Below are 71,104 nucleotides of genomic sequence, written 5' to 3' on the forward strand. Positions count from 1 at the left end.
ACCTCCTTTTGTCCTCACAACAACCCTGTGAGGTAGGCAAGGCTGAGAGAGAGAGTAACTGGTCCAAGGAAGCTTTGTGGCTAAGTGGGGATTTGAACCTGACCTTCCACGTCTAAATCGAACTCCTGAACTACTATACCGTCCTGTCAACGCCTTCCTTCCTAACTTGATTTTTTGAAAGTGACACCCCAAACGCACTGCTCCTAAGCATCAGCTTTTCCCCCAGAAAGTGTGTGTCAATGTTTGAGTTGTCTTCCAAATGAGGAAGATAGGATTTCTTTAATGGGGTTTGTAGGCAGTGCGATTTTAGCAAATACTTAAAGCTTGGGAGATCCATTTTTAGATTCTCAAACACACTTTTGGTTTCAGATTTTTGACAAATCCATGCAAAATTTCATTTTAGGTTTGTGAAAATCATCTGGGAAAACAGTGCCCCCTGCAGCAAATGGCAAAAGAAAAATAGCAGAGTGACACAGCAATTGGACAGAACATGTCCTGGCTTGCCTTACCAATGCGGCTGTATGGGGTGGACCATTTTCTGTAGCTGTGACACAGAAAAAAAGTGTGTGACTTAACCCACATTCAATCATCTTTCAATTTCCAAAACCAACAGGTATAGACAACAGCCCAAAAGCAAGTCAGACCAAAGTTCCACCCAGCATAGTCGGTCAATCCTCGTGCAGTGAAGTGGCCCTTCAAACATGTTAGCAGACAAAGGAAAGGACAGAAGATGTGCTTATTTTACATGCCTGCCCTCTCCCTGGTGCATGTATGTAAAATAAACACACAGGCATACATAAGAACATAAAAAGAGTCCTGCTGGATCAGTCCAAGGGCCCACATAGTCCAATTTCCACTCACAGGGACCCATCACATACCTCAGGGAGCACTCAAGACAACATGATACCTATCTCCTGTTGCCACCCCCTTGCACCTGGCATTCAAAGGTAGGGTAGGCGACCTCTAAAATCCAGAGGTTGCTTTCAGTCTTCATGGCTTATAACCTGCGATGGACTTTTCCTCCATAAATCTGTCTGATCCCCTTTGAAAGGCATCTAGGGCAGGTGCTGTTACAACATCCTGTGGCAAGGAGTTCCACAGATCAGTTACGTACTGGGTAAAGTAAGATTATTTCTCCAGGGTAACAGTCTTTGTGGGGGAATCTACCACCTATGAGGAATGCTTTTGCCAAGGGTGGGACTGGAATGAGCAACAAGGGGAGCCTCAACGGCCCTCAGGCAAGCCAGAACGCTGTTACCCACTGCACAGAGACTGAGGATGCCAGACTAGCAAGACAAGTTAAGAGTCCAGCCAGGGGCTTGCTATAGCCCAGGGGTGTCCAAACATTTTAGCAGGAGGGCCACGTCATCTCTCTGACACTGTGTCAGGGGCCGGGAAAGAAAGAATTAATTTACAATTTACAATTAGAATAAATTTACATAAATGAATATATTAGAGATGGAACCTATATGAATGAATGAAGGTCTTGGAATAGCTCAAGGCCCATAAAAGGCCTTGCACAAAGCAAGGCCAGCCTTTCCTTAGCTGCCATTGCTGCATCACAGACGTGAAACAGCAAGTAGGGGAAGGAGCCCTCGTCCCACAGCTCAGATGAGAGGTCGAACAGTTGTCCTCATGCTGAGAGCAGTTGTGTCGGTCCAGCACAGGCTCCAGCACGTCTCCGGAGGGCCAGAGGCTCATTGGAGACTGGGGGCTCCCCAAGGGCCTGATTGGGAGCTTCCGAGGGCCACAAGTGGCCCCCGGGCCGGGGTTTGGGCACCCCTGCTATAGCCAATACTCACTCCTCTTTTGCAAGACTGACCAGAAACACTCATGACAAGGACAAATGAGGAGACAGGCTTGGATCCCACACTGGCTGCTTCCCAGGGTTGCTCTGACAACTGAACCACAGCAGGAGCCATGCAAAGAGTACTTCAGGGAGCATTTAGCAACATGGGGTGTTTTTGATGAACTGTGTCTTGTGCCAGCCACTCCCAATTGGAAGAGACAGGTGCAGTCTGGGAGCTGTACGAGAGTGAGGATGCTCTCAGCAGTCTAACCATAGCACCCTTCTTAGAGCCCTCCTTTGTACCTTTGCAACCATACAAGACCAATATCAATACAGAGCCCCACACAGATTACACTGACCTTGCAGCACACAAAAATGGGTAGGCATACAAAAAACCCTTCATTCCTCAGGATACCCTTTACATCTTCAAACGAAGTCTGCCATGGCACAGCCAACCCCACCCCAACAAATCCCACAAATTCTCTCATCTCTGAGACATGGAAGCATGATCTGGGATGGAAAGGCAAACATACCTTAGGAGAGCACAAAGCATAGGAGGGCAAACAAAGCACGAGCCCAACAGGAGTGTGAAAGGACCCAACGCAGAATGAAGGGTAGCAGAGCAACAAAGTATTGGTTTGCTCTGAACTACTTTGCTGGAGTTTTCAAGCTTACAACTTCAAACCAACAAGGTAGTGAAAAATATGTTAGCTTTTTCTGTGTCACTAATGGAATTGATGACTTGCTGGGTCAGGAGTGGATGATGTAGACAATAAAAATCAGAAAGTGCTTCTATGGCCAACTCAGCTGGACCATACCCATCTCATACTCAGCAGGAGTCAGGCAGCCCAATCCTAAATTCCCTCTGCCAATGCAACTGCACCAATGGAATGTGCATTATAGCCTGCGGCGATGGGGTGTCATCTTTCATTCTCTTACCCCAGAGCAAGCCTCTACTGCCCCAATGGGTCTCCTCAGATCTGTGTCAGCTATTTTGCTGGTGCAAGTCCTAGGACAGTAAAGAGAGCGAAGGGGGAAAGGGATTAGGATCTGTCGTGTGCTGGTGCCACCAAGATCCACCCTGTCCCTCTCCCATTCCACCTCCTGCCTACCCCTTCCCCACACATAAACTTCCCTCCCGCTATTCACCCCATTCTGCCCACCCCTGCCCCTGGCTTATCTCACTGCCAGATGTAGCCAGCAGCAGCAGCAGCAGACCTCTGGCACCACCACCATCTGCATTGGCAAACCTAAAATGACCATCGGCAACACACAGTGCACACCGTTGTATGACCATTTACAACAGCGGGACTGTGTTCCACTGTCATGAAGGACTGCAAAATTCTAGTTAGGATTAGGTTGCAAGTCTGCTGTCTTCTTATAACTTGGCAACACTTGTCTAGTCCAAACAATTATCACTGAGCCAAGCTGATTTCTGGAGGGTCAGAGGGTTCACTGTGTCAATGTTTACTTCATCTTTGAGTCAATGGCCCTAACGCTATTGGCATTTGAAAGTTACCAGGGTGGATTTCCCACCTTGCTCAAGGCTGGTGGCGTTATCAAGTGCCCCTGAGAGTGAGAGTGAGATGATCTTTGTTTTCTCTCTAGCAGTGACTTTCACATTCCCATGTCCCAGCAGAAAGGGATCCAGTAGTGTAAGGTGCATTTGATTTATGTTTGCTTAAATGGCTCATTGTCTGAGTTGTGGTTGCTCACTGGACTGAGTAATCCAAAACATGCAATTATGATGTCATGTCTTTAAAAAGGCCTCCTTGCGGGACAGAGGTTCAATATACCTTGGGAATCAGAATACTTGTACCTAGTCTCAAACACAGTGGTTCTAGATTCTTGTAATTGGAAGTCACATATGAAATACGAGCCAATCCATTAGACCAGTATGGTTTTCTTTAACTAGTAGTAGGTCTCACAAGCAGAGGTCTTCTCATTCCTGCTATTTTGGAAACTTTAAAAAAAAAGAAAAAAAGAATGGAGACATCACAGATTGAATCTGAGGCTTCTGCCTGTATGGTATGTGCTCCATTGTAGAACTACAAGCCCTGTACACTGAGAACTGAAATAAAATGTCAAATGCAGTTGATTATATACATTCAAATTGCTTTACATGTGAGAGGTTTCATGGTGCCTGTGGACTTCTGTTTGGACATCTTTGCCAGTGAATTTGTGGTTGGGTTACCGACAGTCCAATTCTTCTATGTAATTCTTCTATGTCCAATTCTGGCTGTAACTCTATGCACGCTTATTTGGGAGTAAACCCCACTGGTGATAATGGGACTTACTTCTGACTCGACATGCATAGGATTGGGCTCTCAGTTTACTTAGAAGTTTACTTAGAAGTCCCAATGGGTCTTATTCCCAAATAATAAAATGTGGTACACTTCATGTGTATTATCTTGATGTAATTCTTACAATCACCCTATAAGTTAAATATTATTATCCCCATTTTTGCAGCTGAGGTTAAGAGGGAGAGACCTGGCAGAGGTAAGAGTTGAATGGGGGAAGTCCTGATTCAGCCCTCAATCTGTGTGCCACACCAGCCCTCTGTACGCATGAAGATTTCAGCTTCAATTATATAATATGTATTTAGCATAATTACATGATATGATGAGCTTCAGTTTTACTTTGTGGTTCCCAAACTTTTTTGACTGGTGGCTCCCGTGACCTATTGGACTCTAACGGCTCCCCATTAGAGCTACAATCCTACAAAACCTATTGTAGAGGGTGGCGGGTTTTTTGCAAGGATTCCACTGCCCCCCTGACTGATTTCAGTGGCTTCCCAGGGAGCCACAGCTCACAATTTGGGAATCACTGGTTTTAGTTCATTACAATATTTTTCACATTTGTACCTTATCTTTCCTCTGTGGAGTTTAGCATAGTACATATGGGATTATCCTGTTTTATCCTTACAACACCCCTCATGAGGTGGATTGAGCTGCAACTGCCTGGTCCAAGCTTCATAGCTGTGTGTGGAACTGAACCCAGTTCTCCTGTGACTATATTCAACTATCTGTTGTAGGAGGAGACCCAGGTTCAAATTCCCATTGAACCACAAAACTCATGGGTGACTGTGCGTCAGTTCCAATCTCTCAACCTAATCTACTTCACAGAGGTGATGAGAGGGAGAGGACCTTGTACATCACCCCAAGTTCCTTGGAGGAAGGCTAGAATAGAAATGCTTGTAGGCTGCTGCACCAGCACAGATGTTTTTGGGTAATTAGAAATGCCCAAATATAAGGAAAAGTAGACAAAAAAGGGAGCAGAACATTCACCATACTATTCACATGACAAGATACCTACAAACTAGCATTCCCCCCCTTTTCCCCCTAAAGGCAGATCTATCACAAAGACTGTCCTGTAAACTGTCCTATAGACGCAGTGGGCTCTTAGAGCTCTTTTTGGAAACAGTCACCTAGGCCAGGGGTCTCCAAACCCTGGCCCGGGGGCCAGATGCAGCCCGTGGAGAGCCTCTATCTGGCCCACAGCCAGTCTCTGATCCCCTAAGAGCCTCTGGCCCAGTTGACCAAACACAATCAGAGTTGGGGTGGGGGAATGGGGGTCCATTTAAGTGTGTGTGCTTTATTTTTTGGGCTTGGAGAAATCCTGGACATTTGAGCCCATTCAGTCATTCATTTAAGTTCCATCTCTAATGTATTTATTTAAATTTTATATTTAATTTTTTTTTCTGGCCCTCGACACTGTGCCAGATATTTGATGCGGCCCTTTGGCCAAAAAGTTTAGAGACCCCTGACCTAGGCCATCTGCTTCAACACTCCCCCAAATTGGGGGAGCATCAGAAGCAATCATTAATATAGTCTGAGGAGCAACTGTCAGAAAAACAAATGAAAAACCTGGCAGGCATCCCAAAGCCCTTTCAAATCACAGCCAGTGGCCCTCTGTTGTTAACTTTTGCACTATTCAAAAAGGAGGAACATGCAGAAATATAAAAATGCAAAATTAGTATGTGTAATATACCCAACACTGTACACAAAAACACTAAGTAAGAATATGGTCGTAACTAACAGTGTGTGATTGCTAGCATAAAAACCTATATACAAAGGCAGCCTCATTCAGAACTTTTCTAGACTCAGAACCACAGCACGCTCAAAATGGATACAATGTCTGTACTATTCACTATTGTATGCTACACAAATAGGGCTTGAGTGAAAGGCCCAAATTAGCTGCGAGCCTGTATACAATTTGAAGGCTGATCGGTTTACCAGTTTCACAGACATGTATCATTGAGTATACAATTATATTAATATACAATTATTAAGCAAACTAATACCATATTGCTAGAAAAAGCTGTGCCTGTTGAATTTGTACTTGTTATGGAGCTGTCAAAAGTACAAAGACCAATCAGGAAAATCTGACAACTGTAGTAAAAGCACATTGGAGCATAATTCAGCAGTAAGCAGTCTAGCCAAATAGAAAGACAAACCTCTTTTTAATAGTGAAATATTGATGTCTCTCAGAAATGATACTTCTGGGCCAGGGGTGGCAACCTTTTCAGTAAAGGGGCCAGATGTTCAATGACGATGTCATCATGTCATCACCAAACTTCCAGGTTGCTGAATTCCTGGAAACAGCAGCATGCTTGACTTGGAAAGCTTTGCCTCTCCCCAAATTTGCCGTGTGCCAGACAAGGAACAGCAGAGTGGCCTGACCAGGCTCACAGAATCCCTGTGCTGCTGTCTGACTCTGCTGTTACCTGTCCAGTGTGCGGCAAATTCAGGCAAAGCTTCCCAAGCCAAACTCCATGTGGACCAGATGACCTTGGGTGGTAGGGCCATATCCAGCCCGTTGGCCATAGATTGCCAACCCCTGCTCTAGGCACTAGGGCCAGTGGCTACTTTAACTGCTTGTTGATGCAAGAATACATGCAGCATCAGTAAGCCTTACTGAAAAGAGTTGGTTGTAGAGGGTTGATGTGAGTGTTGTTTTTCTATCTCTGAAGTTGTCATGAGCAAGCACCCCTTTCCTAAGGAAACCCCCTTCCCCCCTCAGTTACATCATCATTGGTATCCTTCAGTCTCAGGAGACTATGGTATTGCGCTCTGAAAAGTGGTTCTGGAACAGCGTCTAGTGTGGCTGAAGAGGCCAATTTGGGAGTGACAATCCCTCCCACACTGGGAACAAATGTAGTGTGTCCCTGGTGTGTCTCCCTGGCTACGGGCCTTCCTTCTTTGCCTCTTTGCCTCAGTCTGTTGGGCAAGTGTCTCTTCAAACTGGGAGAGGCCATGCTGCACAGCTTGCCTCCAGGCGGGATGCTCAGAGGCCAAGGTTTCCCATCTGTTGAGGTCCATTCCTAAGGCCTTCAGATCTCTCTTGCAGATGTCCTTGTATCGCAGCTGTGGTGTACCAACATAGATTGGTGTGATGTGATTGAATTGAGATGAGCAAAGAAAGTCAAGATGCTCCCCCTTCTTCTCCTTCCACAGGAAACTCTGCTTGTGGACTGCCAGTGGACAGAATTGGCAGAGGGCTTGCCCTGTGACCTCATTTCACGAAGCTGGTGGCAGTGAAATGAGAACCTGACAAATGTATGACAGAGAATGCTGTATGTGTGGTTTTGATGGGATCTCAGGGTGGTGAAACGTTCAGATTTCCGAAGGTGAGTGTGTTTCTCCTACTCTGCAGGTCTCCACAGATGCCCTTCAGTTTGTTTGATTACTTGAGTCCTGTATCTGTGGTATGTTGAAACAGTCCACTCCCTTCCGGTTTGTTTTGCGTCACTGCCCTTGGAGCTGGGAATCAGCAGCACTGCCTGTTGTCCTGCCCTACAACATTTATTATTTGCTACTGAGGTGTCTTTTCTTATGTAGTGGGTTGTACAGCAGGATTGTTAATAGCCCAATCTTATCTGATCCGCCCTGTGGGAGGAACATGCCTTCCACCAGCGGAAGCAAGCGGAAGTGTCTGGCTGTGGTTTGCATAATACAACATCGTCATGCTCACCAACTCTGTCAGCCAGCATAACAAAGCCGTCAGCACAATTGCTGGTGGTCGTGCACATGGACTGGAGGCATCCACTGGCACCAGGCGAGTCAACAGTGGGAGGGAAGGAGGGGGAGGAATGGGGTGTTCCTGGGTGGGAAGGGAGCAGGATTGGCAGCACTTACATGCAGCCGTATCCCCTCTCTTCCCTCTCCTTCTCCCTTACTCTCTTTGGTTCTATGCCAGCAAAATAGCCGCCACAGAACCAAGGAGGCCCATAGAGAATGCAGAAGTTTTCCCCAGGGTAAAGGAATGAAAGTTTATTTACTCTGAGGAGATCTCTGCAACTCCCCCGCCCACCACAGGATACAGTACACACCACCTTGGCATGCATGTATTGGTGGTGCTGCAGATTTGGACAGGATTCCACCTGAACTGAGAAATAATGGTCACCATACAAAGAAGGCCAAGCACTTTTGATGCCCAAAATAGAAAATCCTCATGGTGGTAAAAATATACAGTACAATACAATACCATTTGGCTGCTCACTGAGGGCCAAATCCTATCCAATTTTCCAGTGCTGTGCCAATGGGGTGGGGAGGCAATCACATCCTGTGGTGGGAAGGCAATCACAGAGGCCTCCTCAAGGTAAAGGAACATTTGTTTCCTTACCTTGGGACTGCATTGCGGCTACACCAATGCTGGAAAGTTGGATAGGATTGGGCCCTAAGCGTGCAATCCTATCCAATTTTCCAGTGCAAGTGCAGCCATGCCAATGGGGCGTGCACTGCATCCTGTGGTGGGGAGGCAGACACAGAGGCCTCCTCAAGGTATGGGAACATTTGACCCTTTACCTTGGGGCTACATTGTGGCTGCACAGGTGCTGGAGATTTGAATAGGACTGGGCCCCAAGGAACCTCAACTTCAAATTTTCCCCTTGATTGTGTGACACTGTGAATCTAGAGCAAGTTGAGGTGGGTGTCATCTCATGATAAGCAATTGTGCATAATCAAGTACTAGGTAAGGGGCAGAAAAGACAAAATTAAGGATAGGAATCTGGGGGAGTCAACTAGAATACTGGCCATTTTATACTTTGAAATAAAAAGAAAGAATAAAAGGCATAATCTTTAAGAGAGAAGCGGCAATGACAGCTGTTCGGTTTTTATTTAGCATGTTTTAATTTAGATGCTTTTTCCTGCGCCTCAAGGCGCTTGTGTAATAAAATAAAACACAGAAGCCACTTAAAATTCATTTAGAACATTACATTAAATTTACATTTTGCAAAGATCAAGCAACTGAAAGTAAAATCAAATCAAACCAAATCAAACACATCAAGTGGCTTCTAACTCTTAAACATCTGGAGAGAAAGGACAACCTCTGCTGATTAAAAATGCCAGTGGAACTAGCTCTTTGGAGTTCCCCAGGGAGGGAATTCCAGAACTACAATGGAGAAAGTTCTGTTTTGTGGCCAGGCTGATCTTGCAGCAGGGGACATTGGCATCCACCCAGCCCAACCAGGGCTAGGGAAATTCCCACTGACTTTTCCCATCAACTGAGCAGGAAAGTACAATTCTGAAAATAGCTTGTTGTTGTTGAAAGGCACTTGGGATAGATTTGGGACTTGTACACGTACACACCCCTGTCAAGGAGGAGCAAGATGCTTCCGCTTTCCCGTCTAGGTGTTGATTCACTGCCTTCCCGTCATTACAACACCAGAGAGTTCACATTGCTTTGACCGATTAGCTGCAAATCCGTCTTAGGGTGGGACTGGGGAAGGTTTGCTCAGTGCGGTTCAGGTACTTAGGCTGGTGAACACCCTCAGACAAATAGGAAACCAGAGGCATGGGATGGTAATGTGACTTTCCTAAGGTAACCAGCAAGCACTTGAGAGTGATCATACAGTGTTTTCCATACCCTTGGCCAGTGGTTCTCAAACCTTTTAGCACTGGGACCCACTTTTTAAAATGATGCTCTATCAGGACCCACCTGGCTTTACCAGACTTTTAGAAAAGGCGATCTAGAAAGAAATAATATTTTTATTTATTTATGTACAAGTAATATTTTTTTTATTTATTTGCAAAAAATTTGTGATGAGGCAACCCTAATGAATAACCTCAAGTTTTGAGGGGCTTAGTTATGTGACCCAGCCATCACCTGCCCCCACTATCTGTCATTGACAGATCTGGAAAAAAACAAAACACCAGATAAAAGACGCTCAAACATTTATCTCCCTATCTTTACACAAACTTGCAAACTGCAGGAGCTCTGCTCCTTGCAGGGCAGTTAGCAGCTATCTGATTTTTGAATAGCCCCAGGGCTTGAGGCAATTAGTTATCTGATCTTTCCAGTGTTTTCAGTGGAGGCGCTACGGGACCCACCAGAAATCAGGTCATGACCCACCAAGTGAGTCCTGACCCACAGCTTGAGAAATGCTCAAGTGTGCCAAGTGCCCTTGGCTGTCAAACCAGTTTCTGAAACTAAAGCCCAGCCCTATCCCTGAGATATTCCAGCATATCTCCATGTATATGCTGGCACAACAGCCCCATCAGTTTAGAAGCCCACCCACCCTCAGATGTCCCATGGATCCTGGCACATCTCTGGAAAAGCGTTACACCAACATAGCTTAGATGTCACTCTGACGCCAGTGCAACTCCACCATGGAGAGGCCAAAATGAGGATGAGATTGGGGAATGATGTGGGAGGGACAATGACAGAGCTGGCATAGGTAAGAGTAACCCCATAAGGAACAATAAGGAAGGGAAAAACAGCCAAAAATTGCACCTCCTACCCCACTCACTTTCCTACAATGGAGCATAGGATACAGGCTACATTTGGAAGCCAATCACAGCACACCAATACTAAAGCCCCTCTGTGTCAGGGCGCATCTCAGATAAGAAGGTACACAACATGGGGCTATATCTGTCTGGTCTCTCAAAGGGCACTTGGCACACCAAGTGTACAATCAACCTCTTGTCTCTCACAACATGTATGGCAAAATATTTTTAACTCCTGTCTTCTCAGAATTCTTATTGCAAGCAGTCTGCCCCAGGAAGTCTGTACCCATAAATGTCCAGCAGGATTGGAACCTCTGCCTCACCTCTCTAATGGGAAGAAAGTACAAAGCACCCCATACAAATAAGCAAAGAGGGGGAGGGAATCCCATACTACAATATATTGGTGCTGCATCTCTCATATCCCTTCTCTCTCTTCCCCCCATTCTGACTCTCCAGGATTATAAAATGTGACTCCACCATCACCTGTGTTGCCTAGTCATTCCTACTTTTCTCAACAGCTAAGAGCAAGGAGTGTCTGTCCCCTTTGGGGGCAGGCCAGGGACTCCAACCATTGATACTGCTGGCCAAGCACTCATCAGAACCCCTTTTGTTTTTCAGGATTGTGCTGTTGCCACAGGGGGCTAATATTGGGCCTCTCCAGAGTTCCACTGCAGCCCCCCAGCAGAGGTAATGTCTCAAGTTGCTATGTGCTCTTCCCCTACACGGCATCACTGTGCGCACAATCTGGTGGCACCACTTTCCCACACAAACACTGATTGTGCATCTCAAGCCAGGAAACAGGTGTGGCTGATGCTATTATCTATTCCTTCTTGCTATCTCTGGGTTTCTCTTTGTTCCCTACTGTTCCACAGATGAAGATATCATGCAGACCCCAAGGGACACCTGTAGCCTGCCTGCCCTCAGTGACCAGTGTGAGCCCAGCTGCTGCTCAGAGAGGTTAGTGACCTACTCGTTTGAGACTCATGACTTTGCAAACTCCATGAAAGACAGCAAACCAACTGGTGCAACCAGACCTCCTTGACACTTGTTACTTAGGTGACTGTTGAACAACTTGCAAGGGCACAACACCCTTGCTAGGAAGAGATGGTTGATAACCTCACTTGTGTGTTTCTTTTTCAGATGCTACTTTATCACTACTACTGTTCAATAAAAACCTTAATTGCTGTTGCTTTGTTAGTAGATAGGGATCCCTTCATCCCACCTTAGTTGTTTCTTACCTCAGCTGGTCTCAATGTGAAACTTAGTGGGATCTCTCTACTCCCAGAGTTTGCAGCAACCTCACTCCATGACTTCTTTGGCTCCAAGGGAGAGAATAATAATAATAATAACAACTGGTATTTATATACCACCTTCCTGGCCAGTGGATTATGCCTTTGGTTTTATTTAAGGTGGTTTACATAGGCAGGCTGAGATTGCTCATGAGCCCCCATTCTCTGCTGCCACAATACATGGTGGGCAGAGGGGCAGCATACTGATAGCTATACTGGCAGGTGCCAGCAATGAAGCAAAGGGCATGGGGTTCTGTATGTATAGCTATGTGGGTGGCCTACTGCAATAGGTGCCCTGTGTCATATGCCAGCCTAGTGATTGGCCCGTGTATAGCTCCCTCTGACAGAGAGGAACATTGTGTGCTACAGCCTCTTAGCCAGGTGTACTTGCTTGTGGTGATGCAAGGTGTTAAATGCTGGGTGAGATCCTCTTTGCCTGTCTCCTGCTGTGACTGGGTGATTAGGGGGCAGTTTTGTGAAGTGGTTAAAGCTCTAGATCTGCCTCTCTCTTTTGTCCCTGCCATGTGTGCCTCTGGGCAGTTGTGTAAAACCCATCTTGCCTGGCTCCCAGCCTGTGACTTTGTACAGTGGGCTACCAGTATCCTGCTCTGTCTGAGTGCTGTTTGTGACTTGTTCCAATTCCTCCTTTGGCATAAGGGCTCTTTCCATCTGGTGGGTGTTCCCATATGGACTCAAACTCGGTCAACCCAATCCTTATGGATAGCCATAAAGCATGCCCCAGAGGTACATGCTGCTATAGCACTGGCGGGAACGCTGTTAGAGCAGGAAAGTCAGTGTGGGAGGGGGCAAAACTGGGGAGGAAGGGAGGAGGAATGGGGGCAGGGAGGCACTGGGAAGGAACAGATCTGGCAGTAATAACACGTGCCAAATCTTATCCCACTTATCCACAACCTCCCCATCCCCTTTCTCTTCTCAGACTTGTACCAGAGAAATCACTGGTGCAGGTCTGAGACCCATTGCAGGGTGAGAGGCTTATGGAGTGGAAAGGGGATTTAAATTCCCATTCCCTACAGATGCCTCCTGCTCCCCTTTCCCCATCAAATACAGTGCTCATGTTTTTGGGGCAGCTGATAGCTATGGCTGATAGCACTGGTGGAGTGGGGGAAGGATAGTATTGGACCACAACTCTTGCTATGGAGGGGCTTATGTGTTTCATATGGCTACCCTCTTCCAAGAGGAGTCTCTTTCTACCCTTGTTCTGCTCTACTCATAAAAGGTATTCCATGAATGTGAGTATGTGTGGGATGAGGGGATTTGAACTCTGGATGTGGAGGCTCCTAGCATTTATCCCTTTGCTGCTGATGCACTGTAACTCTTGTAGGAAGTGGGTATCCTTGTATTGAGGTATGTGTGTGTGGTATCCTTAAGGGATCTCCCCATGGTTAAGGGTGGTGCTTATCGCTGTGTTGCTCATCCTAGTGGTTGGCAAGGAGTGTTCCCCCCAGCACTGGCCATTCATTGGCCCTGGGTGTGTCCAGTTCACCCTGGTGGCACTTCTCTGGCTTCCAGTGTAGCGGCTAAGAGGATGCAGCAGTGTCCTTGCATGTTACACCAATGATACATGAATGTCACCATTTGTCAATGCCACAGTGATGACATGCTGGCATCAGGATGCTCTGTGTATAATGGACTACATCGGTGTTTCTCTGGATGCTGGGGGTGTTATTGGGGAAAGATACACTAGTGCTGCTTTGCCAGTACAGGTTTAGTGTTTGGCCCTTGTTGCACCAGCATTGGTGTATCAACAGAGTGGCATTGCAAGGACAGGCTTAGGTTGGATGTTGCACCAGTGTCCATGTGCTATTGGAACAGTGTCTGAATAGGAATGGGCCATTAAAGAAACTAGGAGACTTGCTTGCTGTCTTTCTCTCCCAGGCAGCCCAATCCTAACCCATGCTGGAACAGGCAGGCCAGCTGGCTTGTACTGCATCCAGTGCAGGGTTGGGGCTGGCTGTGGCACAACCTAGGGCAAAGGGAATTGATTCCCCTTACCCAAGAAAACGCAGCAGCAGCCCAAATTGGGCTACTCAGATCTACTGAAGGGCTACAAAAGAGGTGGCACAGATTCAAATCACCCAGTGCTAGGCCTGGCCTCCAGGGAGTGGGCTTAGAATCCAGCTGAAGAGCTGGCTCCACCCCCCACTTGGGCCCGCCCTGGAACATCCCAGTTCTGCTCTCCTCTTGCCCTCCCCAGACCTTGGCATTGATGACCTGCAAACTCACCTACCCCAGGGCTTCCTCCGGTACACAGAGGCCAGCACATGTCCTTGCGCTGGTCTCCCCGACTCTTGAGTCATCACAGATATGCCTTACAGCATGTTTGTGACACACCTTGGCCACTGCCAGCAGATAGAGGGATTGTGCTCTGATTCTTCTTGCAGCCCAATTCTATTGAAAGGCAGCACTGGCAGAACACAAATTCCACTGGCACTGGCTGCTGCAAAAGTGCTGTAAAGTGCTTTGCGACAGTGCAGGGAGCTGGCGTGCCAGCGAGAAGGCCAGAGCCCTCCTATACGCACTGCTAAGGTCTCCTCCTTACCCTAAAGAGACCTCCAGCAGCCCAAAATGCCCCACAGGATGCAGCAGAAGCCATGCCTCGCATTGCCAAGTGAGGTTTTAGATAGGATTGGGCTGTTAGCATAGTAGTTCATGAGAGTTCACCTCCAGAGGCAGAAAAGAGTTCGTGTATCTCAGATTCCAGCTGTCAGTTCCTAACCACTGGTCCTCACTCCCCTTCCTGAACTAAGAAGAGTAATGAGAAATCCAATGACCCACCCGTTCCTCATCTTTATCTTAATGGGTTTAATACATTTCCTTCCCAGAGCTTAGAATAGCATTTCATAGTCTTGGTTTCCAGTAATGTTAGGATGCTTTGTAGTGCCTTAGAGACCAGCATTACTCAGTCACAGAATCTATTTCCCTTGCTGTGCCAAGGCACATCTCTGGACCTTGTGGAGTAACAACCTTGTGGACCGCCTGGGAATAGTGGGTGCTGTAGGCTTATACCATAGTCTTTCGAGACTGAAGGTTGCCAACCACCAAGTAAATGTAAGTTAGGATAGTTGTTGTTTTAAGATCACCGTATGGTTTCTCTTACTTCCTTTAAACAAGCTCCTCTACTCTGTTATAAAGGCTAATAGAGGGGGTTATTATTCCAGGATCACTGAAGCACGTGTAAGATCGATTGTGATCGTGAAAAATCTACTGTCACCAAGAGAAACTCTTGAGTTGTACAGACCTGTGCAGTTCAGATGACTGGAGTTGAGAACACTACAGTACTGTACTTTTGAAGAGAGCCCCAGCTGCCATAGAGTTTTTTTTAACTATAGTTATTTTTGTTCTTAAAACAAGCATTTGTTCTTTAAATGAAGGGTGTCATGTCCCAAACTGAGAAGCCAATTCGTCTCCCCCCAAATTCTTGGTGAGGCTCTTGGTGGGGTGGTACTCTCATTGACCCTACCCTGGTTACAGCCTTGCCACTAAGTAAGCACAACTAGCCTTGACACGTGTTTAATCGGAGAAAGGACTTTTGGGTTGGAGGATGCGAGTTCAAGGGAGCCTTAAATCCTAGCACACTTCAGGGAAGATCTTAAGCCTTGCCAGTTTCTTCAGAATTACTGGTATGTTGCAATTTCTATGTGAAACATTAGCCAGAGTAGAAGCTCTTCTCACAAAGGGGACTTCCCCCCCCAAACCAAATCTCTCCCCCCCCCACCTCAGAGATATGTTCCTTACCAGGGTTGAGGTGTGTGAACATAAAGATGGCCAAATAAATATCAGTATAATTCCTGAAGACCTTCCCACAGGGCTATCCCTTTTTTCAACCAAAATTTATGCAAAGTTTAAGCACAGGTGACCTGAAAATGCTCCATAAAAACAAAAAGTGACCACAAAAGCTTCTGCCACACTTGCGTAATGGAAGAAAATCCATGAAACAGCCATAGCCCTCCCCCCCCTTACACATGGTGTCACCTTATGGTCGTCAGGGGTCCTGATCTCAGAAGCTGAGAAAACAAGGTCATCTCTGCATATGTACACAAATCCAAGGTGAGGTTGCTGGCTTGGGATAACCATTTCAACACTTTAACAATATCTTGCACAAGTTTCCTCCCTTCCCTGCAAATAAGGCAAACAAATCCCAAACTGGCAGGAAGGGTCGCGACTTCATCCCATCTCAGTGGAATAGGACAAGCCTATCTGGAAGTAGTGAAGGGGTTTGCCACCATCTTCATATACTTCAAATGCCCTTGCAGTTCCCATTTTGTGGTACCTCTCCCTATTTTGTCTCTATGGAAAAAAATAGAGGATCCCCTTCCTCCTTAACCAGCTCTCCAGATAGTCAAAATTGCTACATGTGTTTGGATTTCCAGCTAGATGCACTACTATGAGATATGACATTTTATTCAGACATTGAACATGTTTGTAAATGAGTAAACTGTTATGATCGCTACAGCAGACAGAGAACAGAAATCGGCAATAAGTAATAGAAGATGAGGTATCAGTCATGCTCTTTGCTTGGAGGACCAAATGTTACTCACAAGGATGTCCCTGTTATTTATCAATTTGGAAGATTATCCTGTTCAGTCTTAGAACCAGACTACTGTTACAGAGCCTAAAGGGACTGAATGGCCAACTTATCCAACAAGCAATGTTTGAAATGAAAAAAACCATAAAAGGCAAATCAATACAGAGTACTTTAGTAAGTATGCACAAGTCTGGCTCAGTCATGAGGCAGCCTGGAAAAAAAAAAAACACTGCACGAGGTGGTAAATTTCAGATCATGGGACAAATCTAGTCCCACGTATGACGTTTTTGGGTCTAATCTCAGTGGGTTGAACTTCTGGCAGTGGCAGGAATAGGGAGCAAAGGGAAATCGCGTCCAAGAAGGTGCAAAACATGAGTATTGTCTAAGATGCAGCTCTCCTAATGCAATCACTCTGAGCAACTTGTGTGAAATACGTTAAGCATAAACTTTGCAGAATGTTATAAACCAGGGGTGTCAAACTTGTTTCATGCAGTGGGCTGAACAGTATTCATGGTGCCTGCTGAAGGCCAGAAGTGATGACATTAAACAGGAATTGACATCATTAAGCAGGTGGTGGCCAAGAATAAGAACTTTGTTCTTACACAGAAATTCATTAGCTGCAAATGACAGAAGAGGAAATGTGCAAATCTTGTTCATAATTTCAAGATATGAGAGAGCCTAATTATTACGCTGGGAGAGCCCAATTATAACAGGGGCTGGATAAATTACTTCTGAAGGCCGCATCCAACCTGCCGGCTTTATGTGTGACACCTGTGCTATAAACGCTATTTCCTCCTCTTCCTGCCACCACTGAAAGAGGAGGAAGCTAGCCACTGCCGGGTAGGGGACAGGAGGCTGCCTGGGGTAAAGGAAGGCAGTGGCCCTGTGTATACAGTCCATAACAGGCAGTCCCCAATGTATTTTGAGCTAGAGCTACTCTTCATCAAGAGATAAATTTAAAAAAAAATACAATAAAATGAACACGCTCAACACATATTAAACTTCTCAGGACATAGTATACACTGTGTGTGCGTGCGTACATAATGCATATATATAAACACACCCTAAGAAGATATAAATACAACTACTAATGTTCAGAAACACAACACTCTAAAAAATGTAAATTCCCTTAAAACATCCTTTAGTTTCCATGTTGTTGACTGCGAGTCCCACTTTTGCCAGTGGAAGACTAAGTGGAGCTGCTGAGGCACACAGGTAGTGCCATGGGGGAGCGTTGGGGGAGCCCCAACCAAGTAGCTCACATGGCCCTGTTGGACGCTGATAGTTTTTCACATGCTCAGAATGTTTTTATTTATTATTATCAGTAATATTGATATTTATTATTGCTGATTATTATAATCAGTAATAAAAGTAATATGCTTTCATTTATTATCATGATTATTATCAATCAATACATAGACATGCAAAGAGCATCTGTCTGTCTTTTGATGGATCTATACAGCATGTATCTGATTAAGCAGGGTGTAGTTCACAAATGTTTACGCTGAAATCTTACCCCAGTCTTTCTGGGGTTTGTACTGTTGCAGCAGGAGTCTTCACAGAGAGCTGAAACAAGGAGAGTTGCAGAGGAAGCTCCTTCTCCCATAATGCCATGTGGTAGTGGGGGGGGGGAAGAGATGGTGGGTCCTGTGGAATGGAAAAACTGCAAGTGTGATGATGAATAGGAAAACATTTGGTGAAACCAGGTTCAGCACCTCATGTCCTGATAATGCTTCGCTGCTCTGGGATTACATGTGGAAACTATGATCAGTTCTGTCAAAGCACATAACAGTGGAAAATGCCTTGGCTAACCGGCAGAAGAGGAAAGGAATGCTTGGAACAGAACCAGCTCAGTGAGGGGAAGTACAAGGCATCATTTCTCCAGTCAGATAAACTTGCATGTACCTTGCCCAGAAAGCTGTGCTCTGACTGAGCTGTGAATCAGGTACTCTCTGGTCTGAATCCCACGCAGCTGTGGATTTACTGAATTGTATTGTCAGCACCTCTCTGTTTCAGCTCCAGTTACAATCTAGGGATGAGCTACTGAGCTACTTTACAAGGTTGTTGTACATAATAATAATAATAATACAGGTATTTCTATACCACCTTTCTTGGTCCTCAGATTTCTCCTTAGACTTTATTCAAGGCGGTTTACATAGGCAGGCAAATTTAAATCCCCGTAGGGATTTTTACAATTTTGTAAAACCACAACATTCAGATGTTTGTTTCTTGATCTGTTCACACATTCTGGCCTCCATCCTCCCATGCTCAGAGCAGATGGAATAGCTCGGCTCAGCTTGTCAGCTGCTTCAAGGTTGCATGGTGCCGGTGGCCTCGAACTGGCGACCTTCGGATTGCCCCTACATTTTTTTTTTACAAGAGTGCTTTGAATACTCAAAATTACCATTAATAATGTTAATCATGATGGTGTTTAGGGCATAAACGGAGCAGTCTTGTTCCTGTTTCTCCCCTTTGGGTGTTTCTTAGTAGTAAAGAGACAGGAAAACTGGAAAATAGCAGCTTAAGATGCTGAAAAACAGGGTGTAAGTGGGAAACTATGAGTGATGCAAAGTCCAGGCAGGGATGCCAGATGAAGTAATTTTAATTGTTGAATTTTGTGAAGTTGAATTGTGGGAGGAACCAGAGGCTGATGGTGGGCCAAATGAAAGGAATGGTTTAATAATAAAAAAAAGGAAAATTAATCAACTGGGTAAGAGATAGGTGGTTGCAGATAATTAAACACTCGCCTGTTGCAACTAATTAAACACTCCCCTGTTACCATGGCAAAACTGTGCTGCAGAACCATCCTAACCAAAAATAGGAAAGTAAATAAATGTATTCTTAAGTGGTTTGTTGAGATTAGTGGAGAAGCATCTTGGCAGAAGAAAGGACACACCTACATGTTTTAACACTCCTGCCTTGCATTTAAGATCACTGCCAGAATATTCCCCTGCTTGCACATGCACACATAATTGAAAATTCTTTATTTCTACATTATGACATTCAAGTCCTGTCTTACATGGGGTTCCTATGCAGGCACTGATCAGGCTTAGACCTGCTTAGGTACAGTAGGGCCGTTGCATTATGAGCTCTCTAGTCACACCCTGAGACCTAGAAAACTGGCTTATATGGAGTCTGACCTTTGGGCCATCTAAGGGCCAATCCTATCCAGCTTTCCAGCACTGGTGCAGCTGCAATGCAGCCCCAAGGTAAGAGAACAAATGTTCCCATACCTTGAGGAGGCCTCTTTGACTGCCTCCCCACCAAAAGATGCAGTGCACACCCCAATGGCACGGCTACACTGGCACTGGAAAATTGGATAGGATTGGGCCCTAGGTTGGCAATGGCTATACTGAGCAGCAATGACAGTCCAAGTTTCAGGCAAGGGTCTTTTCCAGTCCTACTTGGAGATGTCAGGAACTCTTCATTTACAGATGGGGATCCAGGTGCAGCAGCATAACTCTCTTGGCCAGTTTCCACCACAACCACCACTAGTACTGGGTTTTGAAGGGGCTGGCCAGGTAGAACATCTGATGGGCAAGGGATCTCACCCACTGTGCCTGACCTGGATGACTGCTGATGCTGCTCCTACAATTTGTTTCATCTTTTTTTTTCAGTTTGGTTTGAATTTGGCCCTGGCTGCTGATGGACCAACAAAAGCCAATCTATTTTCTTATAGTGTTTTACCTTCTCATTGATTTTTCTCATGATTTTTTTTTTTTGTCTTCAGCTTCTATGATGTGAACAATTTTTTTCTTTGATTCGCAATTTATGGAAAATAGCTAATACTAATAACTGAAATGGGAGTGCATGAAACACAAAAGATTAAAAATGTCTGCTTTACATGTTATAACCGCTAAGGAGATTTATATAAGGTGAGAGGTTTAGAAATTAATGATAAACTTTGATTGCTGAGTGCTTTCTGAGTCAGAACAAGGTGAAGGGCCATCCTTCCCACTCCAGACCAACCCTGTCATCATGGCTGTACTTTGATATATCTGGTGAAATTGGGCATTCTGTGAGTTCCTCTCACAATACTTGTAAAAACCTCATTTGAATAAAAAGGTGGTTTATGACTAGCCTGCTTAGGTAAACTGCTTTGACTCTGTAAAAACAGAGAAGGTGGTGGATAGGTAATGGAAGGAGTTAACCAATCTGCAGAAGGCCAGCTCTTGCCTAGATCACCAATGCCAATGGTCCCCTACCCATAGCCCTGCACACCCCCCTCCATCCTCCTTGCAGGATTTTGGGTTAAAAGGAAAATGGACAGGGCCGTCACCCTTGTTGCTATTGGAATGGGTGAACCAAAGGGGCAACTCCCTCCCCTTTGGTGTTGCCACTGAAATTCACATTTCTCCTTACTAATAGCATAGGCCAACACACATTTTGCTTCCTTAAACGTTACATCAATTCCTGGGTATATTCCAAAAATGGCATCCATTTGCCCTATCACGTCTAGTTTTGGAGACACGGCATAGCCTCTTTAGTGAATGGTTCAAGCAGCTTCCTCATGAGGAAGCCTACACCATGGTTTCCTCATGAGGAAGCTGCTTGAACCATTCACTAATGAGGCTATACTATATCTCCAAAACTAGATGTGATAGGGCAAAACGGATGCCATTTTTTGAATCGGCACCCCAAATCCATATCAAACCACCATAAAGTTTGGGAAAAACTTTTCTGACCCTCAATTTTGTAGGCCTATGTAGTTAGTTGACATTTCTCTAGGACACAGTTTGGATAATATCATGTTTAGCCTCATCCTTGCCATAAATCAGAATGTACTTTGGATGTAACACCTCTGGTTTCTCCAAATACAGCTAGCATCATTGTCTAGACTAGAACATACATCAGCAGAAGCCAAACCAAATAGCTTCTGGACCCTGGATCTAGAACAAGTCTTCTGGGGTTATTATATTGCCCTCATCAGGATTCTTCTACTAAAGGTATCTGGTGGTAGGCTGAGGACAGAACCAGAGCTGTAAAACCACCTAATTCCTTGAGGATAAGTAGCATCTCATTGATGTGAGGAGGAAGATGACAATCCACAACAATGTTTGACTGGCGGTTTCTCAGGTCAACACACTTGCAGATGGATCCATTAGGCTTCCTGGCTAAGACAATGGGAAGAGACCCACCCTGAGGTATTGACAGATTCAATACTGTCAGCTTTGTATAATTTTAGAATCTCATTCTTGAGTGACTTCCTCATTGATTTTGTACTTCGTGTTGTAGTGGCCCTGTCCATTCAACAGGGAAAGCTTCCTCCTTCATGGAAGCTCCTTACTGAGTGTCAAATGTCTAGCTGTTATGCACCTGTCAAAGGTACAGGATCCTGCCTGAGAAATAAAATATGTTCAGAGCAGGGACTTTGGCCAATAGTTAACGTTAACATTAACATTAACTGGAGAGCAGTTTGGCTGATTGAAAATTATTGTATAGAAGCTAATAGTTCCCCCATTTACCAAAGCCCCTTACCAGAATAATGCTTAGGAAGTGCTACCACCTAGTGGTTTTAGCCTGTTTTGAAATTTCCTTCCAGAGGAGTAGCCACATTCATGTGCTGCAACAAAACCATCTAAGAGTCTCGTGGCATCTTAAAAGATGAACCATGTAATATAGCATAAGCGTCTACTGCAGGGGTGCTCAATAGGTGGATCGCGATCTACCAGTAGATCGCGAGGCAAAATGAGTAGATCGCGGAGTGCCGACCCCCTCCTTCAGGTGCCTCTGGGAGGAAACGCCGGGAATAAGGCCCATTGTACTCAATGGGACTTACTCCCAGGTAAGTGTGGCTAGGATTGCAGCCTCACAGCCTAATCCTAGGCATGTCTACTCAGGAGTAAGTCCTGTTATACTCAGTGGGGTTCAAGGTACACCAACATACATTGTACACATAAATGTTATATGTTATGATGGCGCGAACATTGTAAAAAAAACTCTGGTAGATCTCCGGGCCTTGCTGGGTTTCAAAGTAGCTCTTGAGCCAAAAAAGTGTGAGCACCCCTGGTCTACTGTATAAACTGGTGGTTTGTTTGTTTCTTTGGTAGACTTTTGTGACATGGACTATAGTCCTTGGGAGTTGAGCTACAATAAATTTACTAGTCTTTAAGTTTCCACAAGATCCTCTGTTGTTTTTGACATTTGCTGATGCAGTGGAAAACACTATTGGGGTTTATCTGCACATAGAAGAGACCTCCAATTTTGTGGGCTGTATGATAACACTGAAAACAAATGCTTTGAGGCTTTCCCTCTCCCCAGAGCCTTTGCATCTGCTGGATAAGGGCAGGGGCAATAGGCACTGCAGGAAGAGGTGCCTTGGTTTTCCAGAAAGCCTGGTGAACCAACAGCACCTTCATGCTTTCATTTGAAGAGCATGGATACAGCAGTCCAGAATATATATGAGAAAAGGCTCAGGGAACAGTTGGGTGACAGTAGTTATTTTGCATTTCTCAGGATTGGTGAGCACCAGCATAAAGCTCTCAGGGAAGGGGGAGCTCGGCATTCTGCCCTCAGAGTATGCCCTCATCGGGTGTTTAGAAGTTGGAGTTGCCAACCAGCTTGTATTTTTACTGGTCCAAAACCAGGGTTTATCAGGGTATAAAAAACCAGTACTGTATAATCCAGGTTCTGATTGCCTCCATGACCTTTCTGATTCCTCCAGGTGCTACCCTAGACCCACCAGGTTTAGACTGAGGCTGCCTACTTTGGCTCAGTTTCCTAGCTTTGCTTAGGGGGTGGGGTCAGGGCTGGTTTTTAGGAAATTGGGGCAATTTTGCCCAATTGGGCCCTGCAACTGGTGGCCCCCCCCCCACACTGCCTTTCTACCCACCACTGCATCCAATTGGACTGAAATTTGGTCACTTCGGAAGCAGCTCCCACTCACCACTGCTTCCAGTTGGCCCGAAATTGGTGCCATGAAGGTGGCAGCATGTGCACTTTGTTATTTCCCTGCCCTCACATCTCCCAGCACCATCCTCTGCCTGTCTCGCTCCAGAGTAGGCTGCTGCAGATGGGGTGGCAATGGGCAAGAGTCAGGGAGCACTGTGGGCTGGGCGGGTGCTCCCTCCCTCCCTCCCTCCCTCCTGCTGACCCCCAGGTGCCTATTCTGCACAACCACTAAAGGTACAGAAGTCCTATCCAACTGCACAGAGGTAACAGATGCTTTTTTTCTTGGTCTAACTCTATTCAAGAGCTAAAAAGATTAGTAGAGGGGGCCCTGCAAAAGCATTTCCAATTGGGCCCCACAGCTCCAAAGGCCAGCCCTAGGTGGGGTGTCAGTATTTTTGGAACTTGGAAGTAGGTACACCTAACTGGGGAGGTAAGGAGCTGATTATGACTACTGTCATTTCTCCATGCAAATTTCCTCCTGGCCTTTGTATCCTGGTTTTAATCTGTAATCCTATAGCACTTTCCTGGGAATAAGCCCTATTGAACACAATGAGACTTTCTTCTGAGTAGACATGAATAGGATTGTGCTATTAGTTTATGCTTTGAGAAAAGGGAAAATCCCAAAAGCCTATCATGAAACTGCCATAAGAAGTACGTGCAAGCTATAAAATTGCTAAGATGGCAACACATCTCAGGAAGCAGAGTAAAGGTACCATTAAAGGGCAGCCACTGTATAATTATGTCATTTATTATTATATTTTTGTTACCATGCATGCACCATTTCAGTTTTCTATCAAGTAGAATTTTCTACTTGGGCACTATTCTGCAGATAAGCCCTTGATTTCTGTGCAAGTCTCGTGCCTTAAGAAACAAATCTAGTGAAGCGAAACCTTTCATTTTAATTAGCCATGTGTTAACAATATTGCTAGGAAACTGCTCCTTTACATTCTCTCGAGCATCAGGCAGGGTGAAAAGTTCACATGTAAAGATCTGTGATACTACATGCCCAGGCTGCTGTTTCCTGGTTGAGCCTGCAGCAGTCACTCTCTGAGCAAGACCTGTTAATTAACTAGTTTAAGTATGATGTACAATGAATGGCAGTTAATGATGCTGGTTGTAGCCTATGAACATGCATGCCAAAAAAAAGTTTGTAGTCCTAAAGCCTGATGGCCCAGTCCTATCCAATTTTCCATCACTGGTGCAGCCACAATTCAGCTCCAAGGTAAGAGAACAAATGTTCCCATAATTTAAGGAGGGCTCTGTGACTGCTGCCCCACCACAAGATGCAGTGCATGCCCCATTGGCACAGCTGCAGCAGCTCTGGAAAATTGGATAGGATTGGGCCCTGAGTCAGCAATTAGGGTCACTATAATAAAGGGAGTGATAGGCAAATCTCCTCCCAAGGTGTCCTGTTGGCAGGCCTTTTTGGTATAGTTTTTATTCCTTTCTCATCTCTTTTGCTTCTGGATTGGCAATGGGAAGAAGAGTAATGGTGGCTCCAGATTATTGGGAACCCTGGCACAAAGCCCTTTAATGGCTCTCCATGGTGTCCCCGTCCTCCTCTAATAGTGCATTGGGTGCTTCTATTGGCACCAGTACCAAGGGTAGTCTGACCACGTGGGCCTGATGAGGGGTTTAGTTCTTCAGTCAGTGCCTGACTCTGATGTGATCCCTGAGGAGGGTCAAACAACACCTCTCAGACCCCTAACTATTGCAATACTTGTCTTTTTGTAAATTGACACAGTTTGCTATAGTTTGCCACTCTTGTTCTTCCATGGAAATCTCACTCACTCACAGAGAATACAGAAAACAAATTAAGGTAAACTGTCACATAAATGTACATTGTCATGTAATTAACTGGCATTCACTATCCTGGGATAGTATGTAGTCCAATAATAACATCTTTATGGACACTTTTGGTTAAAAATAACTATTCTTATTAATAATACAAATAATTTTATGGGGCACAGACCTTACAATCAACATTAAGTTTGACTCCTTCATTCTAATTTATTCGGCTCATCCTCTTACGCTGTACATTCTGTGGGGAAAGGAGTGGTTTCTATTCTGAAATATGTAGTTTGGCGTGACAGCAATGGGAGGATCCTCGACTGTTTTTAGAAGGCTGCTCGCTCTATGAGGCCAGTCTGTGTCTGGATATCCAGTGTTGGGTATCGGGCAGGTTCTGTTGTCATGACAACTGCAACCTCTCATCTCTGAAGAGTCCTCAAAGCAGGATGTGGCTATTGGTACCTGAGAGGCACAAAGAGGTGTAGAATTGCTTTTAGGAGAGAAAACTGGAGAATAGTCATGCCAATGAGGGGATTGCTTGCAATGGGCTGTGGATGTTGCTGGTGTCTCAGATTGACAGCAAGCTTGCTTTCCAAGTCAATTTTGCCCCAGAACTTGTTTTTTTTAAGTGCTATTTCTCAGCATCCCCTTTAGATCTCACCGCAGCCTGAATCCACAGACCTGGGATTAGGCTGCTAGCTTGTCCTGACAGGTATGAACCCAACCCACTTCAGGAAATAATGCACTATTGATTGCAACAGGTGGGGAGAAAAATGCACTACTGACTACGACAGGTGGGGCTATGTTGGCTTGAGCACCCATTCCACTGACGGAAAACCAAACCTTTTTATAGCCCAATTCTATGCACATCTACAGGAGTAAATCCCATTATAGTCAATGGCTGCAGTCCTAACCTCACTTTCCTGGGAGTAAGACCCATTGAACACAATAGGACTTACTTCTGAGTAGACCTGGTTAAGCCCAAAGGGTCTTACACATAAATGTGGATAGGACTGCAGCCTGACAGCTCAATCCTATCCACACTTTCCTGGGAGTAGGTTCCATGGACTCTAATGGGACTTACTTCTGAGTAGACGTGCCTAGGCTTGGGCTGTTAGCCTGCATCTCCAAAGTTCAAGGCAGCTTACAGGCAAACATTAAAATCGCACCGCAAAAGTAACCCACCGAAAATCAGATGAGAAATGATGTTGGGACCCCTGAACCCCTCCAACCCTGCCCCTCCTCGGCTGCTGTGAGAGAAAGGCGAGGCAGGATAGGGCAGGGTGACTGGATGCAATGGAGGGCAGAGTGCCTATACTTTTAACTGTTGTACAAATGAGGGCATGTGGGCAGGTGCGGCTCCACATGGAAGGGTTGGAAAAGCTGCACCTGCCGAACTTCCCTCCCCTGTGCAAAGGTTAAGAGCAGAGGCACTCTGTCTGCCCTCCATTGCATCTGGCCACCCTGGGTAGGGGCTTTGCTCCTGCCTGGGCTGTGAGGCCGCTCCACTGCACTGCCCCACTCTCCTTTCCCTTTCAGGTTGATCCCATAGGAGCTTTGGCTGCAGTTCCAGCGAATGACCCATAAGGGGGCGCCCTCAAGCAGACTCTCTTGCCTGGAGACAGTTGCTAGGAGACCCAAAGAACTCGGCCGAGAGCAAGGAGAGAGAGAGGTAAGGTAAGGTAAGGTAAGGTAAGGTGGGTGGCTGAGTAGGGCCAACGTGATGTGGGGCAAAGAGGGCTGAAGGAAAAACGTGGTGGGAAATCCACGGTCCGACTGGATCCGTTGCTAGAAAGGTGCAAAGGGAGCTCTGCTGCAAGGGGTTGCAGAGCATTTCAGAGCCTCTGACCCTGAGAAGCTTCACCCTCGGAGCGCATAAGAGTGGCCCAGAGGCTGTGCCTCTGCATGAGTCACTGGTCTGGGTCTGAATGGGAAGGAGGCTGGCAGTGGTTCATGCTTGCAGAGATGCAGCAGGCAGCCTCTTTGAGGACAGGCGGTTCTGCTGCAACGGGTGTGATTGAATGGGGTGTTGGTCCAAATTGTCCACCCCTAAAGCAAGGGTGGATGGAAGAATCCGCTGGGACTGGGAGAACTTGGAGTGGTTTAGGGTACAGCTGCAAGCATTTCTGGCACCCACTTGTTTAAAAACCTTTTCTGCCCAACATTGCATATGCGCAACAGCGACCAAATGTACACCTGTGGGCCGGGCAGAAATAGGTTAACCACCACATCAGGAAAAAAGAGGTTCCCCCTTCTAAACCCCTGCTAATTGGGTAAGAGGCACTTTTTCAAGTGGGTGCTTCTTTTTTTAGCAGGGGGAGAGTAACTGGCCCACCTCACCCCAGCACTGTCTGTTCTAGTGGCTGTCTGCTGGTATTCATTTGCATCTTTTTAGATTGTGAGCCCTTTTGGGACAGGGAGCCATTTAGTTATTTGATTTTTCTCTGTAAACCGCTTTGTGAACTTTTGGTTGAAAAGCGGTATATAAATACTGTTAATAATTAATAATAATAAATAAGGCTGCTGAAAGAGGAAGGCTGGGGGGGGGGAAACCAGGAGTTGATTGATTTTTCTGTGAAAGGACTGGGTCTGGTACTGAAAACCAATTCCTAGGCTGAGAATGAACTTAGAAGCACTTCATTCCTGAATCCTGACTGTGGCCACTCTCCTGAGCTACAGTTTTGTGCGTGGCTCTGGTTGGTGGGCCATAGAGTTCTAGAAAGATGCCTAGAGGGTGCTGAACGAGAGGAGACACAGTCAGAGCAAGATCCTGGGCAGCCTCTTCTGTGATGAGCCCTTGGGGTCCACAAGAACCTCTATAATGCATTTTTATAATGCATTTTTTTTTCTCACAATACATTCTCTCAGCTTGGTATTAGTGCAATCTGGCAAATCTTGCACGCTTGACTCAGTGGGTATAACCAGGAGAAGATAGTCTCAAAAGTGTGGGAGGGTCAGAGGAAATTATCCTAGGAAGGATACTTTTTAGAGAGAACGAGATACATCAAACAAGGAAGAAAAATGGATGCCCACCATCTTATCTGATTTCTTCCTTGTTAAAAGCTGGTTTGTTTGTTTAAGGCCCAAAGGCACTGTGACTCTAACAATGGCATAACAGGTGGAGATCAATATTTCCTGGTGTAAAAATGCAGGAATGGGGAAAGTTCCACCTGTTGGTTTCAAATTGATGGTAAGGCCACACCTGCAGTATTGTGTCCAGTTCTGGTCACCACATCTCAAAAAGGACATAGTGGAAATGGAAAAGGTGCAAAAGAGAGCAACTAAGATGATTACTGGGCTGGGGCACCTTCCTTAGGAGGAAAGGCTATGGCGTTTGGGCCTCTTCAGCCTAGAAAAGAGACACCTGACGGGGGACATGATTGAGACGTACAAAATTATGTATGGGAAGGATAAAGTGGATAAAGAGATGCTCTTTACACTCTCACATAACACCAGAACCAGGGGACATCCACTAAAATTGAGTGTTGGGAGAGTTAGGACAAACAAAAGAAAATATTTCTTTACTCAGTGTGTGGTCAGTCTGTGGAACTCCTTGCCACAGGATGTGGTGATGGCATCTCGTCTGAATGCCTTTAAAAGGGAATTCGACAAGTTTCTGGAGGAAAAATCCATTATGGGTTACACGCCATGATGTGTATGTGCAACCTCCTGATTTTAGAAATGGGCTTTGTCAGAATGCCAGATGCAAGGGAGACACCAGGATGCAGGTCTCTTGTTATCTGGTGTGCTCCCTGGGCGTTTGGTGGGCCACTGTGAGATACAGGAAGCTGGACTAGATGGGCCTATGTCCTGATCCAGTGGGGCTGTTCTTAAGTTCTTATGTTTTTTTCCCAGTGCATAACTGTAAAGAGACACAGAGCATCTGCCCTGTTTTGGTATGGGAAACCTGCCCCCTGCCCAAAGGATTGGCTAGTCAGACCAATTGTTCTTGTGTACCAGTTGTGATTGAGCATTTTCCATTCACTCAAGACTTCCTTTCTCCCTTTCAGCAGGTGCTCCTGGCTCTCCCAGTCTCATCAGGGGTGTACCTGCAAGGATAAAGAGCTCTGGTGGCACAGTTGGATAGCTGTTGAAGCTTGCACGTGAGAGCGAGTGATCAAGATTTGACACCTCAAAAGTGAGATTTGCAATAAAATTTAAAAAGGAGAGAAGGGGGAGGTGGGAAAGAGAGAACCAGTGGACTGAGACTGAGGAGACAGGGGTTGCAAGCCTAACCTACTTTCCAGCACCGACATAAGGGTAATGCAGCTCCAAGGTAAGGGAACAAACAGTTCTTCACCTTGAGGAGGCCTCCGTGACTGCCCCCCAACTGCAGGATACAGCACATGCCCCACTGGCACAGCTATGCCTGTACTGGAAAGTTGGTTAGGATTGCACCCAAAGTCAACTGCCATCTCAGCTCTCCAATTTATTGGGTGCAGCAACTGTTACCCTGCACATGCCCAAGCTCGTCTGATCTTGGAAGCTAAGCAGGGTCAGGCCTGGTTAGTACTTAGATGGGAGACCACCTGGGAATACCGGGTGCTGTAGGCTTATACCATAGTCTTTCGAGACTGAAGGTTGCCAACCACAAATTTATTGGGTTACTTTGTTTCAGTCACCATTTTGTAGCCTGTCTTACACAGGGTTGTTATAAGGATGGGAAGGGGGTGGAGGAAAAGCAGTGTAACTGTATAAAGTGAAATGTAGTCCAGATAAGATGATGGTGCTGTTGGTTGGAAATTTTGTCATTTTGGATTGGATAAGAGATTATGCTTGATGGGGTTCCACTCTCCCAAAATCCAAAAAGAGCCCCAAAATCCAGGGATCCCCTTAAAAGCAGAGAGCATCTGAAGGCAGGCTGTCTGGAAGACAGTTGCCTCCTGAGTGAGCTGAGCTGTGAACAGACAAATTGAAAGGAGTTGGAAATGCATCAAAACAGTGGAAAGGGAATCGGAGGAGGAAACAGGACACTTGTAAGGTTGAGGCAGCTGTGCTGGGAAGCATTCTTGCTCTATGTTTCTGTTTTATTGGAAACCACTTTGTCTAAATTTTAATGTTAAAAAGTAGTTCAATGATATTTTAAATAAGTAATAACATGGACAGTGTCCTGAGTTCCTTAAAGGATGAATAGAATGATTGAAGGGGGTCTGTGATCCTGCCACATCAGTATATATTTTAATGGGAGTGGGAGAGGGCTGTCACAGCTGTCCCCCTTTAGCTCAGATCAAATATACCTTTGGATGGAGACTTGGCTTCCCCCGTCTTTGTTACAGCATTCTTCCACTTCCTAGGTGCAACCATGCCGAAGAAGAAGAAGAAACGGCTAGTGCTGACTGAGGAAGAACGGTTGCTTGTCATGCAGCAGAAGCTTCTGGCTGAGGAGGAAATGCATAAGAAGAAGGAGGACATGCTGGCCCAGTTCCTGAAGGTATCATTTGTCTGCCTGAACTTAAAAAAACACTGTGTGACAAGGAAGCAGGAAGTCCAGTGGGCTGTGCTAGGCTGTAGGGAGTATTAGTAAGAGTCCATATATTGCAATAAGTATATATGGAGATTTTCAGACCCGGGGAAGCTTTTTGTCCGGCCCTCAGGCTCTCAGCAGCTGAGTAGTGCTGAGATGTTACTCTTGTAAGGGCTGCCCACATGAAAATTGTCTCTCCCATATCTGGAATAACATCACTTTCTGCCTAATGACATCATTTCCAGCCAAGGTGGGCCGGGGCCACCAGAAAGTCTCAGGACCCGCCTGAAATTCACCAGGTGGGCCAGGACCCACCAGAAAAGCCCAGGGCCCACCCGGGACCTGTCAGGAGGGCCGGGACACACTAGAAATGCTTAGGATCTGCCTGAGACCCATCAGGTGGGCCAGTATCCACCTGAAAAGCTCAGGACCTGCCAGAGACCTGCTAGGTGGGCGGGGATCCACCCAAAATGCTGATTACCTGCCTGAGACCCACCACGTGGGCCTGGACACACCAGGAATGCTCATGGCCTGCCTGGGACCATCCAGGTGGGCAAGGACCCACCATAAATGCTTAGGACCTGCCTGAGACCCACCAGGTGGTTCAGGATCCACCTGACAGGCTCAAGGCTCGCTCGAGACCCACCAGGTGGGCCAGGACCCACTGGAAATGTTTGGGCTGCCTGAGACCCACCACGAGGGTCAGGTCCCACAGGAAATGCTCAAGACCTGCCCAACACCCACTAGGTGGGTCAGGACCTTTCAGAAATGCTCAGGGCTAACCCAAAACCCATGAGGTGGGTCTGGACTCAGTAGACGAGCATTTCCAGTGGGTCCTGATGCATCTGTTGGGTCTTGGGCGGGTTCTGAGCTTTTTTTGTGGGTCCTGACCCACCTGAGGGGTTTTGGGTGGGTCCTGAGCATGAATCCAGTTCTTTTTTGAATCCATTTCTCCATGAGGAATACATCCCCAAAGGATGCATCAGCAATACTGCTGACTAGTAAATGATTCCAATTGCCTACTTTGCCACAAACTGGAGCAGTCAGGAAGTCATGGATGAATTGAAAACTCCAGCAAGTGCAGGGAAGTTTTCTTTTTGGGGTGGGGGGTGGGGTGAGAGAGTAGAAAAAAACAACTCAGAAGAGGGAGAAAAGAGTAGGAGCAAAGAATTTGGCAATCAGTTGGTTTCCGTCAAGGCTTAACTTGGCTTTTGACTGCGGTGCCAGAGTGCTGAGCCCTATGGAAGAATTAAAAGATAGTCTAATCCGGGGTGTCAAACGTAAGGCCCGGGGGTCAGATGCAGCCCGTGGAAGCTTTTTATCTGGCTCTCAGCGGCTGAGCAGTGCTGAGATGTTACTGCCATAAGGGCAGCCCACATGAAAATTGGCTCTCCCATATCTTGAATAATGACATCACTTTCTGCCTAAAGACTTCAGTTCCGGCCCTCAGCAGGTATCATGAATGCTGTTTGGCTCTTGGTATGAAACGGGTTTGACACCCCTGTGCTAGGGAGTGGCCACAGGATGCAGGTACCTTGTTGTCTTGTGTGCTCCTTGTGGCTTCTGGTGGACCAATGTGAGATACAGGAAGCTATACCAGAAATGCTGATGGCCTGCCCGGGACCATTGGCCTGATTCAGTAGGACTTGATCAGGCCAAAGTAAGCTTCTTTAGGGCACAATCCTAACCTCTTATGCCAGTGCTTTCCAGCAGTGACATAAGAGCAATGCAGCTCCAAGGTAAGGAAACAAACATTCCCTTACTTTGAGGAGGCCTCCGTGAGTGACACCCAATTGCAGGATGCAGCACAAGGCCCATTGGCACTGCTATGCCAGTGCTAGAAAGCACTGACATAAGGGGTTAGGATTGAGCCCTAAGTAAGCTGAACTGGGAGAAGACTACTCAAAGCAGCTGATTGTGGCAAGGGAAGGGAGGGGTGGGCTTCACTCCATCTTGTGTTAAAAGTTGACTCCCACACACTCTCTGACTCCATACACTCTCTGTATTAAAAGTTGACTCCCACGCATCCTACTTTATAGGCAAGCCACAAGTATTTAACAAATGTCTAACTTGGTTTGGTCCTGAGATACTTTGATTCTCAGAATTGACTGCTCAGCCGTTGTTTGTGTTCTTTGAACTGCTGGCTGCTGCATCCTCTTGTGACAACTGGGCTGTGGAGGGACTTGCAGTGTAATTTTGTGACTTACAGGACAAGCTGGCCAAGGAGGAGCGTAACAGTGTTTTGAACATGCACAAGATCAACCTACAGTGGCGCACAGTGCTACGCGAAGTCAAAGCCAGGGAACTGCGCAAGGACATTGAGATTTTGAGCCAGACCTTTGAGCGTGTGGTCGACTGCAAGGACAGTGTCATTAGGGTGAGCCCTGGCCCTTTAAGGCCATGAAAGGAGACTGAAATTATTGGTAACTCTGTTAGAGATTGAGGAGGGATTTTTAGGCAGGTTTTGAGTCTCACTGCTGTAATGTAACATTGTGACCAAGAAAAAGCTAATGGAAGTTAACAAATGGCATGTCTACATAAGTGGTTTAGTAGTAAATTTTAAACTACAGGAGCACATCATGACACCCCCATACTATAGCAACCCCCCTTATCTAAAACCAAACAAAAAAACTGTAATTAATTAAGTTAAATGTCTAAGGCAGTGATTTTCAACCTTTTTCATCTCAGGGCACAGTGCTAAAATTGTCAAGGCACACCATCAACTTTTTGATAATTGACAAGGTGCACCATGCTGCTGGTGGGGGGCTAACATCCCCCAATGGACCTAATAGTAAATGACCCTCCCCCAAATTCCCATGGCACACCTGCAGTCTATTCGTGGCACATCAGCAGCACACTGGTTGAAAATTGCTGGTCTAAGGGCTTGATCCCATCCAACTTTTTCAGCACCAATGCAACCCCAAGATAACGGAACAAATGCAGTGGCAGGGGAGGCACGGAGGCCTCTGTGACTGCCCCCACCACTGTAAGTCGCAGCATGCACCTTGTTGGCATGGCTACATTGGTGCTGGAGAAATGGTTAGGATTGGACTTTCAAAGATGTAGCTTGGTGCATCCCAGTCTCTCGGAGTGGGTTGCAATAGTTTTAAAATCAATGCATAAAAACTGAAAAATTGGATTTAAAAAATCCCAAACAAATATAGCAGGGATATTAGAGTAATAGCCTATAAATGTTTATTTAGAACTAAGCCCTATTGTGTTCAATAGGACTTACTCCCAGGTAAATTTGTATAGAATTGTGACCTTATTGTAACATAAGCAACATACTGTTACTGAGGTACTCTGTGGAAAGACAATGGCCTAAACGTGAACCTACACACCTAGGCAAATGTCTCAGTGTGCCTCCTGTTGAGTCTGATGTTTACATCTCAGGTCCTTAGGGAAAAGGTTTCAAAGGCAGCTCATAAGAACATAAGAACAGCCCCACTGGATCAGGCCATAGGCCCATCTAGTCCAGCTTCCTGTATCTCACAGCGGCCCACCAAATGCCCCAGGAAGCACACCAGATAACAAGAGACCTCATCCTGGTGCCCTCCCTTGCGTCTGGCATTCTGACATAACCCATTTCTCAAATCAGGAGGTTGCACATAAACATCATGGCTTGTAACCCACAATGGATTTTTCTTCCAGAAACTTGTCCAATCCCCTTTTAAAGGCGTCCAGGCCAGATGCCATCACCACATCCTGTGGCAAGGAGTTCCACAGACCAACCACATGCTGAGTAAAGAAATATTTTCTTTTGTCTGTTCTAACTCTCCCAACACTCAATTTTAGTGGATGTTCCCTGGTTCTGGTATTATGTGAGTGTAAAGAGCATCTCCCTATCCACTCTGTCCATCCCCTGCATAATTTTGTATGTCTCAATCATGTCCCCCCTCAGGCGCCTCTTTTCTAGGCTGAAGAGGCCCAAACGCCATAGCCTTTCCTCATAAGGAAGGTGTCCCAGCCCAGTAATCATCTTAGTCACTCTCTTTTGCACCTTTTCCATTTCCACTATGTCTTTTTTGAGATGCGGCGACCAGAACTGGACACAATACTCCAGGTGTGGCCTTACCATCGATTTGTACAACGGCATTGTAATATTAGCCTTTTTGTTCTCAATACCTTTTCTAATGATCCCAAGCATAGAATTGGCCTTCTTCACTGCTGCCACACATTGGGTCGACACTTTCATGGAGCTGTCCACCACCACCCCAAGATCTCTCTCCTGATCTGTCACAGACAGCTCAGAACCCATCAGCCTATATGTGAAGTTTCTATTTTTTGCCCCAATGCGCATGACTTTACACTTACTGACATTGAAGCGCATCTGCCATTTTGCTGCCCATTCTGCCAGTCTGGAGAGATCCTTCTGGAGCTGCTCACAATCACTTCTGGTCTTCACCACTCGGAAAAGTTTGGTGTTGTCTGCAAACTTTGCCACCTCACTGCTCAACCCTGTCTCCAGGTCATTTATGAAGAGGTTGAAAGGCACCAGTCCCAGGACAGATCCTTGGGGCACACCGCTTTTCACCTCTCTCCATTGTGAAAATTGCCCATTGACACCCACTCTCTGCTTCCTGGCCTCCAACTAGTTCTCAATCCATGAGAGGACCTGTCCTCTAATTCCCTGACTGTGGAGTTTTTTAGTAGCCTTTGGTGAGGTGGAGCTCCTAAGCACTTGTGCTGATGGTGTCATTGCTCCTGTTGTAGGGACCCCTGGAGCCCCAATCCTCCCCCAGCTCCCCCTTGACAACATCTCTGGTTGCATTGCAGGAAAAAGGTTGTTTCCATTTGGTACAGTCTGGTGTTCTAACTCTGAACAGTTCTTTATTAGCATTGTCAGGGTGGAGAATCAGTCTGCATTATTGGGACCAGAGTCAAGGCAGATCCACAGGAGGATCGGTTCAGAATAAAATAATGAAATACACAATTTAAATGTATTTCCTTTAAAGACTGCAGGTCTGGATGACTGACCAAATGGAATGGAATGAAGATGCAGGGCATCTATAGGAAAATGGGTTCTATGAAAAAAAATGCACATGAAAAATCCCACAGGGGGAAAAACCCACTGCCCTAAATGCTTGCACTGAAAAATGCGCACATATAGTAATTTTCAAGATAACCCTAACCTGAATTCTAATTACTATATGTGCATATTTTTCCATGTGGACATTTTTCGGTGTGTGCAATTTTACATGTGGGCATTTTTCTTTGTGAGCAATTTTTTGTGTGGGCATTTTTCTTGTGCAAATTTATGACAGTGAGTTTTTTTTTTCCTGTGGGCAGTTTTCCGGCGGGCTTTTTTTATGTGCTTTTTTTTCTGGTTAGGATGAAGAAGGACAGGTAGGCAAAGAGTGAGGAAGTAGGTAGCTAGAGAAGACACAGGCAGACATATGAGAAATCCTGTGAAATTACACAGAGGAGCCCAGAATGTGTCTGTTTCCCCTCTCTGCACACCTGCATGCATGCACAGGTGGTGCAAAGGACTCAGCACTGACATTTCAGGTTTTTTTTTCTTTACTATTTCTGATTTAGAAAGTTGTACATCATTACCCAAGCTCATCACTCAGTCTCATCATCCCTGACCCTTAATGATACAAACCATGAAATAGGCCATCATCTACAGTTAAACAAACGAACAAGTGCACTGGACAATCAAATCAAAATCAAATGAGAAAGATTAAGGATTGACAGTTACACAATGAAACCACTGTTGATAGGTATGATTCCAACATGGATATCCATTGTCCCCAGTCCTATACCTTGGTAATATGTTATGCCGTCTCGAATTATGTTTTCTTACTTGGAAAATAAGGAAATACATTTGTTTCCAAATGTGTGTTGTCATTTTCTGGAATTTAGATATGCATAAAGAATTGAAAAAAATATTTCTAAAAAGGAATCTTGTTTAGTTGGCATTCTAGTTCCTCATAATTAGGATGTTAGCTTTTGCATTATCATTAATCCCCATATGTCATCCATCCAGTTCTAATCAGCTGGAAATCTGGGAGCCCTCAATTGTTTACCAAAGAGCTTTTTGCTGGAACCAACCAAGAGAGGATAAGTTTGTACTTAAGGACTACCAGATTCCACAATATGCAAGAATACCAGTTTCAGATCTTCTGCTCCTGGACACTGAAAAATGTTTCCTAATGTATTATGATGTGCCAGAATGAGTGAGTCTCTGGACACTTCAATAGCAGTGGTAAAAAGTTCCTTCTCCCCATGCTACTTCCAGCAGTTTGGACCATATTGTTTCTGAATTTCATAGAAACTGATACAAATGACTTATTTTGAAACTCCTGTATATCTGTAAAATGATCAAACAAAACATGGACTCTCATATTTTTACCATGTTTTTTTTTTTCCTTCCAGGGATAGTTAAATGTTGAAATTGTCTGCAGCAGATTGGTCACCTGTCCTGATAATATGTTTTCTCTCTGTCCCTCCAGTCCCTTGCCAAGGATCTTGCCGAGGCAGAGGCACAATATGCACATGCCCTGCGCAGCCACTTGCACAACATAGACAAATTGCTGGAACTCCAGCAGTGTCGATTGGGTTACTTAGGGGAGGATTACAAGACTGAACTAGAGATGCTACAGAAGGAGTTTGACACAGAGAGGTAGGAAGGAAAGAGACTGTGGAGCTGGGAAGGATTATCTCAGGAGTTGCAAAATATGGTTAATTGGAACTCACATGGTTGTTTCCATTTCTGCTAGGAAAATGATCATTGAGCATCACGAGCAAGAGACCCGCTATCTTCAGGATGTGCTGCTGGCTATGGACCAAAACTTTAATGACAGTGACTATGAGGCCAGGCTTGACTTCCAAAGTACAAGGGATGACGTCAAGAACAAGGTGTGGGTAGAAGCAATATGAGGATGTCTTATGGAAGTGTAAATTTCCATGATGTACCTTATATCCAGCATTGCTCTCACTGTGACCCCATATGGGAGCCCCTTGCCTGCTAGCACTCATCCTATACACTCTGCTAGAATTTTTCCCCCCACCCTCCACGTTATGCAGTCTCATATACTGATGGAGCCCTCGGCCCTTGGCTTTGGGCCATAGTAAGATCTGTGTACTCAGAGTTCATAACTCAAATGTGTTCATAATTCAAATGTGTACTTTCCAACACATTTATCAGTAGATGGATAGTTCCACAGCCCATTTAAGGGTAACACTACAGTAGATATTACAAGAAATACTGAGTTATTGCTGCTCTGTTTCTTGTTTCCCTCTTCTCAGTGATGTGTGATATCCAGTGCCTGTTTATAGTTAAAAGCTCCCACTGATGGCGTGCTAGTTTGGCATGTCAAAACTTCGTGAAGCTTGCCTGCAAGGAAGTGGCCTTTTGCTTGGGAAGGGGGCTCCTGGAGTCCAAAAGGAATCAGTTGATTTTTTAGTCTCAGAGCGGATAAAAAGGGTTGTTTGAGTACTGATCTGTGTTCATTTTCCCCAAGAACCTGGAGGAGAAACATTACCTGCGCATGCAGTTAGAGGGTAAAGTGGAGGAGCTGTGGAAACGCTTCCAGCAGGCCTTGCGTAACTATACAGAAGCAACAGAGGACCGCAAGCTTGCCTTTGAAGCGCTCAAACTCAGGGATGAGAAGAGCACCAAGGAGATTGAGAAGCAAATGAAGAAACTGCAGAAGCTGCAGGTGAGTGGGCTGTCCTGAATGCTCATCTGTGCTGATTTCTTTCACAGGATCAAGACCTCTTCCTTCAGAGTAGCGATTTTCTGTTGCAGGAAGATAAGCTTTACCCTTTATTCGAGTTGTAGCCATGCTAGTTTGTAGCAGCAAAAACAATCAAGAGTTTCATGACCCCTAAAGACTACCAGGTTGATTTCGGCATATGTATTTATGGTCCCTTTTATCAGATGCACAAAGTGAAAGCCTCAGTAGGCAGCTATAACTGTATGTGGGTATAGATAAGGGAAAAATGTTTTTTGAAACCAAAATTGTCTTAGCTGTTTCAGAAAACTTGTGTTTTCCCTCTCTATGCCCCTATCATGGAAGTATGTATGGCTTCTTACTCAGGCTTTCACTTCATGCAGTTGATGAAATGAGGCAGCTACCTCAGTGGAGGAGTTTGAATGGCATTAGGGGCAGCATTTTGCTCTCAGTGTGGAAGGGATTGTCACTCCTGAATCGACCTTTTCAGCCACACTAGACTGTGTGGCTAGTGTGGAACCACCATTCCAGAACCACCATTCAGAGCGTCTTCCAAGACTGAAGGATGCCAACAAGGGGCAGCAGAAGGGGAAAAATACACAGATCTGATATGGGGGGTGGGAATCCACAGCGGTCTTGTGCAATTTGCATTTATTTTTCTTTACTTGGGAGAATTTCCTGGTGGCTTTAGCCCCAGTGGGAGAAGGTAGGTGCCATCGGGGTGTTTTGTTCTAGGCATTGAAATGTTTTGGTCTCAGAGCAGGTAAAAGGATTATTGTTCCCCAAGAACAACAATGTGTAACTCACAGGATTGGAGTAATAAAAAGGATATAGAAGATTAAAAGTTATAGAACATTTTGTACTCTCAAGTGCAGTTTAGAGCAGGGGTGTCCAAAGTTTTTGGCAGGAGGGCCACATCGTCTCTCTGACACTGTGTCGGGGGCCGGGAGGGGAAAAAAGAATTAATTTACATTTAAAATTTGAATAAATTTGCATAAGTTTACATAAATGAATATATTAAAGATGAACTTCTATGAATGAATGAAGGTCTTGCAATAGCTCAAGGCCTATAAAAAGCCTTGCACAAAGCAAGACTGGCCTTTCCTTTGCTGCTGCTACTGCATCACAGATGTGAAACAACAAGCAGTGGAGAGAGCCCTCATCCCACAACTCACATGAGAGGTCAAACAATCACCCTCACGCTGAGAGCAGTTGCATCGGGCCAGTGTGGGCTCCAACAAATCTCTGGAGGGCCAGAGGCTCATTGGAGACTGGGGGCTCCCTGAGGGCCGCATTGAGAGGCCTTGAGGGCCGCAAGTGGCCCCAGGGCCGGGGTTTGGGCACCCCTGGTTTAGAGGATAAGAATGAATCTTAATTATGCCATCCATACATTTTCCCATACCCTCCTTCCTCTAACATCACTTGTTTCCAGCCTTTATTTCAAGAAAACTTTCATTTGTTCAATTGTCTGCTGAGGATCCCCTGTGCACCTGACCCAGAAACTTTGCATACTGTAGGTGAATTTTTGTATATCGTTTAGGTGCACTTTTGCCATTGGATCTTACTATTGCTCTGTGTAAACGGAGGGTGCAACCTAGAGTACACCTTAAGCCCTCCTAAGGCTGTGCATTGCAGGGGAAGATCAGGAATGGTGGGCAAGCTGTCTCATGGACTTTTGTTCACAATTAGTGATCTTTTTAATGAGCCCCTCATAAGCTTCCAAGAAGCCCCGTGGCTCTGTGTAAACACTGTTTGAAAACCACGGTCATATTTAACCTATTCTCCTTCCCTCCATCTCAAGCTCTCAACATAGATCCCCCTGAATTGGGCTCATCACTTCCTATGCTCTGTACCTGCCCACAGTTCCTTTTACTGTGATGACTGCAACCTATAAACCTGCTACAATAGTAAGAGTTGTTGCACCAGCAAATCTTCAGACCAAAACAACCCCCATCTAACTATGCTTCTCTCTGTTCCCATGACTTTTATTCTGAAGCTGTTAAAGAGAACCTCCTGTCTCCTGATTGTGTCCCCTCTGTCTTTGCCAGGAACTCATTCTGATGCTGAAGAACAAGATTGCAGTTCATGCAAGGGAGAGCGAAGAGCAAAACCGACGTGTCCGTGATGACAAAGAGGTGGTGTTGAAGCAGCTGCAGAAGCTCAAGTGCCAGATGAACCGAGCAAGAGCTAAGGCCCGGAGTAATCTGGCTAAGCTGTCACGGGAGAGCAATGGTGCTCTCAAAGTGCTGGAACGTGTGGTGGAGAAGGTAAAGATGCTGGTGGACATGTCCAGGCAGTCATGGCTCAAGACTCCTTCCTCTTACTAAAAAGGGGGTGGAAGCAGAAAGCGGGGGGGGGGGGGGAAGTGAGGATGGTTGAACAGCACATGTTTAGCACTCTGGACATGTGGATTTTAAATGTCATATTTCACAACAGGAATGGAAATTAGCACAAAATGCCACCTTAATAAGCAGAGTGGCACTGCAACCTTGTACAGCAGTCTCAAGTCTTCTGCACTTTCACAGTCTCATGTGACCTTACAGCGTGTTTACAAATTACCATTCCCTTAATGGGGTTAACTAATAAGGGGACATTTCTAAACTGAAAACTATATGGTGAAGGCTCCCAGAATAGAGTTTAGATGGAGGAGGGCTGTTGCTACTTAGAAAGCATAGCTTTGGCCTATTGATAGATGTATTTGAAAATGGTGGGTTTTTTTTTACTCAGAAGTAAGTCCATTATGTTCAGTAAGACTTTGGCTGTAATCCTGTCTTACTCACTGGAAACAAACACCCCCACCTATAAAGCAACATCCAGTTGGCTCCCGAGTGACAAACCTGTTTTAGTCAAGACTTCAGCTTTTGCACAGGGTTACCACTTCCTGCTAACTGAATTCAGGCTTTTGTATTTTGAAAATGGCCGGGGCAGAGAGCAGAGATCCAGTTTGATGTATGTTTTTCCAAATAGATATTTGTTAACATCCATACAGGTGGAACCTCACTTTCCAGAGGAAACCGGAAGTGACATTTTTCATGCCTTATAAGGCATTGGGAGGCCCAGGGAAGCCCTGGAAGGTTTCAGGTGGGGCTAAGTCTGGCTCAACATGGGTCCAGGGAATCCACGTTGAGACAGATCCACGGGTGTAAAATCCACAGCTAAACAGGCTCCAGCTGTACTACATTTTTAGGTGTGAATTTAAAAAATTGTCATTTTTGTGTAAGAAAAAGAAGGTCATGTGCATGTATTGTGTGAAAATTATGCATGTGGCTGTTTTGCCACTTGGAAGCTACAGCACATTTTCCAATCATTTAGTTGTGACAAGTTAGTTGTACAATTTTCAACAACGATAGTGTGGAAATCTTTACCTACACTACTCTAATACCAGTCTTTCTTACACGAAGGTTATTTCAGTGTAGGAAAGAGTGTGGTGGCACTTCAGCTGTGCTGAAACTGGCTACTGCTGCACACAATGTGCCCCAGGCAGCCTCCTCAGTAGGACTTTCATCCCCTTCCCCCAGGTAAGGTGAGTAGCCCCACAATGGGGGTACTTGATTCTACAGCAACCCAAGTGTTGGTGTAGAATTTAGAGTTTAGAGGCTCAGGATCCGGTGGAGCTTCGCCTCCCTCCTGCCCTGCTCCCTTCCCCCTGCGCACATCCTCCCTGCCCTCTCCACGCCCCCCTATCTTTCTGCTGCCCTTTGGTCCACACGACTGCCAAACAGAGCTCCAGTGCTCCACCGGCGCTAGCCCAGTGCCAGCCAGTGACTGCATAGGATTGGGCCCTGAGTCTAGATGGAAGGTGCTGTCTTTCTTGCTTGAAGATACCAGTCATGCCAGCCTTGGAACTCTCCTGACACAGCTGGTAGAAACTCAAAATACCCAGAGAGCAATGCAGATCCCATGAGATAGTGCTGTTCCTCCTAAACACAGCACTTTTTTAGTCTCTTTTCTGCATAACTGTCTGAGACTAAAGGTGTATCTATTCTGCAAGCTTATAGTGGTATTATACTGATGTTGTCATGGTTTCTCCGAAGGAATCCTGGGAATTGTAATTCTTCTTGGAATTCTCCCTGTTCATGGCTGTAGTCCCAGTGCAATTCCAAACACTGGCCAATGTACTTAGGCCAACCTAGAAGAAAATAGTATCAGGGCACAATCCTAACCAGGTCTACTCAGAAGTAAGTCCTATTTTGTTCAATGGGGCTTACTCTCAGGAAAGTGTGTTTAGGATTGCAGCCTCAGTTTATTATTTCCTCTTCCCACAGGCAGAGCTGATCCTGCGGTTGGCTGAGATGTGTCGCAGATTGGAGTCTGAGGAGGAGAAAGTGCTACCATTTTATGCTAGCTCCCTGAACTGGGATGAACAGAAAGCTGTCAATAAGGTGGCCATGGAGAAACCAGTTGAGCCACTAGCTCAGGTGAATAATCTGAATATGGAAATGGGTGGGGTACAAAACTGTGTGGTTTGACAAAGAAAAGGACATAGTTCATTGTCTGGATAATCCCTTTTGGAAGATTAGGTTAGGGTTGTCTCCAAGGCTTTATCTCAGTGATTTCCAACCTTTTTCATCTCATGGCACACTGACAAGGTACTAAAATTGTCAATGCACACCATCAGTTTTTGGACAATTGACAAGGCACACTTTGCTGTTGGTGGGGGGCTCATATCCCCAATGGTCCTATTAATAAATGACTCTTCACCAAACTCCCGCGGCACACCTGGGGACCATTCGCGGCACACCAGTGTGCCACAGCACAGTGGTTGAAAATGGCTGCTTTATCTGAAGACATATGAAGCATTCATTGCTGTTCTCTCCCAGAATGAGTTACAAGAAAAATGTTGCTGATTTGCCCTGCCTTTTCCTCTGGTTCTTTCCCAGAATCTATTCTGATTGCCTCTGTCCAAACAGACCTAAGCACAGTGCTTTTCTTCTTTGGTATTTGGCTGCCATACAACTCTAGGAGATGGCCTTCGTAAGAAAACCAGTGGCTGCTGCAGAGCAAGCCTCTTCTTACATTCCTGCATGTTTATAGGAAGCATCTTCTGATTTCAAGTCTGCTCAGCAGTTGCGGGTTGCGCTGTGTGACTACACACAAGCAAGCATTCTTGTCTAGTACCCAGAATTAAACAATTATATAATTCCTTGCAACCAGCGCAGGCTTCTGCATTCTCCATGGTTTTTTTTACAGATGATGCAGGACTACGTGGGACTGGAGCGGTTCTGGCAAAGATACAACAAGGTGAGGTTAGAGCAGCTGTCGCTGGAGAGAACCAAGGCAGCGTTGCTCCATGACAACCTCAAACTGAAGAACCTGCTCAAGCAATACCTGGATGGCATTTCAGTGAATGATGAAGTTCTGAGCCAGATAAATCCTCTGATGATCATCAACCAGCATCCCATTACTTCATCTCTACCTCAGCCTGTTCCTGTCACTGAGGCCCGGCTCAAGCGGCCTATCTATAATGTGGTGGAGGCAGCACATGAGGTCTCACGTATCCTCTGAGCCACCACCTTGTGAATTCAGAGGACTCTATCCTGTGATCAGGCTACAGAGTGTAAGGAAGAGTCAAGCTGTTCTAGGCAGGGCATAGGTTGGTGCCTCTTATGAAGGGCTAGTCCCACCATAAGCTGTCATTAAAGAGTTGCATGTAGCTGAGCCAATGGAGCTTCTTCTCCTCTCATAGGCAGGCCCATAAAGAGGTGGTTATCAGGAACTCGGAGGAGGACCAGCAGCTTATGGTGGGCCTCACCCACCAACAACCCATGTGTGAGCCTTAAAAAAAAAAAAAGAAAGCTGGAGTACAGAAGTCTCCTGGTGGGATGGCTGCAGGAGAGGAGGAGCTTGGCACCTCTTTGGGCTTTGATCTGTTGGTGTGCATGCAGATGCTTTCTTTATCCATTACAATCTTTCTTTCCCAGCTTGTTGCATTTGTATTTCATTCTTAAAGTGCCCAGATCAGAGTGTGTGGGGATCAGGCTCACAGCAAAAGCAAGACCCTGAGAGCAGATGCTGTACAACAAAGCCTGTGGGCAGCCCCCTCTGTCAATATGCACAGAAAGATTTGATCCTACCAGCTGTAACAAAAAGCAGTGGGACTTTTGGAGAGTATGTGTACCTACACTACAGGCTTACATCAGTTTAACTGACATGCCCCCTCCAAGATCCCAGGTGATGTAGGTAAGTTTGTCTGAGTGATTCTGAGATTTCCTCATATAACTACAGTTTTCAAGATTTCAAGGGCTGACAGAATTACCATTCAGTCTGTTTGTCTACAGACTTGCCCTTAAGCTTGCAAAAGCATCCCTTTGACCCATATCAGTTCTACCCCCTTCCTATTTTACCGTGCAATTGAGGATTTAAAACATTTTAAAATGATAAATGAGGAAGTACTTCTCACAGTGTACGTCAGGTGGCCCCCTTAGTGTTGAATTAGCAACCAGAGACAGGATTAACATGCATCACTCACGTTGGTAAATATCTCTAAAAAGACTTTGAGCACAATCCTGTGCATGCCTACTCAGAGCTAAGTTCCATTGTGTTCAATGGGGCTTACTCCCAGGAAAGTATGTATAGGATTGCAGCTTTTGCCAGTTAAAAACTCTTAACAAGTGGATTCCGTTAGGCAAGATCAGTCATTCCCTTATGAATCTTTTGAAAATCTTGCTGGAGAATGTCCAGCCTTTAACTTCTTTTTTTTTTTTTTTTAAATTAAATTGTCCCTGAGAAATCTGGTGGGGTTATTCTGAGATACAGGAAACTGGGCTAGATGGACCTTTGGCCTTATGGAAAAGTGTGACCGTATCCCTTTCTACCTGACAACAGAAGCAGTCACAAAGCCACCCTGAAAAGGTCTGGTGAAGCTTTATTTTTTCTTAGCCTTGTTTCTCTTTTCCTCCTTGAGCTTCTTCTTGGAGACACGGGGCGCCTGGGACTTCTGGTAGAGATGGTACCCAATGAGGCCGAGCAGTGCTGGGACAAGCCCAATACATAGTAGAGGCAGCACATCATTCAGCAGCTTCTGCCAATAGGTGGCTCTGACAAGCCCTATCAACTCAACTTCAAATTGCAAGACTGCATCAGCTAGAGAGAGAAAAATTGTGCTGTGATGAGGCACTGGCAATGCAACATGACCAGAGGCAACACAAGGTTGGGGGGATAGACAGCCTACCTGCCCACAGGAAGCATGGCAGTGTAATTCATCCATTGTGATTTGAGCACCCAAAGCAATAGTCTACATTGCCCAATGTAGACATGGATACCCAATGCTGCTTTTCAGTGCTAGGCAAACCCTCCCCAAATTGGCGCATGATTATCCCAGCCTCTTGGACTCCAAAATGCCTGCCAGATGCTCAGTCTCCCATGAGGAGCATCTGGTAGGCATTTTGGAGTGCAAGAGGCTGGGATAATCATGCACCAATTTGGGATGGCCTTCTTTCCCTGTATGCCCATGTCCTTGCTTGGTACACTTGCTCAGGAAGCACCAGTCTAGACCTGCCCTCAAGTTGCATTTGTGCTGTGGGTCACACAAATGCACAGTTCTAGCACAGGACCAGGTGGCCACATGAGCAAATGATTGTGGATACAGGCTGCCATAGCCAGGATACAAGTCCTGGGGCCATGGCTGCTTGTTTAAATGCAATTGCACTCAACCCCCTCGTTCAGTGGTTCCCAAACTGGTAGGTCATGACCCACCAGTCAGGGAAACTTTTGTCCCTGCCCTTTGCAGGGGAAGGCAGTGGCGCGATTCCCAGGATTGCACTGCTGCCGGGAGTGGGAGGGCTTTTTTAAAAAAAAACTTAACTGTCTGCCAGTGCTGGTGTCCTGGGGGATCCTGGGGGATCTGAGATCACATCCAAACACTGGGAAACTAGAAGTGCCTGTTTTTCAGATGTCCTGCATGGGGGGGGGGGTCTGGGTCCTCCCCAGACCCCCAGGACTCTGGTGCTGGTAAGTTAAAAAAAACAACACTCCCATCTCCAGCAGCAGCAGCAACATGGTCCTGGCAACTGCATTGCTGCCATAGCCCCCCCTGTGCACACACTTAGGGTGCTCTCAACTCCCTTGTAGGAGTTTGGAAAGCACTGCTGTAGTTGATTCACAAAGCTGAAATTTGGTTTCTAGTTCCTTATTCCTAGTTCTCAGTTCCTGGACTGAACATTGTGCAAGAGCAGCTCATAGAATACAATGTCTTGTTAGTAGATGTATCCCAAGGCTTTTGTGGGGGGGATGAAACTTGCAATTCCTTATTCTTAAGTGTCGGTAGGGGCGTTTTGTTAAAGCATGTTGCACAAAACCAGTGCTTGAAGGCAGAGAGGATTCTCATGCATCTCGAAGAGGACAGTTTTCTAGTTATATGTTTTCTTGTATGATATCAGGTAGCCCAAAGCATATTTTGGGTGCAAAGGAATGAACTTTTCAGTACATTATTCAGGCTGCTCATACCACTCTGAAACTGCAAATCAATGTCAGCCTCGTAGTTGATCCCTAGTAAGCACGTAAGTTTTGCCATCCACTAAGCTGGTAACTGAATTTCAACTACGCACATACTCTCTCTCCCTCCCCCCTCACCCCAGAGTGGCAGCCAGAGAAATGGAAAGAAATGTTAATGAATGAATGATTAATATGGCCACTTCCACTTGGGCTGCCAATGTCTTCCCATTCTGCTCTACTTCAGGATTCAGCAGCATAGACTCCCAAATTCAGCTAGCCAGAAATATCATTTTATGCTCCATTTGGAACCGGCTTGTCTCATGCCTTATGCCTTCCCCTTCTCCCACAAATCCAGTTCCCAACACAGCTTTCTCCACATTCTTTCAAATCCTGACCCATTCAACCATACAGCTCCAACATGCCTGAATTCACCTGCGGTCATGGCACATCTTTCCTTAATTAAATCCTGGTAGGTACTGGAACCAGGGCTTAGGCTGGAAAGCCATTTTCAATGCTTGGATTCAGACAAATATACAAAGTAGTAATGAAAGAGTGCTTTTGTGCATGTGCAGAATTCTTTCACCAGTAACTAGTGATTCCCTACATAACAGGCCCTAGGAGAGCAGGGCACCCAGGCAGGCTTAAGGGCCAGCTACTTTCCTTGAAGAAATTAAGCTATGCCCACTACACTGTGGGCAGGAAATGGGTGAAGGAAATGAAAAGTACTTTCCCACTCCTCTTTCCTATTCATTCATCCAATGATGGTTCACATCTTGCTATTCCACAGCCCTATTGTGCTGTAAGGGCACTTGTGACTCCAAAATCCCATATACCCTTATCCTTTCCAGCTTCTGCTGCCTTGCCCCTTCAGAAAGCCGATGGATTATTGGAACCCCCCAGGCCAGTAGAGGCACCCATAAGAACACACTGGTTCTTCAATATTGTATGGTAATAAGGTATCAACAAATTGAGCAAAATGACCACAAAGGAGGTGCTACTAACTGAAACCTACCTGGAACAGAAGGTGGAGAGCCCCGTTTGCCATATGCCAGGTGAGGGGGGATGATGACTCTCCGTTTTTCCCTGCCAAAAAGAGAGAAGGCCACATCAGCACTTGAAAACTGGATACTTGCACATGCATTTTTGCTTGGAAGGACTGTGCACTTCATTCCGATACTGAAAGCAAATTCCTGGGCTGAGCAGGTGTTCAAAGGATACCCTGTGCCCTAATTCTAAGTGTACACCCACTTCCCAGAACTGCTATTCTGCACCCAGCTCCAACTGGGGGACTACAAGGTTCAAGTGGGGGGGGGGGAAACAGATCCCAGAAACTTGAACTATGCCCATTCCTTGCCACAATGAACCTTCTCAATTGAAGAAATAAAGGCCTTAAGTTTTTTCTGAATGTAAAATGGGATCAGACACATCAGTAATCATAGCTTGCATTCAGGTTCTGGATTTTAGGGAAGGGATTCCCAAAAGGTAAAGCAAATCCTGCCCCCCTCCCCAAAGAAATAGCAAGATTCTTCATTGGCCTTCTGCATTAGTAACCAATATAATAAACAGAAGAGATATACACAACTTCCCCTTAAAAATTCAGGGCATTGTAGTTTGGTCAGAATGCAGAAGATCCTTCTTTATTTTTTAAATCAGAAATCCATTACTATTTTTCATTATCTATAAATACAGATGTACAATCTAAAGGGACAATACCTACTGGGAAGAGAAAAGACTTCTAAGGAATTATTTCCTTACTGCCTTGGGTCTCTGCCCATTACTGAACAGCTCAGTCTTCTGTGTTCAATCAGATAAGTAAGAAGATTGAAAACAATAGAGAGGGAATAGGAGGTATTAGAGAATCCTACCCTAATCCCCTCATGGTTCCCTGGGGAAAGGCAGTGCAATTAAACATGTTTTAAATTTGAACTGTACATATATCCAGAGAGATATACAACCACCAATTTTTAATAGTAGACTGAGGCCAATGTGTTGCAGTTGTTTGGTTCAGAAGTGATGATTAGCACACTGGTGGTTACTTACCCAACACACATGTCCAGTAGTCCCTGTTCCAAGCCTGAATGAGAAAGAAAATACAGGAGACATTGGATCATGATTTTCTGAGGTTTTCTAACTTCTCAGCACCTTCTAGGAGAGGGGACAGAGGTATTCTGGCCAGTAAGGTAGGTAAACCAAGTAAACCAGGTCAAGTGGTAAACATATGTCTGGGCTGTATCACACATCAAACTGCAGGGAGGGGTTCACATGACCCAAAGTTCTTCTGTACAGGAAAAAAAGATCTCTGTACATAGGAAATTAGCACACCAGAGACTAGGCTAGAAACTCTCCCTGACATGCTAGTTTTCAGTTTGCAGGATTTTTTTTAAAAGAGAGAAACAATGATGTGAACCCCCAAAGGGTGCTCCCGTTTGCTTCTGCAGTCCCTGGGCAACAGTTTCCCATAATAAAATAGCAAATGTTTCCCTCCTTTGTTCAAAAGTGAATACCAACACGAATCACCACAAATAGAATGTGAACAAAAGAACACATGAGGTTCCTCCATTTGAGATAATTATGAACATATCACATGAGGAAAGCTGAACTGGATAATGGAGAGGCTACAAGTGAGTGTGAAATGAATATTTCAAAAGCAAATTGAGTATTGGAACAATCTGCAGAGAGTAGGAGGACATGTTATATGTTTTTTGTTTATTTTTAATGATAACCAGCAAAGGAACTTGCTGCAGCTAACAGCCCAATCCTAAGCTGCCTGGCACCCAGGGCTGCAGCAGCAACAAAACGGCTGCCATAGCATCCAATGAATGCCAGACAGCTGCTGGTGGCTCTTCAGGGGAAGGGGACATTCGTCTGTACCAGCTATTTAGCTGGTGCAGAGTCAAGCAGCCTTGTGTTGGGCCAGGAGGCCCGACATAGGGTTATGGATCTGGCAGAGCAGAGCTCTACCAGTTCCACCCCCTCCCTCCCCCTCCCCTAGATCTGCTCCCCCAGTCCCAACTTATCAGTCTGCTGCCCAGCGCTCACCTGGAACTCTGGGCAGCAGTCATCACACCTCTGCCCAGTACCGGCTTGGCATGGGCTTGTGCTGAATCAGTGCTGGAGCTGACCCAGCATGTGTCCAGTGCTGACCCAGTGGTATGTGTCACAGGCATGCCTTACAGCACATTTGCGACACTGCGTGCTGGCACTGGGCCAGCACAGGCCCAATAAGATCGGGCCCTAAAATGATTACCTAAGTGATACATTTCTGCTCTAACTCTGTATGCTTTGCTTGGTATGTCCCTTACCCAAACTAGAATCAATACAGGCTAATTATTCGCTTGGGTTCCATTCCAAACACTCAGTGGATGGCAAAAACGCACTATTACAAATCAATTTAAAAAACAAAGTTTCTTTGCTCCAGTGATTTAAAAATCACTGAACTTTTGACTCTAAGATAAGAGTCATTAAGAAGACAATCCCTCAATCAGTCCTCCTCCAACCACTTTACTCAGCACCTCCCTTCACCAATGCAAATGTGCTCAGGGGGAAGGGAGGGGCCTCTGGAGAGAGAAGGATTGATGGATTGTCAGCCAGCTGCCCTCTATCTCTCATTAAGGAGGCTGTTGTTAAAGGACTGTTCAGTTTTTTAAACTGATTTTAAAGGGGTGCATTTTCCCCTTCTCCAGGGATCAGCACATTCCTTCTCATTTGCAGGGGCCATTACGTTGAGTCAAATCCGTGTATAAAAAATCCATGTATAAATAGGCTGGACCTGTATACAAATACCAAGATATACCTGGGATGACTTGTCTTTTGCCCAGTTCCACTTGCAGTGGGTCGCGGGAAAGTGAGGTGTCAATAATGCGGCCATCTTCAAGGGTACCCTATGAAGCAACACCACCACATATGTGTAACTCAGTGGGGACCAAGAGAACTCACAGTTGCCACTTACCCTATCCCTAAGCTGCCCACAAAATGTGCCAAAAGGGAACATTGAAGCTTGTTGTTCTGAGACACATGGAACACTTCACCTCTGACAGTGAAGGGCTGATGGCAAAATCAACCTTCATAATGTAATTTTTCGTTATGTTTAAGCCAAGTACTGACGAAAGCTGTGGGTGGCAAACATTGCGTTAGAAAAGGTATTCCTCTTTGCTTTGATGGGAAGGAAGGTCTCTTCTGAAATACAGAGCCTGCTGCCACAGCTGCATCATCTGAAAACAAGAGAAGCATGCTTTTTTCTTTAGAACTATTTTATTCATAACCAAGATTGTGCAAGTGTACTGATTAACCAATGAAAACTCATTTGATTAATTGTATAGGAGCCAAACTAAATAATACACTTGTCTCTCTAGGAAATGCTCAGACAGGCTTTGGCAAATCTCTGTAAGCAGCTTCCTAAGACTTCCTGCTCTGTGGTTGTGTGTGTGGCGGCCTTAACCCACTTTTGCTCAGCCCACAGGTGTTTGATCCCTGTTGTGTATATGCAACGTTGGACAGAAGTGGCTTAATCTAAAACTAATCCCACCAATTTTTTTCTGGACACACCATTGTGTGCTCGACACATCTCGCTGCATTTCTCCCTAGGAGTTTGCCCACCCACAACCCTTCTCTCTGCTTTCCTAGACGTTCAGAGTGGAAACCCCATACCCTGAGTGCCGTCATGGAAGACAGATGAGAATATAAATATATTATCCAATACACAAGTAAATGCCCCGCCATCTCTGATGATGTGGTCTTGACGGTCCAGGGTAGAGGGAGGTGGAGCTGCTCCTCCTAGAGCAGGGGTGCCCAAACCCCGGCCCTGGGGCCACTTGCAGCCCTCGAGGCCTCCCAATGTGGCCCTCAGGGAGCCCCCAGTCTCCAATGAGCCTCTGGCCCTCCAGTGATTTGCTGGAGCCCACACTGGCCCGACACAACCGCTCTCAGTGTGAGGGCGATTGTTTGACGTCTCACATGATTTGTGGGATGAGGGCTCCCTCCACTGCTTGTTGTTTCACATCTGTGATGCAGTAGCAGCAGCAAAGGAAAGGCCAGCCTTGCTTTGTGCAAGGCCTTTTATAGGCCTTGAGCTATTGCAAGACCTTCATTCATATAAGTTCATCTTTAATATATTCATTTATGTAAACTTATGTAAATTTATTCAAATTTTAAATGTAAATTAATTCTTTTTTTTCCTCGGCCCCGACAGTGTCAGAGAGATGATGTGGCCCTCCTGCCAAAAACTTTGGACACCCCTGTCCTAGAGCAGTGACCTTCAGGGGTCAGCTTCCCTATCAACTTGGCTGCCAAGAAACTGCTAGTGATCCAAGGGTCTGTGTAACACACATGACTCCAGAGTGTGCACCAAAGGGGCACTAGCTGGGCCCCGGCTTCAGACCACTAGAACTTTTTGGAACATGCTCCAGAAACCCTCCACCCTTTGCTGCGCATGTGCTTTACAAGAGTGCACCGATGTGGAAGTGGGAGCTCTCCCTGTGAAACCTGCACCGCAACACACCGACCTGAGCTCACGTCAGCCACCACATCCCTGCACACCAAACGGGGAGGCGGAGTTAGGGAAGCCCCGCCCCACCCTCGGTAGGGAAACCCAGCTGTGCTGACGTGTTCGTGTGGCTTTCCTGCCTGCCCGGCTGGCCCGCCCCGTCCCTCCTCCCCCCCCCCCCCAAGTTCCAACTTACTGTGTAGTGGATCTGCACCGTGTCGCCCACCGCCGCGTTCTCCGCGCAGCCTTCGGGGGGCTCTACCTGCGAAGGCAAGAGGAAGGGGGGGGGAGACTGTCAGAGCTCATGATTCCTCCAGTCTGAGCTCCTTTGGGAGACTCTGGGGCAGCCTTGATGGTGATGATGGGTGGCACCGCCGCGACGCCTCCGCCCCCCCCCTGCCCAGGCATCCTCACGTTTCTGGTGGGTGACTGTGATGATGTGCCCCTTGCACCCCATCGTGCATGCAAAGTGGGGCAAGATCCCTCCCCTTCTCGGGAGAGGGGGGCTTCATCAGGATGAGGGGGGCACCCGTCCCGCCAGGCACACTCACCAGGGTCTCCAGCTGCAGCGTGCGGAGGGGAGTTTCGTCCCTGTCCTCCTCTTCCTCCTGTGCCCGGCTGGGAGCCCCATGGCCCCAGAGGAGGAGGAGGAGAAGGAGCAGGAAGCCGGGGTGGTGGCGGCGAGGCGGCAGCAGCATGGCCCGGGGAGCCTAGAGGTGCCAGCTGGCAGGCGGCAGAGAGCCAGAGAGAGCAGGAGCAGCACCGACTGCACCTAAGGCCAGGGGTGCCTCCTGGCACCGCCCCCCGCTGCCCGCTTCCCCGCCCCAGAGGGAGGAGGCAGGCAGGCAGGGCGCCCTCCTCGAGCCCAGAGGGAACGTGGTGTGCTGCCGCGCTCAGAGCCTCCTTCCCAGGCACAAACCTCAGCCAGGAAGCGAGACAGTCGTGCTGCTCCGGAGCATTTTGCCCTCTCTCGGAGACACGGCACAACACGCGCTCACGATGCACACGACACGCCATCGGCAGGGACCAGGTCGAGCAAGGACCGCGGCCAGCCCACGCAAGCGCTGCCCCGAAGCTCAGATGTGTAGGGGCTGGCTGGGGTTGAGACGAATGGGAAGGCACTCTGCGCATGCTCAGAGGTGCCTTTGACTACTGTACAGTACTCTTATTTCCCACGTTCGAGGGCTCAGCCTTGGCAAGGAAAGAAGCTGGTTGACATGAAATTTCTGCCCAGGCCACAAGTGTATATGTTTGATCTCTGTTGCGTATCTGCAACGTTGGGCAGAAATGGCTTAAGTACAGCTCAGTTTGCCCACTATGGCTTTTTTTCTTTAGGGGTGATGGTGGACTTGTGAGGAGTATGCTGTTGTTTTTTTAAAGAGGTGTTTAAAAAGCTTTGCATAAAATCCCCAATCCCGGCATTTTAAGTTTAAAAAAAAGAGGTTGCTGGGCCAGGAAAGTCCCAAGGCATCAGGGTGTCAGGGACAAAGCCCTGTGCAGGACCCCCCCCCCAAGTCCGCCCCGCCCCCTCCCCCTGCTAGCACATTCAGTACTTCTGCTGTCACTACTACTGAGTGAGGGGTTGGGATCAGCCCAGGCAGGTAGACTCTGTGAAGGACACAGGCCCTTGGCCAGTGCCCAGACTAGCCAACCCTTGATGCCACCCCTGACCCAAGGCCTTGGAGGCAGCTGCCAGCCAGAGGAGGCGACACTGGCCTAGATGGAACTGTGGTTCGACTCCACACAAGACAACTTCTTCTTAGTTTCAGTTCCATCAGGGAGGCTTGTGATGTACTAAGCTGCAGTGTCAGTGCTTGTCTAAGAACTGTTTAATAGTTTAGAAATAATAATACAGGTCCAGCCTTGTTAAACACTGATTTTTTATACATGGATTTGACTCAACACGAATGGCCTCTGCAAATGAGAAGGAATGTGCTGATCCCTGGAGAAGGGAAAAAATGCGCCCCTTTAAAATCGCAGTTTAAAAAACTTCTTTTTCTGTTAAGACAGTAAAGTATGAGAGACAGTCATACAAGTCATACAATCCACAGATTTTTCTATCTCAAAGCTGATGAGAAGGGCCCTTTAAATGAAAGGAAAACAGTCATTTAATAATGCCAGAGAGGGCAGCCAGCTGTCAATCCATCAATCATTCTCTCTGCAGACTTCTCTCCTCCCCCCCCAAGGTTAAATGGCAGTGATTATCACCTTCTCCATTCTTTCCACTCCCTGCGGCTCCTGGTGAAGGGAGGGATTGAAGCCTAAGCTCCTGGAGAGAGACTGATAGTTTCTGTGTGCATTACAAAGGTCAGCAAGGCTGTTTTTAAATCACCACTGCAAAGAAACTTTGTTCTTTAAATTGATTTGCTATAGTGCATTTTTTGTCATTCACATGAGTTCTTGGAACAGAACCCTCATGAATAATGAGTCTCAACCTGTACAGGTACCTGTCTGTTTCCTATCTATGACACAAATAGCAGCGGGGTGGCAATGGAAGTCAGAAAAATGGTGGAGGGAGAGGGTAATACTCAGTACTATAATCAGCACCTGATCTGATTAATACACCCCTGCCTTTAAAAAAAAAAAATGCATGAGATCTGATTGTGGATCTCCCAACACTGGTTTTTAGGAAAACCAATGCCTTTCAATCTCATACTGGAAAATAATCTTGATCTACCTTACAGGGTTGTTGTGAGTAGTGGCAACACAAGGTCTGGGGGTCAGGGCCTGGTGCTCCCTGCAACAGAACAGTTTTAGAGGACACCCCTGCTTCAGTGCTCCAGCAGCACTGAGGGAGAGACAAGATCACTTCTTTTCCCTAACCTGGGCAGTTGAGGAAAGGGAGAGGAGCAATTGGAGGACCCCTCTTCCTCAGTATGTCAGCAGTGCTGAGGGAGGGACACTATAGCAGACTTCTTTCCCACCTGCCCATCCACAACTGGGCTTCCTGAGAGAAGGATGTCCAGTTGCAGATGGGGAGGGCAGGGCAAGTTGCAGATTGATGAAATGGTTGAATGGCTTGTGCCTCTGCTGTTTACATGGGAAGGGGGCTTAGGGGGTCAGCTAGTTGAGGTCCTGGGAGTCTGTGGGCCCTTGGCCAGTGCCCAACCTGTCTCTGCCCCGATTGTGAGGATGATTGAGATAATATTTGGGAATTGCTTTGAATAGTAATATGAGTGACATTGCCATTGTTGTCCTGCTTGGCTCAGTTTTTCTCACTTGTGCATGATAGGCAGTCCCTGCCAACATGTGCTTTTAATCATAGATATCCTGGATGCCAGCCAATGAATGAACATGGTCATTTTCAGTTTATGAACCCTTTTGGTATAGAGACCCATTTATATACTGTACTGCTTTGTGAACTTTCTTGCTAAATGGTATATCAATATTTTTAATAATTAGTAATAAATATTATATACCTGTGCACAAGTTGCACAGCTATAGACTCATATATAAACTGATTGATGGTGTTATAATAAGGACAGTAACACACACACATACAGTACAGGTGCAGCCTATTTATCCTCATTAGTTCCGTTCCGTTACTCAGTGCGATTAACAAAAATTGTGCTAAATCCCATAGAGTTACGCAAATACAGCCTGCAGCCTGACACTTCCGGATGGAAGGAAATGAAGGCAGCTGTTCTCAATTCCCTCCCCCCTTCCCTTTCACAGGTGGGATCCTGAACTTGCTTGGGAGCCCTCTGTGTCCAAGCAGCCTCCCGACAGCACTGCAGGTTCTCCTCCTTCTCTTCTCTGCCACTCCTGCAGCCCTCCCTGGCCGCAGCCATCATGGAAACTCCTCTGCCTCAGAGCAGTCTGGGACTTGTAGTGCGGCTCTCTGCTTACCCTCACCTGTCTCTCCAAGGCTCGGTAAACACTCCCAGGGTTTTTTTAAAGCAATCCCCGATGTTGCTACTGCACCTGCCTCTGTGTGTGTGTGAGTGTGTGAGAGAGAGAGAGAGAGCGCGAGCGAGCTCCACCTTGCTGTATGTGTTCTGGCTACAGAGGTTTTTGGCCCCCCCTCCCCGCTTCAGCCTTGGCTGGCTCAGGGGCTCCAGGAATGTTACTGTTCCTTCGAAAGGGGAACCTCTTCCACGGCTCCAGGGCTTTTTCCCTGCCTGGGCGAGGATGAGCCTTTTTGCAGTGTTTTGGGTTGCCTGGAAATGAATCCAGATGGCAGCTCAGGGCAAAGGAAGCAAAGGTGTGTGTAACTTTCAGTACCTCCACCCCATTCTCATTGAGACAAACCCGCAGATAAAAAAATCTGTGGACAAATAGGCTGCACCTGTACTTACATTTCTGAGGCCACAGAGGCCTGATCTATATATGCAGCAGAATTAGGTGGTAGACAGAATCATTTTGAACTATGGGTGAGAGAATGATGTTTTTCAGGACTTCCCTAGCTTTAAAAAAAACAACAACACATCTCTCTGCAAGCAAAAAACTAGCTCAGAAGACGAGAGCCTGGGACAGAATCTTTTTACCCGATTTAACACAAGTGGCAATCCCCACCTTCAGTTGAAGCATGTAGTCAGTTTCTCATTGAAATAAAAAATGAAATGGCACTGTCTGCTCCACCACCACCTCAGGATTCTGTCACCACATTCTATAGGAGCTGTAGCCCAAGCCAAAGATACTTTCACAGTGTTCCTGATGGGTTAATACACACCACTGTCCACAGAAAAGCTGTAGACTGCAGCACACATTCAGATACAAAGTTCTTCCAACCATGTTGTCATCTCAAGCAAAGACTTGTGGCTCAGTTACTTGATTCAAAGCATATGGTTTTGAAAAAAGCCTGGGCAGTTTGATGTGTTGACATGTATTGCCTATACCTACTATTAAGGCTGACGTAGAAAGTAAACACATCAGCTATTTCTTAACATCAGGGACTGTCACCAACCAATGACTGTGTCCTTGACTGTGTCCGAATAGTGGAGTTACCTGATAAGGTAACTTCTTGAACCAGAGTCAAAGGATCTGATCTTGGTAGGTCAAAGCAAGCAACCAAACATGGGATATAACAGAATTTTGCTGGAGAGTCTTTAGAGAGTAAGGCCAAGTTTGGATTTTGAAAGTTCCCCAGGTGGTGGAAACAGCTGCTGTAGTAAGCAATTCATGACTGGAAATAGATTTCAAACTCCTCAGTATCAGCCGTGTATGTGTGCCAAGTTTCTGGGTTCCAGCTTCAGTGCTCTAGGCTCTTGGGCAACATAAATTACCTAGTTCTGAAAACCATTGCACAGAGCTAACAACAGTTCTGTGGATAACCAAGCAGTCAGAAAGGAGCACATTATTGACTTGAATAACACTGCTAAATTAGGGGGAGGGTAATTGGGAATTAGAGACAGAAACAGCCATATGGGATTGAGAGTTTTTCTCAGTGATGGTATACTAGTCCTGAAAGACCATCCAGACTCTTTATTTGAACAGACACTCTGCACTTTTGCACTGCAGCCATAAGGACTAGACACTTTGTTTTTAAAACAGAAATCCTCCACTCAGGTTCTTCTGCTTCTGTATTCCACACAATACATCAGAGCAGCCATTTTCAACCACTGTGCCGTGGCACATTGGTATGCCATGAGTGGTCCACAGGAGTCCCACAGGAATTTGTGGGAAGATTCATTTATTAGTAGGGCCAATGGGGGATGTAAGCCCCCCACTAGCAGCATGGTGTCAATTGTTAAAAACCTGACAATCTTAATGCATTGTCAGTGTGCTGTGAGATGAAAAAGGTTGAAAATCACTGCATTAGAGCCAGGCACCATCATAGGTGACCCTTAAGACCTCCAGCTTAGCGTCCTTTCTTACAACTTCAGACTTTTAGAAGCTTGACATGAGAGAAGAATCACTGTAGGACCATTGGGTTGCTCTCTGGAGAGAGAATGCAGGCATTAAGCAGTGGGAGCCTTGAAAAATTCTGACACTTTGCCAACCCAAGACATTTCAGAGGTAAGCTGAAAATGGGACCAACAAGGTCAGCCAGGAAGAGTAAGAGAATATGCAGAATGTCTTATGTCATGTAATTTCCTATCTCCCTTTAAAAAAAAACAACCCCCAAACAAATCATGTAGCTGTTGATGGGAAAGAACTTTGATAGATAGTATGTATGAGATAGTATGAGAAGCTGGTGCCTGTTGGCGTGAATAGTGCTGGACTAAAAGTCTCACTGGATATGATGTAGCCTATTCCTGTTGGAAGCCATTTTTTCTTCTACCCATAAGTCTTCCAGGATGGACCTTTATGCTCTCCCTCTGTTTTGGCTTCATAATAAGGTGATCAAGGAGTGAGACTAAAATGAGGGCATTTGGCCTGAAAAAGCACAAGCATTGTTACAATTAAACCATGTCAATTTTTAAAGGTGTAGTGTGGGGCTGTCACCACGCTGGGGCAGCAAAGTATCACCAATTCTCTTTCCATCCTATTCCTAATAAGCATGCCCAGAAGGGCAAATGGGCTGTGGGCTGGGGAGGAGGATGCATGCCCCCCCCCCCGTTTTCTAAATATCACACACTGTGATAATTCACCACTGGCTTCCCAATGAAACGTACACAGCCTAAAACAACAAAGGAACGTGCTCACGTGCTTCTCTGTACTGATCACGACAAGGTTACTCACGGCCTCGGTATGTTTCTCTTCTAAACCAAGTGTCAAGGCACCCTGTAACCTTCTAGTAGGTGATCAACATTTCCATTCCACATACACACAAATGTGAGTCATCTTCGAACTTAGTCCCCTGTTCCCAAACTGTGGGTCCAGGCCTCACCAGGGGATCATGACCCAATTTTTGGTGGATTGTGAAACTGACAGGGCAAATTTAGATGATGGGCATCAAGGGTTAAACAAGCTGCTACTGGGGTGAGCACTGCTGCCCAATCACCACTATAGCCATTGCCCTTGGCATTTATAAATCAGGCAGGAGCTTCTCTAAGGACTCTAAAAAGTTTGAGAACCACCTCCCTATGCTATATAACCCACAAAGCACATTCCCTTTCCCCAAACCTCTGGCCCCAAGCTCCAGCACAAAGCTACCACACCCTTCTCCCTGAACCATGAGCACTCCGGTCTTCCCACCAGGAACCCCATAGATCCCTACTCCATCCTTCCCCTCTTCCTGTCACCCTTTTGTAGGCAACACAACAGAAAAAACCCAATCTGACATGCTCCTGTGCCTTTAATAGCCACCTGGTGTGCAGAAATCAGCAGGAACTGCCAGCTCAGAGCATGTGCAGGAACATTGGCACCAGCTCCAGCCTCTACATCAAGCTCCTGTCAAAAGCCCAGCTACAGCGGTGGTGGTGAAGTGAGCAGTTCTAGTTATACAATTCTCCCCCCCCCCCACACACACACAGAGCTGCTGAACTCAAGTATTTATCACCCCACTGCCAAACTAGGCACCAGGCAGGCTGATTTTGCCTCACTCCAGTGGTACTAGACAACAACCGCTTGCCTAGGCCTGGCTATCTGATCAGCCCAGCAGGCCTCTGCTGCAGGATGGTGCTTAGACAGAAGGGGACCAAGGATGCTGTGAAACCATCCCCACAAGGGCAGGCAGGCTTGGTGCCCCCGGTGACAGGATCGGCATGCCAGCTATTTTCCCTGCTGGGATGCTGCCCCCATTGTCATTCCAGGGCTGGGGCTGCCCCCACCACCCCAACATACCAGCTCGCGTTGCTGTGATGAGGCGAAGACGGCCTGGCGGCTTTTAATGGGATTATGGGCACTTCTCCCTCCCCTGCCCAGAGACAATGCAAGATGGATGAGCCCCGAGCTGGTGAGAAACAAGAGGCAGCCTCCAGCCCAGGCGGGGGGGGGGGGCAGTGGTGGTAGTGGTGAAAATAGCTCCGTCTTCCCAGTGGATGTTGTCAGCTTGTTCTCCTTTCCCTATGTCAAAGAGCAATGACTTCTTTTGGGATACAGCAGGATCGGGACCCGAGTGGGAAAGCTCTTTATGAAAGTAGCTGGTGTGATGGCTAGCCTTAGGCTTTGAAGCCCCTCTACTCCAGTTGAGTCAGCATGGTGAGGTGTTTAAAGGGTTAAATGTGGATCAAGAAGACCCAGGTTCAAATCTTCACTCAGTCATGATATGATCCTGGGCCGGTTCCTGTCTCAGCCTCTCACACCTCACACAGTTGTTGTGAGCATACAGGGCAGGGGAGACCATGTACACTGCCCTGAGTTCCTTGTGTAAGAGCAGGGTTTTTAAAAAAGAAAATAGGAGCTCTCAGGCTGAAAGCTCCTTTATGTAGACAAGCAAAGTGATGGAGCTTTGAACCCAGACTTCCCCAGTTTGAAACAGCTTCACTTTGGCTGTGAACTCACTACATCAGCAATTTTCAACAATGGTGCCATGGCACACAGATGGTCTTCAGGTATACTGTGGGAGTTGGGGAGGGTCATTTATTAGTAGGGTCACTACGGATGTGAGCCCCTTGCCAGTAGCACATGTGCCTTATCAATTGTAAAAAAACTCATGTTGACAATTTTAGCACCTTATCAGTGTGCCTTTACATGAAAAAGGATGAAAACCATTGCCCTAGATCAGGGGTGTCCAAAGTTTTTGGCAGGAGGGCCACATCATCTCTCTGACACTACTCCTGGCCGGGGAAAGAAAGAATTAATTTACATTTAAAATTTGAATAAATTTACATAAGTTTACATCAATGAATATATTAAAGATGAACTTATATGAATGAATGAAGGTCTTGCAATAGCTCTATAAAAGGCCTTGCACAAAGCAAGGCTGGCCTTTCCTTTGCTGCCTCTGCTGCATCACAGACATGAAACAGCAAACAGTGGAGGAAGCGCTTGTCCCACAGCTCACAGAAAGAGGTCAAACAGTTGCCTTCACGCTGAGAGCAGTTGCGTCGGGCCAGTGCGGGCTGCAACAAATCTCTGGAGGGCCAGAGGCTCATGGGGAGACTGGGGGCTCCCTGAGGGCCACATTGAGAGGCCTCGAGGGCCGCATGTGGCCCCAGGGCCGGGGTTTGGGCACCCCTGCCCTAGATCAAGGGTCTCCAGACTTTTTGGGCAGAGGGCCACATCAAATATCTGGCGTGGTGTTGAGGGTCAGAAAAAAATTAAATATAAAATTTAAATAAATAAATTAGAGGTGGAACTTAGATGAGTGAATAAATGAATGGGCTCATTCATTCAACTTGTCCGGCCTTCAGAACACCCTCTAGAGGCATCTAGAGCACAGCTCTGGTCATGTTCAGTTGAGTGGACCAGAGGCTTCAGGGGACAAGAGGCTGGCTGCGGGCTGGATAGAGGCCATATCTGGCCCCCAGGCTGGGGTTTGAAGACCCCTGCCCTAGATGATCTTAGGCAAGCCACTCTCTCTCAGCCTCAGCTCCCCACTCACACTGTCTGCATATTTTCCTGCCTTACAGGGTTGTTGTAAAGGCAATATGAAGACAAGATCGGAGAAGCACTTTTTCACACTCAGAGAAAATTATACAATGGCTTAAGTATTATTATTACTCCTAAGAACTTATCATGGTGCAACACAGCACTGGGCACTGCACCAAATAAAATATTTGATTATATTCTCAACCACTACTCTGTTTGGTAGTTGTCAAATCACCACATTCAAGTATCAAAATTCAGTTCAAAAATCCAAGTATCAGCATGGGAAATTACATAACACAACCCAGAAGGCTGCACCACCAGAGAATGGACTCTGACAACTTTTCCCAATTACTTTCTTTTCCTTTCATGTGAAACTAGAAGTAATTCTTTTTCTCAACTGGACTGAAATGTGAAAGAGCTTGCAGGGATCAGACACTATCACTTCTGCCTGCCAGGCACCCAACCCTGGAAGAGCATAGAGAAGCAGCGTGACCTTCCTAGAATACTTACTACCTACATTAGACCAGATACAATGCTCTAAGGAGAGAAGGGGCAAGAATGGTCAATTTTAGAGTAGGATGACAAAGGGAAGAATGAAGTAGTTGTGATGGTGCTCTTTGGTGTCTCAGGAAAGAGGTTTTGCCAACAAAGTTGCCCATTAAAAGACATAGGAAGGACCAGCAGCAGGCCAGTGTTTAGGCCAAGGTTTGTGGCTCAGGATCAGTTCCTGCATCTCCAGGCAGGGCAGAGAAAAAGTCCTATCTGAACCCCTGGAGAGTCACTGCCCATCTACATTGACATACTGACCTAGATGGATCAACGGCCTGATGCATTATAACCCCTCCAATGGATATGAGGTTTTTCACATTCCCACTGAAGATCCTTTGAGCTCAAGAGATGTTGGGACCTTGACCAATTTCCAGTAAATTGCAGCTTTAGTCTTTTGCCGTTCATTCTGAGACTTCTAAAAAAACACTCACCCAGAGGTTGTGCCCCAAGTCTTCCCAGCAGGAGGCAGTCTGCACCAGGAAAACTTACCCTAAAGCACAGATGCCAAAGTAAGCCTTTCTGGCTGTGACTCAATCTACTTAGGGAAGGCTCTTTTCCACAGCAGGTATACCTTCCTCACTACTGTGCTGTTTGGTGCAACTGAAGACTCCCCATGACAGCATGGATTCCCCATGACAGCAAGATTCCCCATGACAGCAAAGTTTATACTGTACGGATTGCCTTGTCTTGCTCCCCTCCACCCCTTTCCCCCTACTCTTCATAGGACGCTGCTTTATACAAAGTCAGATCACTCATTGGTCCAGCTAACAGTATTGTCTAAACAGGCAGGAGCTCTCCAGCATTTTAGACAGGGATTTTTCTCACAACTCACTGGGGACACCAAGGATTGAACCTGGGACCTCTTTGTGCTCATTTCCACTTCTCTGGATTCCTGGTTAACGTGTGGGTTGTAAGCCACCTTTGTGGTCCATTTATTGAGATTGAAAGATGGCCAATCTAGGAGTATTTTTTAAATTAATACAAAGGCTACAGCCAGAGCCATCCCAAGAAGGGTGAGGGTCTGGACATTTCAACCAGCCTGGGGCCTCTCTGTAATAGAGGCCATATATTGGTTATGAAAATGCAGGGCCTAGTGTGGCTGCCCCCATATAGCCCCCTCCATAGCAAATGTACACCCTGTCTCCATTTCTTCACTCCTGTGAATGCACAGGACTGCACTAACACACTTTGCAACCGTTGAGATCAGTTTTTACAAAGCTCCTCCTTTCCAGGCCCATCTCTGTTCAACTGGGAGATGCAAGTAACGGGTGCCTTGGGGCTGTGCCACTACAGATGCGAACCCCCTGACACTAGCACATGTGCCTTAGCAATTGTCAAAAAATTCATGGTGTGCCTTGTCAATGTGCCATGAAATGAAAAAGATTGAAAACCACTGCCCTAGATCAGTCATTTTCAACTGCTGTGCCATAGCACACTGGTGTGCCGTGGGAATTTGGGAGAGGGTCATTTATCAATAGGATCATTAGGGGATGTGAGCCCCCACTGGCAGCATGGTGTGCCTTGTCAATTGTCAAAAAGCTGATGGTGTGCCTTGACCAGTTTAGTGCCTTGCCAGTGTGCCGTGAGATGAAAAAGGTTGAAATTCACTGCCCTAGATGATCTTAGGCAAGCCACTCCCTCTCAGCCTCAGCTCCCCACTCACACTGTCAGCATATTTTTCTGCCTTACAGGGTTGTCGTAAAGGCAATATGAACAAGACACATGGTTCCAATGGGAGACCCAGCAGCTGAGTTTGGGGTAGGTGAGGGCAGGGTTTTTCCCATCCTAGCCTAACATAGGAAGGTGAGCATGGGCAAGTTTCTCATTCAGGTTTCATGTCAGCGGTCGCTGTGTGATGTGCCTTGAGACTATGGCCCTGGACCTAATACATGGTATGTATCCTCTCCACGCCCATCAGCAGCTACGTAAAATAAGCTTAATAATGTATGCAGTAGGGGCATGCAGAAGTTGTGGGGCACCCAAACCTGGCAAATTATGATTCTAAAGTTTCCATCAGTGAGGAAAGCAAACATGCTTCTGTGGTGAACAGCCACTACTCTCGAGAGCTTAAGAAATCTGAAAGGCAAAACCATGGAAAAATGTTCTCTGAGGCTATAGTAAGGACCCCTATTCAGCCAGATATGCAAAATATCCTGCCTTCTCATTAATCTATTTAACAAGACTGGGCAAAACACATTTTTACACCTGGAAAATTTTTTTTTACTTTTGAGAAGATAGCCACTTTGGAAGGCAGGTCATGATTTTCAGCAGGGAAGCAGTACAAGGGGAAAGAGCTCCTCTTCCTCTCCTGCTGTGTTATGGGTCCCACTCAGCTTATCCTCCCCCATGGCATTTGCAGAGAGGCACCCCAACACAACACATGCCTCTTTAGCACATGTTCAGGTGCACGTTTGAGCTTTAGCCAATAGTTAAAGAAGCTCATGTTTAATTATGTGTCATCTGAAAACAGAGCTAGCTGTTATAACAAGACTGGGTCTTGCAGACCACAGCAGACTCAGAGCACCTTGCTCCGTCCCATCTAATAAACATGCATGATGTGATGTTGCACTTAAGCTTCCCTACTCCATGCAAACAGCAGGCATTGGGCAGGAAACTCTTAATCATGATGACATGATTTTACTTATTACATTATTTGGGAGAAGGGGCAAGAGAGGAAGAGGCTGAGCTGCTGTTTTTGGCAGCAGCCACGCATCAGCTGTAATGTCTAGTTAATTTGTCCATCATTTCCTTGCAACATTTTTCTTCTGATAACACTATGGCAGCCCAGTTAGCAGTCTGACCATGCATCAGTCCTCTTTATACAGCACAGACTGGCACAATCTTACAACATACTGTAGTACAATTAAGAATCTTGCCTGTGATAATTCAGGGAGCTCAGGTTAAGCAGTTAAAGTGGCTGTTAGCCTCAAAGTTTCTGCAGGAAGTGGACATAGGCACATGTTCCATTTTAATATTGGGTTTCAGCAGGGAGTTGCTTGAGATGATACTTGAGCACCTTAGCAAGGTGCCACAGGTGTAGACCACCAAGCGCTATGAGATTACACCACCAAGCGCTATGTTTTGCTTCTGGAACTATATTCCAATACAGCTATCAGAATTCCAGCTTTTATACATGTGGGTGCAAGGCTCGTGCCTTCATCTAAACCTCCTGCATATGTCAAGGCTGCCAAAGCCTGATCTTCCCAGTGCAGGAAACCAGAAGCAGAGGAATGTGCTGCATGAGTGGTTTCCAAGATGTTTGTGTGAAGCAGGGGTGGGTAAAGAACCTGGTGTTTTCCAAGAGATAAACAGCCAACAAGCCTCCCCAAAGACAGTTTATTCCACCAGATCTTCCTTTGTAATGCACAATCATAAGGCTTATTGTACTACATTTAGGTATTTCACCCTTCCTCCATGCTGGAACTCAAGGCAACATACATGCGGGGCTTGCAGAAAACACTCATCCAGACACTGACCAGTTACAGACCTGCTTAGTTTCAGCAAGGCTGCTAAATGATATGCCCACGACATCCTGGAACCCCTGTAAGTGTAATCAAAGGTGCTTCACAGGGCACAAATGAAGTATGAGAGGCTATGCCAGTGTCTCACATGAATTAAGTGTGAGCTCCAAAATATGATCCAGAAACCTTGTAATGCACAGGGGTTCTGTGACAGATAAGTCAACATGGAAAGGATTCTCTCAAAGCAAGACATTTGAAATCCACCATGACACATGAATCTGTGCCAAAGTTGGTAATGGAACTCAGGAGGCCTGGCATTCATTTTCCCTTGTTACACTGCAATCCCTATTGGAAAACTGGATACAGAGAACCCAGCCTTTAAGATCTACAGATTAAAACACAGCTGTCTTTCTTTTCAGTCTCATTCTTAATAGGTTTCTTCTCCCACATCTATCAAAACTGGGAACAAGGCATTAGTGTGGAACAAGGAGACCTGGGTGTGGGAAGTGTTTTTAGACCCCAATGTTCTCTGTTCTCATTTCAGAGCAGCAAGCGGAACGGAGTCCAATCTGATGTCCTTAGGGTGGGCAGGCCCCTTCTTGGATTAGCAGCTAATGGGATTTAGCTGCTCATCCAATATCTCCCTTCAATACAGGAGAGGAGGGGGCTAAACGCCACTCTGGATCAAAGTCACTGTCCCCCTTACAGAAATGTTGCTCAGTTAAGCTGTTTCTAATTAAAGTCAGTGCCTAGACGTCCATCACTACTCCTGGGTTAGCCACGGCAACCTAAACAAGGAGGAGAACATGGGGGGCATAGATGCAGAGGGACTACTTAGGGAGGGAAAACATGTATCTCTGGATTAGTTAAGATTCTTAACTCCTAGCCATGTGCCTTGATTCTCCAAGTCTTACAGACCTCTTTATGAGCACTTTCATACACTTTAATTCCTGAACTATAGTAAGAGGAAGTATGGAGCAGGTATCAGGGAACAGCTCCACATCACAGGGTAGGCCTTTTTAAGTCTGAATGGGTTATTCATGTCAACACAATACAGGTCCAGCTTTGTTATATACAGATTTTTTATACACTGATTTGACTCTACACGAATGGGCCCTGCAAATAAGAAGGAATGTGCTGATCCCTGGAGAAGGGGAAAGACTGCACCCCTTTAAAATCAGTTTAAGAAACTGCTTTTTACTGTTGCAGAGGGACAGTCATGCAACTGATTACAGGTATAACCTAAGTATCCACAGATTTTTCGGTCTCAAAGCTGTTGAGAAGGGCCCTTTAAATTAAAGGAAAACAGTCATTTTATAATGCCAGAGAGGGCAGCCGGCTGTCAATCCATCAATCATTCTCTCTGCAGGCTTCACTCCTCCCTTCCCCCTGAGCACCTGAAAGAAGGCTAAACAGCAGCCATTATCACCATCTCCATTCTTTCCCCTTGCTGGGGCTCCTGGTGAAGGGAGGGACTGCTGCCTCCCCGTGAAGCCTGAGCTCCTGGAGAGAGACTGATTGACTCTGTGTGCAGTTCAAAAGGTCAGCAAGGTTGTTATTAAATCACTGGAGCAAAGAAACTGTTTTCTGAATTGATTTGCTCTAGTATGTTTTTTGCCATCCACCGAGTTCTTGGAACCGAACCCTCGCAAATAATGAGTCTCAACCTGTAATTATACGCCCAAAGAATTAAACGAGGGTTTCTGTAAATATTCACTGCATATCTGCATGATTTGCTTCTTTATTTTGGGAATACCTCACAGGCTCTCACTGAGCGCACATGGCAGCAGAAATGGCACGTTATCCTCAAACCACTCCAGATGTACCTGCTCTAGTTTGCTTCTGGTTCATGCAAAAACCATTTACTGTAATTAAGGAAAGAATCAGTCCCAAGAAAACCACATTAAACCAAAGACCCAATACACCAGACCAGAGCCAGAAGCTACATAAAACAATTTTAATATCCAATGGGGGTGCACAGAGGTCGTGGTGCGTCCAACTGTTCAGGGGGCCGAGAAACACATGTACAGGGGCCATGGCCCAGAGAATGAACAAATCAGAAAGGGGGGAAAGGAAGCCACTTTACATCAAGCAAAGGGAGCTGGGGGGAGGGGGAGAAGAGAGAAGTAAAATACGTATTTGCCAAGGTGAGGGAAGGAAGCACATAGTACCAACACTGTCCAGAGGCAGGGATGACCAGAAACATGCAGTGACCTGGGACTGATCTGAATACAATCAAGACCCCCAAAATTAAAGGGAAGACACCTACTCTTCCATTTCCCCCTGAATGGAAAAAAGAACCGTACAAGAGTCGGAGTATGTCCAGAGAAGCAGGTGGAGGGAGTGACCTGTCCAACAGGGTGTTGCTCATGCAGTAGGCAGCAATGAGAAACCTAACCCTGTGAAGTGTCCAAAAGTAGAAAATTGCAGGTCTGTCATTTAGCAGCTGGGATGCCCTCTCCTTTCTCTCTCTCCCCCTCACACACCCTCCAAGGCGCAGGCTGGGCAGGAAAAGTGTTTCATTAAACTTGCTAGGACACAGCTCGACTGTGGTCAAAAGCGGTCCCAAGTCTACCGCAGCAGCCCAGACCTTGCTCCCATCAATGCTGGTCCACTATTATGGAAGGGAAACAAAGGAATGTATGAGGCTCAGGATAGATGGATGACTGGAGACTCCAGCACCATTTGGTTTAAGGGCTTGGAATGCAAGTGATTTGGTTCCTCAGCAGCATGGTGCATTTAACCGCATTCACTAATGAGGATGTTTGCTGGGCCATGGGGCGGGACTCCAGTATCACAGTCTCATTGTGACCAGCAGGGGGTGCTGCCCAACACAAACAGGATAAAAGACTACATACTTCAGGAGACGGAATGAAAAAGTGCTGCCCCCTACTCTCCCCCTCCATACCCAGAAGGAGGAGGAAAGAGCCTTTTGCTAACCTGCAGCCCCATATTTAGAGTGCTCCCTCCCTGCAAAGTGCCAAATCATCAGTCTTATCTTCCAGCATGCACTGGGATTACACACGCACACACGCCCCTCCTACCTCCCAGCTTCATCACCACCTGGCTGTTCCCCACCCTGGCCCACCCACGCCAACAGTACACAAAAGCAAGAAGCAGCTGCCACTGAGTATTGGTCACCTCCAATCAGAGAGCCAAGTTTCACAGACCACCAAGAAATACAAAACTGACCAACAAAAAAAAAAAAAATGAAAATAGAAAGAAAAAAGAAAGGCCACAGAATCGGCGCCCAACCCCTCCCACCACACCCATATATTTTATTATCTCTATATATATATTTATCAACACGCACGCGCACACACAGAGACCGTGCAAAAAATCCTGGCAAAGCCAGAACCCAAGAAAGAGAGAAAAACCAAAAAGTTAACCTCAACCCACCCAACCCCCACAGCAACCGGTGCCGGCAAGGAAAAGCAAACCTAATAGGGAAAGAAAGGTGGGACAGGGGGCTGGGGAGAGGAGGGGAATCAACCCAAAAATGGAACCAACAGTGAGGGGTTTAGCCCACCACCACCCCTGCACTCATTTCTTGTTCTTCAGCTGGTTAGCCAGCCAATCCAAGCCCTCGTAAAGGCCGTCGCCACTTGTGGCGCAGGTGGCTTGGATGTACCAGTTGCGATGACGCAGCGAGTGCAGGCCCAGCTTGTCCGTGATTTCTGCCGCATTCATGGCATTGGGAAGGTCCTGGGAAATGAGGCAGAAAGAAAAAGGTTAGAAGCACAAAGCCAACTGCAGTGTGGCACTGTTTCCAAAACAAACCGCCTTGCCAAGAGGACAGGTCACTCCATACAACGCACTTCAAACAGTTACCCAGCATCTTCTGAGTCACATGGCTCTTCAGGAGTTGGCACCCATTCTGGCATACTGCACACAAGGCAACCCAGGAACCCCAGTCAGAAAAGCTAACTTTTGCTGAAGATACAATGTGGCTGACCTGTCCCCAACAATTTTCTAACTGCTCTCCTCCTGAAAATAAATCCAATCATCCAGACTTATTCTGACAGCAGCTCTTCCTGCAGCTGTCAGATCCCATACTGGCAGGTCTTGATATACTTGGAGTTTGGAAAAAAAAAAAATCTAGATATGTACCAAGAGTCCTATGCCTTCCAGATTTGCACTGGAAACTTCATGACTGGTGCAAAATGCAGCTGTGGGGCTAGTCTTTAAAAACCATACCACAGCACTGCTACTCCAGCTGCATTAGTTGGCCAGGTTCCTGGCACATTCATTTCAAACCCTCAACAGCCCAAAGTTCTCCCACATGAATCGGTTCACCCAGCAAGACCTTAGCAGAAAGCCCTCATATGGCTACCACCACTTTAAGAATCAGCAAATGGCAATCCATGAGAGAAGCCCTCTCAGCCATATACCTCAGGATGGGAATTCCTCACCACCACCAAAATGTCGATGGCACTTTTTCTCCATGTGTCATTGCCAACTGAAGATCTATTTCAATGGATCTCCAAGACTTTACCAGGCAGACCAAACTCTCACAACCATAACATCCTGCAAGATCTTTTAGGGAGGCTCTTGTGCAAATTTTGCCTCCTACAGAAACCATGAGAGGGTTCTCTCAGTGGTATCCCCTACTGCAGGGAGGCTCCCTTAATGTCAGTCTCTCACTATCAGTTGAAGATTTGCCTTGTTAAACAAGCTTTTGTTTTTATATTGCTTAGTTACACTCAGATTTACTTTGTTTTAAAAGTTTCCTTACAGGGTTTTTATTGCATTAACATTTTTACATTGAAGGTAATATCCTGGTTTCAGGAGAAGGGCAGATAATTTGAGTAAATAAGGGCCTGAAACATTAACACATGAACAAAATCCAGCAGCCAGAATTCTTAGAAGACACAGTCCATGATCTCTCTACCATTTCCAGAGCATCGTAACACCCACACTTATACTGTCTCTATATTTTAAGATTTATCTTTGGAGCTACAAGACTTCTTCTGCTCAATTCTGCACCCAATACCTACTCTGCACTTGCACAGAACATACAGTCCTGCTTTGTGCTTTTAACAGATACAGCTTTTCTTCACAGGGAAGAATAGATCCATGGAGGACACTGCAGCTGTCAACTACTAGAAGACATAACACAGAATCTGGCATTCTCCTCCCTCCTATACCACTCTCAGCATAGTGGCATACAGTCCTCCACACCATTCAGTCTGTCAGCTAAAGCATCTCCCAGGCCACTTAACTGCAACTGTCACTTCAGTTTTGAAACCAGGGCAGGAAAAGTTGCAATTATGAACAGAACATGCAGAACTGAAACACTTTTAAAGGAGGGAATTACTGAGTGGTTACTGACACTGAAGCACACCAGGGATGCTTCAAGTCTGCCACAATCCCACTGGCCAGTGACAACTGGTCATAAAACATCTTGCAGATCATGGTGCACTTTCAGGTAGTGAAAATACTTTTCAGTATTTTCCACAATAAAATACTGGAAAGTGTTGAGGAGCCAGAGGTTTCCAAGAAACTTCTGTTTGCAGTTGCAGCAGGACAGAAGGTGAACTTCGCTATCAACAAGTCTCTCACACATACCATAAGACCTGCCTTAGCAGAGAAAGGGTATTCCTGTGCCAGGCCAACTACTAGTATTTTCAAAATCCATCCATCGCTG

At 46.2% G+C, this 71,104-nt stretch overlaps 3 protein-coding genes and 1 pseudogene across 4 annotated transcripts in view; 2 read left to right on the forward strand and 2 right to left on the reverse strand.

Annotated features, from left to right (window-relative positions):
- The first annotated feature begins 29,466 nt into the window (after positions 1 to 29,466).
- On the forward strand, positions 29,467 to 29,586 carry LOC136642373 (5S ribosomal RNA; annotated as a pseudogene).
- Positions 29,587 to 30,334: 748 nt separating this feature from the next.
- Positions 30,335 to 44,080, forward strand: CCDC65 (coiled-coil domain containing 65). Its single transcript, XM_066617087.1, has 8 exons — positions 30,335 to 30,463; positions 32,706 to 32,873; positions 36,952 to 37,121; positions 37,219 to 37,357; positions 37,963 to 38,160; positions 40,224 to 40,442; positions 42,441 to 42,593; positions 43,366 to 44,080. Exons 1-8 carry the CDS (start codon positions 30,335 to 30,337, stop codon positions 43,678 to 43,680), a joined length of 1,491 nt encoding a protein of 496 aa, XP_066473184.1. The 3' UTR covers positions 43,681 to 44,080.
- A 943-nt stretch (positions 44,081 to 45,023) lies between these two features.
- FKBP11 (FKBP prolyl isomerase 11) lies at positions 45,024 to 52,926 on the reverse strand. Of its 2 annotated transcripts, XM_066617142.1 has the most exons (6): positions 52,642 to 52,926; positions 52,287 to 52,352; positions 50,402 to 50,489; positions 48,649 to 48,682; positions 47,621 to 47,691; positions 45,024 to 45,258 (listed from the first exon to the last, which is right to left on the reverse strand). In XM_066617142.1, the coding sequence occupies exons 1-6, from the start codon at positions 52,786 to 52,788 to the stop codon at positions 45,041 to 45,043; spliced, it is 624 nt and encodes a 207-aa protein (XP_066473239.1). In that variant the 5' UTR covers positions 52,789 to 52,926; the 3' UTR covers positions 45,024 to 45,040. The 2 variants fall into 2 exon arrangements, with proteins under 2 accessions (XP_066473239.1, XP_066473240.1); XM_066617143.1 differs by lacking the exons at positions 50,402 to 50,489; positions 52,287 to 52,352; positions 52,642 to 52,926 and adding an exon at positions 50,558 to 50,722.
- A 14,474-nt stretch (positions 52,927 to 67,400) lies between these two features.
- ARF3 (ADP ribosylation factor 3) overlaps positions 67,401 to 71,104 on the reverse strand; it is an 11,605-nt gene continuing 7,901 nt past the window's right edge. Inside the window, exon 5 of the mRNA XM_066615206.1 lies at positions 67,401 to 69,162. Coding sequence (XP_066471303.1) covers positions 69,001 to 69,162 — 162 coding nt within the window. The 3' untranslated portion in view covers positions 67,401 to 69,000. The remainder of the gene's footprint in view (positions 69,163 to 71,104) is intronic.

This window comes from Tiliqua scincoides, chromosome 2 (genome assembly GCF_035046505.1).
Source record: "Tiliqua scincoides isolate rTilSci1 chromosome 2, rTilSci1.hap2, whole genome shotgun sequence".
In the NCBI taxonomy this organism is placed as follows: domain Eukaryota; kingdom Metazoa; phylum Chordata; class Lepidosauria; order Squamata; family Scincidae; genus Tiliqua; species Tiliqua scincoides.

Bases quoted from the DNA above. Each gene is read 5' to 3' on its own strand.
- CCDC65 (XM_066617087.1), top strand. From the start codon at position 30,335: ATGCCGAAGAAGAAGAAGAAACGGCTAGTGCTGACTGAGGAAGAACGG. The intron at 40,443-42,440 runs GTAAAGATGCTG...CTCTTCCCACAG, and splicing joins TGGAACGTGTGGTGGAGAAG to GCAGAGCTGATCCTGCGGTT. The intron at 42,594-43,365 runs GTGAATAATCTG...TTTTTTTTACAG, and splicing joins CAGTTGAGCCACTAGCTCAG to ATGATGCAGGACTACGTGGG.
- FKBP11 (XM_066617142.1), bottom strand. From the start codon at position 52,788: ATGCTGCTGCCGCCTCGCCGCCACCACCCCGGCTTCCTGCTCCTTCTC. The intron at 50,490-52,286 runs GTAAGTTGGAAC...GTTGCTTCATAG, and splicing joins CGGTGCAGATCCACTACACA to GGTACCCTTGAAGATGGCCG. The intron at 48,683-50,401 runs GTATATCTTGGT...TTTCTCATTCAG, and splicing joins CAAAAGACAAGTCATCCCAG to GCTTGGAACAGGGACTACTG.